This window comes from Monodelphis domestica, chromosome 6 (genome assembly GCF_027887165.1).
Source record: "Monodelphis domestica isolate mMonDom1 chromosome 6, mMonDom1.pri, whole genome shotgun sequence".
Lineage (NCBI taxonomy): Eukaryota > Metazoa > Chordata > Mammalia > Didelphimorphia > Didelphidae > Monodelphis > Monodelphis domestica.
In genome coordinates, this window is record NC_077232.1 from 57997220 (window position 1) to 58062060 (window position 64841).

The 64841-nt window shown below is 39.7% G+C and overlaps 1 protein-coding gene across 9 annotated transcripts; it reads left to right on the top strand.

Annotated features, from left to right (window-relative positions):
• Positions 1 to 5995: 5995 nt before the first annotated feature.
• Positions 5996 to 49727, top strand: LOC103101138 (solute carrier family 15 member 2-like). Of its 9 annotated transcripts, none has more exons than XM_007497137.3 (22): positions 6012 to 6172; positions 6794 to 6878; positions 9815 to 9956; positions 11620 to 11709; positions 11942 to 12041; positions 15188 to 15278; positions 17501 to 17575; positions 22409 to 22491; positions 22747 to 22833; positions 23874 to 23963; positions 27573 to 27617; positions 28377 to 28418; positions 28936 to 29024; positions 29189 to 29270; positions 30123 to 30254; positions 36154 to 36318; positions 36494 to 36540; positions 47134 to 47241; positions 47582 to 47675; positions 47795 to 47938; positions 48113 to 48217; positions 49198 to 49727. In XM_007497137.3, the coding sequence occupies exons 1-22, from the start codon at positions 6125 to 6127 to the stop codon at positions 49312 to 49314; spliced, it is 2061 nt and encodes a 686-aa protein (XP_007497199.1). In that variant the 5' UTR covers positions 6012 to 6124; the 3' UTR covers positions 49315 to 49727. The 9 variants fall into 9 exon arrangements, 8 of the variants coding, with proteins under 8 accessions (XP_007497203.1, XP_007497206.1, XP_007497204.1 ...); XM_007497138.3 differs by having other exon boundaries at positions 28377 to 28409; XM_007497141.3 differs by lacking the exon at positions 30123 to 30254 and having other exon boundaries at positions 5996 to 6172.
• Positions 49728 to 64841: the final 15114 nt, after the last annotated feature.

Sequence of the window (64841 nt, forward strand, 5' to 3'; positions counted from 1 at the left end):
CGATTCCACTGGGTATCACGTGTGTTCTTGACTCGAACCCTTTTCCATGTTGTTGGTATTTGCACTAGAGTGTTCATTTAGAGTCTCTCCTCAGTCATTTCCTCTCAGCCCCTGTAGTCAAGCAGTTGCTTTTCATCGGTGTTTTTACTCCCACAGTTTATCCTCTGCTTGTGGATAGTGTTTTTTAGATCCCTGCAGATTGTTCATGGACATTGCATTGACACTAATGGAGAAGTCCATTACATTCAATTGTAGCACAGTGTATTAGTCTCTGTGTACATTGTTCTCCTGGTTCTGCTCCTCTCACTCTGCATCACTTCCTGGAGGTTGTTCCAGTCTCCATGGAATTCCTCCACTTTGCTCAGCCATTCCCCAATTGAAGGGCATCCCCTCGTTTTCCAATTTTTGGCCACCATAAAGAGCGCAGCTATGAATATTCTAATATTCTTGTACAAGTCTTTTTCCTTATTATCTCTTTGGGGTACAAGCCCAGCAGTGCTATGGCTGGATCAAAGGGCAGACAGTCTTTTATAGCCCTTTGGCATAGTTCCAAATTGCCCTCCAGAATGGTTGGATCAGTTCACAACTCCACCAGCAATGAATTAGTGTCCCTACTTTGCCACATCCTCTCCAGCATTCATTACTTTCCATAACTGCCATGTTAGCCAATCTGCTAGGTGTGAGGTGATACCTCAGAGTTGTTTTGATTTGCATCTCTCTGATTATAAGAGATGTAGAACACTTTTTCATGTGCTTGTTAATAGTTTTGATTTCTTTGGCTGAGAACTGCCTGTTCACGTCCCTTGCCCATTTATCAATTGGAGAATGGCTTGATTTTTTGTACAATTGCTGTAGCTCTTTCTAAATTTGAGTAATTAAACCTTTGTCAGAGGTTTTTATGAAGTTTGCTTCCCAATTTGTTGAAAAAAAGCAGATTTCTGGTGCTAGTTCAGTTCAAGGTTCATAGCATACAATTTTAAAATACAGGATTCTGGGATTTAAACCTAGAAGGGATTTCTTCCAGGTCCTTTGTTTTCCAGATGGAGAAATAGGCCTAGAAAGATCAAATGATTAGAACACTAATGATTTGTAAGCATAAGAAAGTGGAAGTGTGTTCACTCTGAGCCGGCAAAGGTTAAAATAAGGCTTGTCAAATGACTGGCAGCATTGAACATGTTCCTGGATTTCAATAAAATGTTTGACAGTATCAAGATATACTTGTGGATAAAATAGAGATGTGGGCTATTCGATGGTTCAGTGAATTGGTTTCAGAACTGATGGAGTAGGGCTTGGGGCTTTCAGAATGACCAGAACAGCTTTCTTGTCCATGGAATTTTTTTCATCCAAATCTCCTTTTTCTCTCTGATCTGAGGCTTTTTGGGATTTGGTTTTAGAGTTTAGAAGACCTGGATTTAAGTCATTTACTAGCTTTTAAGCAAGTCATTTAACTTCTCTGCCTCAGCTCCTCACTTGTTATGTGTGGATAAAATGTTTACCTACATTAAATTCTTACTCTAAAACTGGTATAAGGAAGCCTCTGGTTTTCAAGTGCCTTTGCCAGCAGAGGAGTAGGCTCTGGGCAGGCTGTGAATCGAGGGCTGGACCTTAAGCCCCTTCATCATTTATTCAGAAAGGCTCATCACCAGACTGGAAGTATTAAAATTTAATATTGGCTTGCATATGTCACAAAATTATCACGATAATTAAATAAGAAATGCATAAAGCACATTAAAAATGTAAGCTATTGTTTTCTTCCACTTAGAACCTGTGCAACAGCCCTATGCAAGCATCTAACCTACTTAGAAGGAATTAGTGCCAAATTTTGAGACTTTGAAACAAATTAGTGATTCTTAGGGGCTCAGGATTTTCTCCAAACTACTCTCAGGATGGTTAAGTAGTTTGCTGTGACACTGGTACTCTGGTGGATCTTTGGTCTCCTTGGTTCCATGTTCTTTTCAATGACAGATCACAAGCTATCCCTGCCTGCCCATCCTGAAACTTGTTCTTGTCCTCTCCTAAGTTCCTTTACAGAATATATGCCCAAATTGCTTGATTCTTTATGTTATGAGGATATATGAATGCAATGCCAGCTAACTGTCATTTTTTTGCCCCACATTTTTTGCTCCACATCCTCATTTTTTTGTCATATTTCACTGATGAAATCCTTTAGTCCTATTATTCACATTTCTTCATTGGGTAATAGGAAGAGGTCATATATTTCAGCCTTTTCCCACTAACCTTGCATTTCTCCATTGCCCTCTCTGATTCATTTTGAGTTCTTTGGTGACTATTGTATTCTATATTCTATAGCTATACAATAGCACCAATAGGATATTGATATTAAAAAAAAAATCTTTGTTTCTAGAAGACATTTAGGATCATTAAAGAAGCTCTACATTTTCCTGAAGTCCAAGGAGCCTTCTTTCTTCCTGTTTATTCCGGACATGTAGAAAGGCTCTCTGTTTATTCAAATGTTGGGCTCATTTGTTGATGCAGTTATTTCCAGGCAGTAGATAGTCATCATCCACTTAGGCCAAACTAAAGTTGTGACAAATCTCTTCCAGGAGGTTGAATTTTAAGACTTATTATGATCAGCCCAGTGTCCTACACAAACCAGAGTATCTGGAGGGCTTCACCGTATGTTGGAAATCTCTTGGACTTGGATGCCACTTGATTATCCATCAATGGAGAACACCTTTGATGAGGACACAAGATGCTGACAAAAGTACAATCTAGACTGCCAAAGGAGAGATCCCAGAGAAAACGGAACTTAGGAGAATGGAATAATAGTTCCCACTTTTAAGCATGAAAAGTCACTTACAGAGGACAGCTATCTTCAGTGGATAGTTGGACCTGGAGATGGGAGATCCTTGATTCAGATTTGGCCCAGATACTTTCTAGCTGTGTGACTGGGCAAGTCACCCTCATTGCTTAGTCCTTGCCACTCTTCTGCCTTAGAACTAATAACATAGTATTGATTCTAAGACAAAAGGTAAGAATTTAAGAAAGAAAAAAAAAGAGCTCACAGTTACTTCATTTAAGCCTTCCTCTGACCATGATGCGAGTGCTATTCTCTCCATTTTATAGATGAGACTTGCCTAGTGTCTTGAGTTAGGATGCAAACCCAGATCTTGCTTGAGCCACCAGGCTGTCGTGCCATTTTTTAGGAAGCCTGAAAGCTCTCCTCATATACAAACCCATTTCTTTTCCATAAAAAATCCCCCGGAAGTTTGCCCTTCCCCAAGTACTTCCCAGACTGGCTATTCCATTTAGGGAAGATGCTACGTTGTTCGTGTGCCAGTCTGTGCCCTCCTTGAGGTCAGAAATGTCTCTTACCAAAGAGATGCTGCATCTGCTTTGCTGGCACCTCTTCCCTTTAACATTTGTGATTCGCTTTCCATTACATACACCATCTCATTGGAGCCTTGGACCAATCCTGTGAGTAAGGCACCTCCCCTATTTACCCTGGAGGAAGCAAACCCCAAAGGGATAAGTGGCTTGCCCACTGATACAACCCTAAAGGTTGGGTGCAAGATTGGAACCCAAGTCTTCATGGCAATAAGTGCAGTTCTCCACAAATCAGGCCATGAGAGCATAGAGGAATGATGGAACCCGTTTGATGGGCCAGCTTCTCAGAGCAGACAGGCTTGAAGGTACCATTGTAGATTGAGAGAAGGTTATTCTAGAAACATCTAGGTAGTGGCCCATGATCTTTCCAGCTTTATTTCCAGTTACTTCTCCAAACCCATTGTTTAGCCAAACTGGCCTGCTTACCATTGGCATTCCCATCTCACCCACCCACCTGCAAGGTCCAAGCTGGGCACTTTTGTGAAATTGTCCTTTATCTGACATCCTGGGCACGTTTCTTCCCTGTTGAACTTCGGTGACACGTTGTGCTTCTTACAGAAGGAAACCTATCATGGGATCAGCCTCCTTGCGTGCTCAGCGTCTATCCAAAGTGTCCTCCGCCGCAGAGGCATCCGATTCATCAGCCTCGAGACAAATGAAGACTGCCAGAGACCAAAGGACATCCTCAGGAGAGGACAGGCGGCTCATCTGGCAGGGAGAGGCAGTAACTATCACGGAAAAGGACAACAGCCAAATCTGGTGGCCAGCCAAGACACGAGCATCTCCTTAATGTTGGGAAGGGATCCAAAGAGCACACAAGGATGAACTGGACCAGTTCAAAAAAAGACAGAAAGCCCAAGAGAAGGGCAATCAACGCTGCATGTATCATACCACATCGCCATTATTTGATTAATTTGATTTTGTTTCTATTGGATTCACTAGCTGCAATGATTGCAGACCATGGCCAACCCATTCTTATCACACGCCATTTTGTGCTGGTTGCTCTTGTACGTTCTCACTTTACCAATAATCAGGACTGCCCAAAAGAGGAGTTGGCTAAGTAGTGGGCAGCCCATCACTAGGGATCTTCAAATAAGTCAATGGTTGCATATCAGATGTGTTGTAATAGGGATTCCTAGAGGATTTGAGGCAGAATCCTCATTCTGTGTATATTTACACTCTCCCCGCCCATCAAAAGAATGAGGATTCAAGTTTTGGTGTGTGGCCTTTGTGCAGATGGAAATTTTGCCACACCTGAGCTACATTCCCAGCATCCTTTCAAGTTATGTCCTCATTTTACATAAGGAGGCTTGGGAGATAAATTTGACAGAGACCCACGCTGTGCTGCAGGGCTCTTTTTTCAGAGCTTGTGCTTGTTGGCAAAGTGCCGCAAGGGTGAGTCTCTGGCTCTCTTTGCTCTGCTCACTTGACTGAAAGAACCTTTTTTTCTTTTCCTTCTCTTTTGATTTATTATTAAAAATCCTGTATATTTTTAAATATGAGGAGTATTTATTCATTTATGGAAATAGAGGAGGAGGAGGAAATATGAAGTCAATTCTCTGAAGTTCACCATTCTAATTGAAAAGTTTTCACTGGGAAAAATAGCATAAGCATGGATTAAAAAAAAAACATGAGATACTCTGAGTCATGGAAAGCAATATTACTTTCTGTTGGTCACAAATATTATTTGCCACTTGATTCCTGAAAGATGTTAATTCTGCTTTTCAAAAGAGCATTTTGGCTTTAAACTTATCAAATTTAATTTATTATAATATTATATATACAATATAATTTTCATTAATTTTATATATTCGTATATTTATTATACAATATAAATTTATTAAATTTAATTCATTCTAATATATTGTATAATATATAATATTATAATAATTTATTAAAATTACAATTAAATTCCAACTCCTTTATAACTGCAGGCAACAAAAAACTCCACACAAAGGCCTCTGAACACCGCAGCACAGAGATGATTAGAGTCCTCTCTCAAACCATTTAAAATCAGCTTTAAAAGCCATTAGAGAACGGCTTAAGACTGGTTATGCAATCAGTTTTCACTACATTGGATTGAAGTAGTTGGGAAAGGCTCCATAGAAGGGGATTTGGGTGTTTCATGGATAGATAGGATTTGGATATAAAAAGAATGGGAAAAGGATTTTGATCATGGAAGAGTGCATGGTTGTTGGGAGTGACTAAACAGACTAACCTGGAGAAAGGTGTGGGTCCAAAGCAGCTGGGTTTAATAGGCTGAGTAGGTTGGACAGGGCTTCGAAGGCTGAGACATTTCTGCTGAAGGCAGGAGATGGAGCCATCGGAAGTTTTGGAACAGAGAAATGATAGGAAATAGGAAAAGTCATAGCAATAGCTTTCAGTATCAGTTGGACAGGGAAAATACTGGAAGTAGGGAGACCTGCTTAAAGGCTATCATAGTAGGATAGATTTAGAGTGATAAAAAGCCTCAATGAAGACATTAGCAAAAGATAGAGGCAGTCTGACTGTGGAAAAGTGCCTCCAAGACCCTCACTTCCGACAGCATCATTGACCACTATTGGGATTTTTTTCTTTGAAGCCAATACTGCTCCTTGTTATCCTTCTGGGGTATCTGAGAAGAGTAAATGCAAGATTAAGGTGTCAGAATTAAAGACTAACACATCACCTAGTCCTGAGCTGAAACCTAGAAGCAATGACCCCTAGAGGGTCTCCAGGATTCCATGACCTCTGGAGGCCAGGAGTCCGTTGAAGGCTGTTGGGAGTTGTCACTAAGATGGAAGCCATAGAGGCACAAAAAGAAGAGCAATTATTAAAAATCAAGGTATGAGATGGACTTCCCACCTTGAAGAAATATCCCCAAATCCCTCGACAATCCCACCTCTACCCTTTCCAAATCTTAACCCAAGCCAACTTCTTAATAAGCCCTTTCTCCAGCTGCCCCTCAAATCTCACCAGCTCCCCAAATCATTCTCCTGACTCCTAATTGATGGCCCCTTAAACATCAAGGTATGGTGGACTTCCCATCTTGGAGAAATATCCCCAAATCCCTCGACAATCCCACCTCTACCCTTTCCAAATCTTTAACTCAAGATAACTTCTTAAGCCATTTCTCTGGGTGCCCCTCAAATCTCACCAGCTCCCCAAATCATTCTTCTGACTCCTTCTAGTTGATGGCCCCTTAAACATCAAGGTATGGTGGACTTCCCATCTTGGAGAAATATCCCCAAATCCCCTGACAACCCCACCTCTACCCTTTCCAAATCTTTATCCCAAGCCAACTTCTTAAACCATTTCTCTGGGTGCCCCTCAAATCTCACCAGCTCCCCAAATCATTCTCCCGACTCCTAATTGATTCCCCCCTCCAATTTCTCCCCCAAATCACTCTTCCTAGACTGACTCCAAGTATATTTTCCATCTCTCACCAAATCTTTTGTCCCCGCAGAAGTTTAGAAATAAGTTTCCAGTTTCTGGGATCATCTTATTGATCATTAAATGGCTAGACAATACCAGCTTCTCTGAATTGTACGGTACGTATCTGCCCACTACCTCTTCCAAACCCCAACTTGTCTACAGCCAGTGTCCCCCATATTCCCTCAAAACACTGGTTTCCTAACACCTTTATACATTCAGACTTCAGGGCCACTATAAGCCTGTGATGAACATTTTGGTCTCACATACACTTATGTCCTATATATGTCCTATCAACATTTAGGATTGATGGACACTGACCCAGGGGTTCTTAACCCAAAAGGGTCTGTGACAACATTGGTTGTGTCTAATAATGTATCTCCAGTTATTCTGCACCTACAGATGGTAATCTGTAATAATAATTATTAATAATATAATAATAATAATCTCTTTCTACCAAGAGGTGGGAAGCATCATCAATCTTCTGGAATTCTAATTGCTTGTGTCTAACTATGTCTCCCATTATTCTGCACTTATAGACCATCCCTTTCTACCAAGAGGTGGGAAGCATGCCATCATCATCAGTCTTCTGGAATTACAAATGGTCATTGTATGGATTAGAATCCTTCTGTTTTTCATAGATCACGTATACAACTATAACATTGTAGTTTTTTTTAAACATTGCTAAATCTAATTTCTTTCATGCTGTTTTCTTTATTTTAATTTTTCTTGGTTAAATATAAAATCAATTTATAACATTTTTTTTTGGTAATTTTGAGTTCCAAATTCTATTCCTCCCTCTTCTCCCCCTCTCAATATGGCAACCAATTTGACCTAGGTAATACGTGTATATTCATGCAAAACATATTTCCATATTACTCATGCTATGAAAGAAAATGTGAACCAAAAATAAACAAGAGAAATAAAGCTTTTAAGAAGTATGTTTTATTCTGCACTCAAATTCCATCAGTTCTTTCTTGGAGTTGAATAGCAGTTTTCATCATAAGTCCTTTTGAATAGTCTTGGATCATTGTATTGCTGAGAATAGCTAAGACAATCATTGTACAATATTTTTGTTACTGTGTACAATGTTCAACTGGTTCTACTCATTTCATTCTGCATCAGTTTATGTAAGTCTTTATAGGTTTTTCTGAGAGCATCATGTTCATTTATTATAGAACTATAGTATTCCATCCTAATCATATTCCACAACTTGTTCAGCCATTCCAAAATTGATGAGCATCCCCTCAATATTCAATTCTTTGCCACAATGAAAAGAGCTGCAAAAATACTTTACTTTTTCTTTTTGTTTATCTGTTTGGCATACAGACCTAGAAGTAGCATCACTAGGTCAATGAGTATGCATTATTTTATAGCTTTTAGAGCATAGTTTAAAATTGCTTTCCAGAAAGGTTCGCAACTCCAACAATGCTTTAGTGTCTCAATTATCCCACATTCCCTCAAACACTAGTGATTTTATTTTTCTGTTATATTAGCCAGTCTGATAGGTGTGGGATGTTACCTCAAAGTTGTTTTCATTTGCATTTCTCTAATGCAAAGCGATATAGAGCAAGAGTGATTTAGAGCATTTTTTTTTTCATGCAACCATAGGAAGCTTTGATTATTTTGTCTGAGAACTATCTGTTCATATGCTTTGTCCATTTATCAATTTGGGAATGACTTAAATTCATATAAATTTGACTTGGTTCTCTATATATTTGAAAGTTGAGGCCTTTGTCAGAGAAGCTTGCAAGAACATTTATGATTAGTAATTGTGTATTTCCCTCCATCCAGTCCCCCTCCATTTATTCTACTTTCTTTCCTTTCACCCTGTTCATCCCTTCAAAGTGTTTTCCTTCTGTCTACCACCTCCCCTAGTTTGTCTGCTATTTATTAGTGCCCTCCTCTTTCTCTTATCCCCTTCCTTTCTTACTTTCCTATAGGGTAAGATAGATTTCTATAACCAACTGAGTTTGTATGTTATTTCCCTTTTGAGCCAATTCCAATGAAAGTAAGATTCAAGCTTTCTCTCCCACTTCACCCTGCATCTTCCCATCCATTGTATAAGCTATTTTGTGTCTCCTTTTTATGAGAAAATTTACTTTATTCTACCTCTTCCTTCCCCCAATGCATTCCTCTTTCTCACTTCTTAGTTTTATTTTAATTTTAAATATTATCCCATCATCTCTAATTCACACCTGTTTCCTATGTCTATGTATACTCCTAATTCCCTTAATAATGATAAAGTTAACAGGAGTTAAAAGTATCTTTCAATATAGGAATATAAACAGTGTTAACCATATCAAGTCCATTATAATTTCTCTTTCCTGTTTACCTTTTTATGCTTTGCTAGAGTCTTGTATTTTAAAGTCAAATTTCCTCTTCCAGCTCTGGTCTTTTCATTAGAAATGTTTGAAAATCTTCAGTTTCATTAATGTTTCTTTTTTAAAAAGGACAGAAGGGTCCTTCAAATACTTCTACCCCCTCATCTTACCCTATAAACATTGACTCTGTGAACACTGAAGTCTTTTTTTAATTTGAAATTTTTTATTTAATTAATTTAGAATATTTTTCCATGGTTACATGATTCATATTCTTTCCTTCTCCTCCCTCCTGTAGACAATGAGCAGTTCCACTGGGTTTTACATGTGTCTGATCAAGATCTATTTCCATTTAATTGATATTTGCACTAGGGTCATCATTTAGAGTCTACATCCCCAATCATATCCCCATTGACCCATGTGATCAAGAAGTTGTTTTTCTTCTGTGTTTCCGCTCCCACCGTTCTTTCTCTGGATGTGGAGAGTGTTTTTTTCTTATAAGTCCCTCAGAAGGAACACTGAAGCCTTGAGACAATGACTCTGTGGGTCCTTTGCCTTTCTACACACACTGCCCCCATGGACAAAGGTTCACTATTGAACTTTCCAAGGACTCTCCTCTGCCCTATGCATTGTTTCTTAAGGCTGTCTCTTCATAGCATTCTCTCCTGTCTCCTCTCAAGTCCCTCAATGGGGTTGTGAAACTCCCTCAACCTACTCTCTCTCTCTCTCCCCAGGTTTACTCAAAAAAAATTTTTTCTCTCATTTCAATTTCTCCACGGAATATGGCAACTCCCTGGATCTCATGTTCCACTGTTGTCTGACTAGCATGGCTTTGATTAGTTCCATCATCACAGACTCCTGCCTGGGAAAATTCAAGTAAGAAAAATATTTTCCTCTCTTCTCAGTGTAAGTGAAGGACCAAGGGGACCAGGATTTTTAGCAGCCTCTCTGGGTTCCCTGCCTCACACTGTTATTGTAAGGATCAAACAGTAACGTGTGTGTGTGTGTGTGTGTGTGTGTGTGTGTGTGTGTGTGTGTGTGTGTGTGTTAGAGTTTTATTAAGGGAAAAGGATTGTACAGATTTTAAGGTTTCCAGGTCTGAAACTATCACCGTGCATCTTCATGTGCTTGTGAATTTTTGGCCATGTGAAAGTCTTTGTGTGTAGCTGTGTATGTTGATGTGGGTACATCTTCATAGATGCTTTTTGGGCATTTGGGTCTGTGAATGTCATATGTTCATGCATGCATCTTCTTCTGTTCGGGTCTCTACTTACTTGATGCTGGGAAGGATGAGACGGAGACTCTTGAGGAGATCTGAATCCGCTACTATTTGTGTGCAAAGGAATCGATGACAAATGGAGCTGTTCCCACCACTGATGTACATTTGTAAACCTTTGTGTGTATGTCTATTTGCATGTTTAATTCTTTGTGTGGGTCTCGGAACCACATCCATGTCCATGCTGGGTGAGTCTCTGTATGTCTGTCTCCATCCCATGTCTGGAAAGTTGCTGTGAGGGATTCTATGGGTGAATGGGGACCGGTGTGCCTCTCCGTGTATCTCCCGTCTTTCTGTGTGTGTGTGCATGTAAGCGACGAACACCTACTAAGGAGAAAGCTTTGATCTGCCCACCGAACCACGATTCTCAATGAGATGAGGGTATCAAAAAAGAAGAGAGCAGGACAAGACAGCTCGATAGAGAGTCCTGCAAGAGGATGGAGATGAAGGAAAACTTGTCTCTCAGGGAGATAAAGGGCTCTGGCTGGACCAAGGGGTTACTTCATTGTCATAGCCAGAGAATTCCTGCCAGAAGACACATTTATGTCCATGTGAGTCACCCCCTTTTACCTGTTGTCCGGGGCTCTCCCCACAAACAAAGCATTGGTGAGCCCCGTGACAGAAACATGGGCTGCTTGTTAGAGAGGATTCTGTTAGGCTGTAATTCGTAGCTCTGTTGCTGGCCACAAGAAAGGAATATGATTGTAAAAGAACTGGATCTAGATCCCCTGTAGCCAAACCACCATTATAGGAGTAGCAGAAATCAGAGCTTGTTAAGGAAAGATTATATCCAATTATGAGCCTTTTGAGGAATAATAACAATATTCCAACCATGGCGGAATGACGTAAGACCGTCCTATCTGCTACTGGAGCTGTCCCAAGGAGACTTTCAGGGATGCGGCAGCAACTGAGCTCCTCCATCTCAAAATTCTTCCTGAATTAAGGGGAGCCTTCCCAGTCACCTTTGTAACATCTTACAGAAGAGGAAATACGAAGGGATGCTAGCAGAATCACTTCTTTTCTGCAGACTCTTTCTACTGTGCTATTTTACAAAAAGATAACTGTGATCATAATAGTGACTTACACATTGAATGGAAGAAGGTTAGGCTTGTTCCACTTGGTTCTTTCTCCTTTTTGCTTTTTCTCTCTTTCTCCCCCAGCTCTCTTGCTCTTTCTCCGACCTCTCAATGTGTCACACTCCATGCTGAGCTCTTCTCCTTTTGGTCAGTCTCTGAAGGTCTTAATGATTCTCTTTTCCTCTAGCGCCCTGATCCTGAGCCAGGTGCTGTTGTTAACGGGTTACTCCATTGTCATAGCCAGAGAATTCCTGCCAGAAGACACATTTATGTCCATGTGAGTCATCCCCTTTTACCTGTATGCTTTTATACATTGCTATATGTATATATATGTATATTATATATACACACGAGAGAGTGGGGAGTCAGGCTTGAGCCCAGGCTGTCCCTATGTCCATCTGCAGCAGTGGGGAGCTCTCAGGCATGGCATTTTTGTGTCTGTGTCATCAGGGGTGACTATGTACTCATGAGGGAGCTCTTAAGTGCCTCTGTCCCCTTCTTTTCTCTAGGTTCCTTCTGGTTACTGGTTTGCTCCTGGTGGCTTCTTCTACTGGAGTCAAGTTGCCTTGTTTTATGTGTTTAGCCGGGGACCAATTTCAAGAAAACCAGGTATATATGTATATATATGTGCAGAGTGGTAGGGTGTCTCCTGTGTGTTAGCCCATCCCATCCTCCTCCAGGGACCACAGCATCAGAGCAGCGGAGAATTCAAGATGAAAAGGACCTCATGGGTCATCTCGGCTGACATTTTCTAGATAAGGGAACTGAGATTCACAATACTTGTTCAAAGTTGGGCTATGATCACATTTCCTTCACTTCTTCCTCCACATTTGCTGCTCATTCTTTAGCTTTGCAAGAAGCCATCATTTACCCGCAGGAAATAAAATTCAATCTGAGGGTTTTGTTTTGTTTTTAATCCTTTCCTTCCATCTTAGAATCAATACTGTGTATTGGTTCCAAGGTAGAAGAGTCGTAAAGGCTAAGCCAGGAGGGTTAAGTGACTTGCTCAGGGTCACACAGGTAGGAAATGTCTGAGGCCAAATTTGAACCCAGGATCTCCCATCTTCAGGCCTGGCTCTCTACCCAGGAAGCCCTCTATCTGCTCAAATCTGAGGGTTTTTAAAAATGATCTTTTTTTGAAGTATATTTAAAAATCTATTGTTATCTTTTAGAAGCGGGCCACATTCAATGCTCTGGGGCTTGATGTAGGGTCTGTATTTATTATGCTGTCCTGAATTTGCTCTTTTAAAAACTAGAAACACATAATCAATTCTGTAGAAAATGTCTTTGACCAGTATTCCCCCAGCTCCCAATCCATGTCTAAATGGATTTCCCATAGAATAGGCATGCCCAGAAAATGGACATTTTGTGAAGAGTCTAACTTTGTCCATTTAGGTCATTTGAACCTTCTTCACTGTAAACTTCATCAGGGAGGGTCTACATCTTGTCTAAATTCTGTATCTCTCCCCACCACCCAACACAGAATTTTGCACATAGTAGGTGATCTACAAATACTGGGTTGAATTGAATAAATCAGATTGAATTTACTTGAGCCAAATAGAACTACAGAGGGAATACAGCTGAAAACACACAAACACACAGAGGAATTTCAAAGGAAAGAAAGTTGTTGAATGACAGCAGCTGAGCAAATAAGAGACAGTGAGAGGCAAAGAGTAGGCTATGGAATTAATGGTAACAATAAGTAAGCAATGATGCAAGATGGGATCTGAGGAGGCAAAGATTAGCATGTCAATAACTCTGGAATTCTAATTGTCAAAGATGTATTCATCCTTGACATGGACCTTACAAACATATGCACTGTCCTCCCAGCCCTTGCACCAAGAGTTAGTTACCAGCTGGTGGGCTACCTTGCAGTGCTCAGGTTTTATAATTCTCTGGCAGATGTCCATGGTGTTTCTTGCAGATAGAGTACTAGGCGGTCAGAAGGACTTAAATTCAAATCCAGCCTCAGATACTTAGCAACTGTGTGACCCTGAACAAGTCACTTAACTCCTGTTTGCCCCAGTTTCCTCATATGTAAAATTGGGCTAATAATCTACCTCCCAGAGTAAGCAATTTGGCTCCGGCTTTAAATTCCCCTTATCTGACATGATGGATTTTACTCATGGTTGTTCTACTATCATAAACTGTTTTGAATAATACATAAAGAATAAGAGAAGTAGTATTGTGGGAAGATGGCAGAGTAGGACATGAATCTTCCTTTGGCCTCTTAATACCCTCCCCCAAACAACAACAAAAATTCCATAGAATCAATGCTAAAAGTGGTAAAAACAGAAGTCACTGTTACTTATAGAAATGCAAAACAAAACAACTCTGAGATGTTACCTCATACCCATCAGCCTGGCTAAAATAACAAAAGGGCAGAGTGAAAAATATTGGAGGGGATGTGGAAAAATGGGGACACTAATGCACTGTTGGTGTAGTTGTAAACAGATTCAACTATTTTGGTAGACTACTGCTGGTTCTATTTCCAAAGGAGATGAAGGAAAGAGGAAAAGAACCCATGTGTTCCAAAATATTTTAGCAGTTCTTTTGGTGGTGGCAAAGAATTGGAAACTGAGAGGATGCCCATCAATTAGGAAATGGCAAATTGTAGTGGAATGCTATTGCACCATCAGAAACAATAAACAGACTGATTTTTTTTTAAACTTGGGGGAAAATACATGAGACAATGAAAAATGAAATGAATAGAACTAGGAGAACAATATACACAGTCAGGGAATTAATATTGGAAGAATAAACTCTGTTGCCTCTAGAAAATGAGCAGAAAGGCAAAACATGAAAGATATAATTTATATATACTTGCTGCTATTCCAGACAATATCTTTTGTGGTGCAGGGACGGTGGAGAGAAGATGGGACATTTGTGGACAGGATTTATTATGTAGATATGAAGAAAAGCAAGCTAAACATATAGGAAATGTGTGCATTTATTTGTGTACTATCTTTTTCTTTGCATATGGAAATGCTTGTTTTGCTTGGTTTTATAAAATTTGCAATAAATAAACATAAAAAAGAATAGGAGAAGTTAACAGTCTCTAGATAGTCCCCTAACATTATAACTACTTTTATATAGTTCTCTTTGGTAAGTCCTAAAACCAGTATGTAGAGACGCTGGGGCTGCTTTAGAGCAGAGGGAACTGTCTGTCCCCTTAGAGGGTTTGTGGTTTAAAGAGGGTCACTAAGTAAGGTATCTTGGCAAAGGAAACTTGGCTAGAGATCAGTTGGATCCAGTAACATGGTAGAGTATTATTTTTTCTGCCCTGAGTATCAAGTACTGTTATACCCACAGACTTAGGACATAATAGTTTGTAGCCTACACCTGATACCACATAAGTGGACAAAAGCAATCTTTGCATCAACTATTTATGAAAAAAATGTTAATTCTAAGATATATAAGCTACTGAAACACGTGCAGAAGGCCATGTGTTCATTCCCCCATATATGAGTGGTCAAAGGAGAACACTTTGCAAAAGAGGAATCACAATCAACTAACTATATGAAAAAATGTTCTAAATGGCCAATACTAAAATCAAACAATTTGGAGATTCCATCATATGCCCTTCAAATAAGCAAAGATGTTAAAAGATGAATACAGCAAAGGCTGGTGGAACTATGGACAGATAGACACACAAATACCCTGGTTAAGCTAAGAATTTGTCATAACATTCTGGAAACTAGTAAAAATTTAGTGTTCTCTGATGTCATTGAGCATGATTATTTTGTTGATTTTAGGTAAAAGAAAGGAACATGATGTTCTCCTTCTTATTCCTGTCTATATCCTTTGGGGAAATATTTGCCACATTCTTAGTCCCTCTAATTAAAGGTCAGTGGTGATTCTAAGGAATGTAAAAATTGGGCAGAGGCCATAATGTACCACCGTTCTTCCCTTTTCTTCCCATAACACCCAGGGAAATGGATATTAATGGATTTTGTAGTAATTAGAATTTGTAGCTGCAAAGTTTCTAAGATTCACTAAGGATGGAGGGAAGAAGAGATTGCCCAAATTTTACAGACTTGGAAAGTGAAACACAGATATTAGATGGCAAATTAGCCACATTCTATTGCATAGGTATTTTTCCAGCTTGACCTGCCTAGAATAAATGATTCATTATCTTCCTTAGTCAACTTGTTCCTTAGTGAATCACATTAGAACCACAGAAGAAAGAAGGATGATGTGCAGAACTTTCAACTCCATTTTTCAGTCCTGGGTCAGCTCCACCTACAATTCTTCTTTCTTTAAGGATCACAGGGTGATAATTATAGAGTTAGAAGGTAACTTAGAAATTATTTAATTCAATTCTATCATTTTGAAAAATTCAGAAACTGAGACATAGAACAGCACCAAAAAAAGCTATTATTTTTATCTGAGTTATATCCAGGAATTGTGGCACTCGGGGCAAATTCATTTGAGTGTGGACTGAGCTCACCTTAAGAAAAGAAAAATCTCAGAATTCCACCTCAGGTCAGTATGCACCTTTCTTCCAGATATGCCCCTGGAGAAAGGTGTAGCAGAAACAACACAATAAGGTCCAGGCACAAAGAACATCTGACCTAGTTGCCCATGTCTGCAAGAAAGGGGATCCTGATTCCCAAACAGCATCTCCATGGCATGGCCAACAACAAGGCAAGGCCTTGTCCTTAAGCACTCCTAGCTCCCTGAAGGAAGTAGAAGGGTGGGTAAGAGGCAAGAAGGGAATATAAGATACCAAGGCTCAGAAGAGGGGCATGGTGATGTTAGCAAGTCTCTAGGCAGGGTGACCAGACCAAATGGCTCAACAATGGCAACCAAACTACCCAGTATAGGAATAGAGAGAAAAGGCACACAGCCCCTGAATGTCCTTTGACTTTAGGCAAAGTAGTCCAGTCATTTTGGTCATGCCCAACTCTTTGTGACACCATTTTGAGGTTTTCTCAGCAAAGATTCTGGAGTGGTGTGCCATTTCCTTCTTAGTTTGTTTTACAGATGATTCTCTAAGTGAGGTTCATACAGTAGGTAAGTTCTGTCTGAAGCCAGATTTGAACTTAGGAAGTGTAATCTTCCTGACTCGTGCCACTGGCACTCAATCAACTGCACGGCTTATCTGTCCTAGTTACCTGGCTACATACAACTCCCTGGAGCTTCCAATTAAAGTCTCTCTTCTCTTCAGTCCATTGCAGAATGAAAACACAATTCTTTGATTCTTCCCTACTTTTCTGTCCCTGAAATAAGCACCCACCTTATCCTTCAAAGTTTTCTAAGGATTTTTCCACAGAAAGCAATTTTTTTTAAATGGGGAGGAATATAGAATTTCAAGAAACCTTAAAGGATGTATTAAAGGATTAATACAAAATGTATTATCATTGGTATTCTGTGGGATGTTACTGTGGTCAAAATCTGATCATTTAAAAAAAATCTTTATGTCTTAGTAACTATGACAGAAGGGCAAGGGCTAGGTGAACAGGGTTAAATGGTTATTATTATTAATATCATAAACATAATAATTATAAATAATCTGAGACCAGATTTGAACCCAACTCCAGACCTGGCTCTCTAACCACTGTCCCCCCTAACTTCCTCTAAAATGTGATCTTTCTTAGCTCACTCTCCTTTGAAATTATATCTTCATCTATGTAAATGTGATCCAAGACCAAATTCTTTGTACCTACTGTGGTCCCAAGGATAGAAACCATAAGGAAGCATCCCAAATGGTCTTTCCCTCCTCCTCTTTTTCTCCTATACCCTGGCTTGATGCCTATTTCTCAGATGGTTTTCTTGTTCACAAAAGATGACACCAGTTCTTTACCTCTTGAACCCAACTGTCTTCAGCTCCATCCATTGATGGTATGAACAGGGCAAGGCAGCAGGGACCAGATGTCTTTCTCCTCTACCCTTTCCTGCCACCAGATCCTATTAGATCACATGTTCCTTAAACACTTGGGTAAAATGATATGAAACTAAAGATCTCCCTCCAGGAGAAGATGAACAAGGCCGATGGCCCTGTGAGAAATGAGGTAATAATGGTGATGCTGAACACTGGGTAACTTCTTGTCTCTTCCATTCCACAGATCTCGAGTGCTTCTCCAAAAACTGCTACTTGGTTTACCTTCTTGCCTCAACTTGCATTGAGATTTTTTGTATAGGTAGGCCGTGCTGGCATTGGTGGGAGGGCAAGGGACAGAGAGAGCAAACTGCTCTGGCAGCAGTCACGGGCGACTATGGGCCCATGGACCAAATGGGCTGGGCCACTGCAAACTTCTAGAGCCATCTAGATCTGACTGATAACTCCTACATCCTTGAAGTTAATGTGCTCCCTCCATTTGGCCATAGTCAAATAATATGATATTGAATGAAAATAATAATACAAATAGAAATGATATATGGGTGGCTGAGTGGTCTGTGGAATATAGTACTGGACCTGAAGTGAGGAAGTCTCCACTTCCTGGGTCCAAATCTGGGCTCAGACACTTACTAGCTATGTGTCCTGGGCAAATCACTTAGCCCCATTTGCCTCAATTTCCTCATATGTAAAACCAGTTGGAGAAAGAAATGGCAAATATCTTTGCCAAGAAAACTCCAAAAGGGGTTACAAAGAGTCAGACACAACTGGAAGATGCCTGAGTAACAAAGCATTAATATAGTGACCCCTGAGCTCTTTATAAATATCATTATTATCCCTTTTAATTCCACAAAATAACTCTTGGATGTAGGTGACACTTAGAAGAGTTTATAGATGAGAAACTGAGGCAGATAGAGGTTAAATGACTTGCTCAGGTTCACACAGCTAGTTAAGTGTCCAAAGCTGGATCTGAACTTAGCTCTTGCTGACCCAAAGCCCAGTATTCTATCCATTGCCTTGAAGTACTCCTTAAACTCACCAAATATAATCTGGAATCATTTGAGTATTCAAAGAAGCTCCTCAAAGTGTCTTCATTCTCCTCTTCTCCCCCAACTCCTTCACACACCCCCACCCCCCCACTATTTGCTTCTGAACTAATTCTCAGCTCAGCTCCCCTCAGCATATCGCTTAAGGTCCACAAGTCCTTGAAACCATTACAACGTCACTCTAAAGTGCATAGGTTCCCTCCTCAGACTAAGATCTGTGACCTGGAACTGGTTCGTGAACAAATCTAGATCCTCTCATATGGCTGTGAAATCTCATCTTGTCCAGCCTTTCCCTGTGCTGGAATGCACTGTGTCCTTAGTGTCCACAGACCTTTTCTATCTGCTGACGCTGATCTGGTCTGGAAAAACTGATTCACTGTGATTTTTTTTTCCCTTTGATTTTCCCAATCAAGATCTGGTCTGGTGCAATTTCTAGATCTTTGTGAAAGATATGTCAGCAAGAACTGGACTGTTCTTACTACTAAACTGTCATTGTGGTTCTACCCCACTACCAAACTCAGTGATTGCCAGTCATTTGAACAGGAAAGTACTAATAAAATTTGTGACTTTTGATTGCAATGGGAATACCAGCAAGCAAGCTTTCACGTTGACAGGAGATGGTGTTAGAAATCATTACCAACAAATTTAAAGTGACCTTGGATGAGTTGTAAGCTCAAGTAAGATTGATTCAGAGTTATAGTGTATCTTTTAGTAAAGTCAAGTCAAATCAAGAAATATTTGTTAAGTACCTATTGTGATATTTCAGGCACTGCGATAAATGCTGGTACGACAAATGATGAAAAATAGGACTGTGTGGTCCAATGGGGGAGATAATATGCAAAAAAAAAATGACATGTGGGATAAATTGGAAATCACAGAAGGAAGAAACTACATTTAAGAGAGAAAAGCTTCCTAGAAAGGGGGTGATTTTAGCTGGGACTTGAAGGAAGCCAGGAGGCAGAGATGAATGAGAGAGTTTGAGGCACAGGAGACTGCCAGTGAAAATTCCTGGAATTAAGAGATGAAGAATCTTGTTCAAGAAAGAACAAGAAGGTCAGTGTCACTGGATTACAAAGAACATGGAAGGGAGAAAAGGTCTGAGAAGACTGGGAAATTAGAAAGGGGCCATCTATGAAGGAACTTGAATGCCCAAAAGCAGGCTTTATATTTTATCCATGAGATGATAGGAAGCCACTGGAGTTTATTGAATATGGAGGTGGCAAAGTCAGACCTGCAATTTGAGATCAAGAGTTGAGTGGAGCATGGGCTGGAGTCAGGAAGGTCTTACAGGAATAGGCGACTTCAATAGTCTATGCATGAGGAGATAAGGTCCTGTATCTGGATGGTGGCAGTCAGAGGAGAAAGATCTATGAGAGGTGGTAACTGGTTTTTAAAATATTGTGGCCGGGGAACTGCATCCCCCAGCGTGCCCCAGGGGTCCCGCCCCCTACTTCCTGGTGCGGGATTGGTCCTTATATACCGCGCCACGAAGTAGAGGAGTGGTCTCTCCCTCAGCACAGGATTAGTCATTCAAGACCAATCCTACGTTAGATAGTGGGGCGTGGTCCCTCCCCCAAGCACGGGATTGGTCCATTCACGACCAATCCCGCGCCAGCAAGTAGGGAGGCGGGACCCCTGGTGGTGGTGGGGCATAAATTAGAATTTAAGGATGACCCTTAGATTATAAACCTTGATTACTGGGAGTATGGCAATGCCTTTAACAGTAATTTTTAAAAGTTAGGAAAGGGAGGATATGGGGGAAAGATAATGAGTTTGATTTTAGACATGTTGAGTTTTAGATGTCTGATGAAATATTCTGTTTGAAATGTCTAATAAATAGATGCAGATGAGAGACTTGAGTCAGCAGAGAAGTTAGGGCTAGACAAATTGATCTGAGAATCTTCAACATAGAGATAATTGAATCCTTCAGAATTGATGAGATCACCGAGTGACATAGTATGGAGGAAGAAGAGGAGAGGGCCTAGCCTAGAGCCTTGAGGAATATTCATGATTAGCAGACACAGCCTGGATGAAAATACTGCAAAGGATTGAAAAGGGGCAGTCAAATAGGTTAAGAGGAGAAATAGAAGAGAGCAGTGTCACACAATTTTAGAGAGATGATAGTATCAAAGAAAAGAGAGTGGTCAGTTTGTCAAAAGAGGCAGAGAATACAAGGAAAAAGATTGAGAAAAGGCCATTAGGTCTGGCAATTAAGAGATCTTTGAGGGAAAGCTAGGTAGCCCAGTCAATAGAGAACCAGTGTTGGAGTTAGGAGGACTTGGGTTCAAATTTGACCTCAAAACATTTCCTACCTATGTGACCCTGGACAAGCCAATTAACCCCATTCGCCTAACCTTTGCCACTTTCTCTCTTAGAACTGATACCAAGACAGAAAGTGAGGCTTAAAAAAGTATATGATTGTTGGTATCTATAGACAATCTCATTATAATTCTGAGGTTGGAAACCAGACTGAAGAAAGTTAAGAAAAGAGTGAGAGAATAGAAAGTAGAAGCATTAGTTGTAAAACTCTTTTTGAGAAGTTTATCCACTAAAGGTAGTGGGATATAGGACAATAGTTACTGGAGAAAGAGACTCAAAGGGGGACTTTTTTGAGGATGGGGAGAAATGTGTGTTTGTAAGCATTAACAAAAGGTTAGGCTACAAATACCATCAGAGAAGAATCAGATTAGTTTTCCATGTTGTAAGACTTTCAGGATTCCATTTAATATTTTGCAATATTAATTGTTCACATGAAAGAGGTTATTTTGAAGAAACCAGTAAAAATTCTTCTAAAAAAATTTATAACAGCTGAAAAGAGTAGTGGCTGCATTATGCCTTGATTCATTCATGATTTTATATGTCGAAGAATTGACTTCATCAGCTGATTACAATGATTTGATTGTGGAATATAATCCTTAACACCTAGTGAGCAATATCTAATTCTCTGGGACAAGAATATGAAAAAAAAAAACCACCTTAATCTATTTTGTTCAGTATGGATTAGTTTATCTGGTTAAGGATAAAGATAGTGAAAGGGGACCTATTTTTGTTTATCTCTGCTCATCACTATAGATGAAATTTGGTATTTTGAATCTCATGTTTAAGTTTGAAATTTTGGGAAAGCTCAGTATCTAATCATTTTTAAATTTTTTAGTTTCTTTAGCTTGATGAATAATAATATTCATGACAGAGTATTACATAAATGGTCACCTTTTTTTTTTTTAACTCTTACCTTCCATTTTGGAATCAATACTGTGTATTGGTTCCAAGGCAGAAGAGTGGTAAGGGCTGGGGAATGGGGGTCAAGTGACTTGCCCAGGGTCACACAGCTGGGAAGTTTCTGAGGCCAGATTTTAACCTAGTTCCTCCCATCTCTAGGTCTGGCTCTCAATCCACTGAGCTACCCAGCTGTCCCCTAAATGTTCACCTTTTAAAAATATAAAATGAAATTTCCTGGGTCCACACTTTGAGGCACTTAACAAAGGTCTGTGTATCCAAATTTCTGTGTTTCTGAATGCCATTCCTTCCAAGAAAACATCAAAACCCTACGACCGATTTTTTCCATTTGCAGGAGATAATATTTCTCCTAACCACTTGGTGTTAGTCCATATAGAGAAAAAGGTTAGGTGTTTTTTGAAATAGAAATTTAAAATTATTTTCCTGTCTACATTCTGAGCATCTAGTTCAATTCAGCATGTTCAAACACCATAGACTCAGTGAGAGGAATATAAGAAAATGGAAAGAAATGGTTCCTATCTGAGAGAAGCTTCCAATCCAACAGAGGAGATGAAGACAACTCATGTGAGAAGTTATATGGTAGTAGAAGGCAGCAATTTATAATGAAATACCAAATGAATGGTGAATACAGTAATACTAGATGGGAATAGGTATTCAGAGAGGGAAAAGGTCCTGGGCCATGCTTCCTTTACAAACTACCTCTGATAGGAATCTAATATATCAGAGCAGAGACTCTACAGCAAGAGAATTTTTTTTTTTAATGTAGAGCCTTAAGATCTTGTGTAGTATGGCCCTAATATGACTATATGGGCTTGTGGATCTAAAATCTTGGAATGCTCTTGTGTTATTTTCAGTGCTTTTGATAGTTTCCAAGAAATTATTCTTCATAGCAGTACTCAAAAGGGGCAAAATATTGGAAATCTTCAAGTGTATCCAGGTGAGTAGAGTTTATTGGTGAATGGGTGGGAGCCCCCAGATTCCCAATGCCTGGCATCCCTAGGTCTAACTCTGAACCTAGGATGCAGAACAGAACCAGTTGCTAGGCATGTGGTAGGGCAGGAAAATCTAAACAATAGAAGATCTGGAAGAGCTCAAGACATTAGTTTGTATGGGGGAAGAAGGATGGGTTTGGATATGCATGAAGTGGATTTTATGATGTTCATGTCTTGACTTTTGCAATTCACTCCTGTAGTTTGCACTTGTAAATCAGCTAAGACACTGCGCTTTGAAAATCCCTAGGAGGGATCACTGGCTAGACTGGGCATTGGAGAAGTTCTCAGTAAGTGAAAGTTGCTCCAGATTGGCCCAGCAAGAAAGAAGAAATGGAGACCAAGATAGAGATCCCATCAGAGTCTAAGGACTCTGGATAAGAACATTCTTTTTCTTGGGGCATATGAGTCCTCAATAACACTACTGAGGTCTATTCATGCCTTATCTGGACTGTTCTACATTTCCTTAAATCTATCTTCAACTTTCTGGATTCTCTAGAACCATCTATGCTTTTATGTTCCTGTCTCCACTCTTTTGGTTCTGTTCACATCTCCTGAGCCTGACTATATCCCACCAGTTCTATCCACAGGACCTTGGACTAATCCTTACCATAGTGGACCAATTCACAAATCCCCAAGTCCTTTCTCTCTTATCCTATACCACTCCTAACCTACTCTCATTGCTAGAGAGCTATTCCTAATCCTGTAGGTCATTTTAATTTCTTAGGCCTGTCAGCCATATTTATCCTTGCTTTCTTGTGTCCATCCTTATCCTTATCATCACCTTGAGTTGTCCATATGGCCCCATCCATGTGTTCATCTTCTTTCTACTTATCTATCCTCCCACTCACCTATCTTCTGCCTTCTTCTTTAATTTTTGCTCACTTACCCATTCTCTAGCTGTTATCTCTATTCACTGGTCCTTTTCCTCATCTACCTACCTTTTCTCTACCCCTTTTCTCTCTCTAAACCTATCTATTTAAACTACCTAGTCCCTACCTCCTTGGATAAACCCCATCCCTTATCTATCCCCATCTCCCTGTCCAGCTCCATCCCACTGTCCAGCTCCTTATCACTCTTGTCTATTTCTCACCTACCTGTCCATTTTCCCATCCTATATTTTTCTCTTCCCTTCCACCATCATCCATGTTCATCTCCTCTATATTGTTCCACCCATCTTTCCTCCCATATGATGATGATGTTTGCCTACCCCCAACCAATCCAGTGGTCTTTCTCTTTCATCTATTTATCTACCCCTTTATGAATGTTTGTCTGCCCTCTCCCCGTTCAATTCCCCAAACCCTATTAACCAGTTCTCTGTTCTTTCCAGGAGGAACAAATTCGTGATGTGAAGATTTTCTTTCTGTTACTTCTCTTCACCATACCCTTTCCGTTTTTATGGGCCTTGTCTAAAAAACAGGTAGGGAACTCTACAGACAAAGCTGTATTTGAGGGGCTGTTGGCAAAGAGGTTGAAAAATAGATGGGAGTCAATGCAGGAGTATATAAAGGCATAAAGGGAAGGTGGGAGATCAGGAGTAAATGGTAAGGGAGGATTTAAAATAATGTTGAGGGGAGAAATAAGGTAGGATTCCTGTATTTACTGAGTCACTATCATGTGTGAAGTATGGATAGTGGTAAAGAAGAGACAAAGGATAACAGTCTCTGACCTCAGGCAAATCATGGTCTACTCAGAAATAATACATGTAGCTTTCTCCATTAAGCTTAAATTCTAGTTGGAACATAAGCTACATCCCTGACCTCATGGAGTTGAGTAGGGGAAAAGGAAGCAAATATGAATAACTGAATCAAGTAGAAGGTGAAAGTACATTTCAAAGAAGTGTGTAGTTCTGTGTTAATTCATAGGAGGGTCAGATAACTTGCAAATGGGGAATATCAGGAAAGAACCCATAAACTAGGCTTTGAAATACAGTTAGGCATCTGATAGGCAGACCTCAGGAGAGAGATCACACTAGAGGGAGGGAACAGCATGAACAAAAGCAGAAAGACAGAAATCAGCCCCCATGAGGACCAAGTAGTTAAGTTTGGCTGGATGGGCATTGATGGGTAATAGGGAGATAAGAATAGAAGGTAAAGTTGAGGACCAATCCCATGGGCCTTAGGGACCCAGTAAAGAAGTTTATATTTGATTTATGAGTAATAGGGCGTCATTGGAGCTTCGGTGTGACAAAACCAGAGTTATGCTTAACAAGATGGCAGTATGTGAAGGGTACATTAGAGGGAGATCGAAGGTGGGAAAAGTAGTTAGGAGACCTTTTCAATAGCCTACATGAGAATCGGTGAAAACCCTGAACCTACACTTTAGAAATGGAAATACAGACAAGAATGGATCTAGGAAACATTATAAAGCAAGAATGAACAGGTGGTAGCAACTAAAGATCTTGGGCCTGCAATGGGCAGAGGAAAAATGGTGAATAGGTAATAGATAGTAATATAAGTAAGGTGACAGTTTGAGAACATTTTAGCTGCCTTTGATGAATTCAAGTTACCAGACACAGGAAAATGACCTCCTAGGATATGGGAAGAATTGGTGATAGAATTAGCAAATGGGCCACTGAATAGGAAAACTTCTATAGGACTGGAGAAGAGAAATGTTGGGAAGACAGAAGGGAGGAGAGAAGAATTTGCAAATGATGTTTCATTGCCTTTATTAAGCAACTACTCAGAGGAAGGCTCTCCAGGAGACACAGGGCATACAAAGATAGAAATGACACAAGCCCTACCTTTGGGGAGATTGCATTCTGGAGCCTGAAGCTTGACTCAGATCCCAGGCATTCTAGAAAGAGACAGCATCCATCTCCCAAAGGAAGTAATGATCACAAAGAGATGGTATGGTTGATTTTCTTCAGAACTAGACAAACCCAAGAAGCCTTATTTCTTTTCTTGACAGGCATCTTTACTGGGCTAGTCAATTAGGGGGATGCCTTCTATACAGCTTATCTCAATTGTAGGAAATCATAGCAGTTTCTCCTGTTTTCTTGGAAGATAAGATAGAATTGTGGGCTAGACCAGTGGTCAGAACAGCACTGATGAGTCAAATTCAGTTGCCTGTTTTGGTACATTTTGTGAGCTAAGAATTGTCATTTAAAATGGAAAAAAAAACCAACAACAACAACAACAACAATATTTGCTTTGACCTAAAAACAAAAACAAAACCAAAAACCAGACAGTGTCAGGCCCCTGAGTGAGACAGGTTTCAAGACTAATTGACTGGATGTACTCAAGAGATAAATATTAATGACTCAATGTCAACTCATCGCAGTGCAGTTTTATTAATGACATGGATAAAACCATAAACAGCCTGCTTATCAGATTTTCAGGTAGCATGGCACTCACTGGGAGGGATAGCTAACTGTGTGTTAAATGAATGTCAGGATGCAAATAGATCTTAGTAGCAAACATTGGGATAAGCTTAGATTAAATGGCAGTCTAGACAAAGGAAATTTCATGAATACAAGTTGGAGAAAGCATGGCAGGGCAGCCATTCATCTGAAAAATCTAAGGCTTTTAGTAAAATGTGATATAAACCAACAATGGACTATGGTCATCAAAAATGCCAAGGCACGCTCCAGTTATATCGCGGAACACAGAGCATCTAGAACTAGGGAAGTCAGGCACCCTTGTCAGGCATGGGCCCCATATTTTAAGAAGGGCCTTGATTAATTTGATGATATCCAAAGGAAGAGAATTAGAATGGTGAAGGTCAAGATCATACTATAAAAATCAGTTGAAGGAACTGAGGATATGGAACCTAGTAAGAGAAGACTTGAGAGGACACAATAATTGTTGTCAAATACAAGGCATCCCTAAAATCTTTAGTGCAGGGTTAAGCTAGTTTGAAAACTTAACTTTGGGGTTACTCTGTGTTTGAAGGGTTGACATGTGCAAGTAGGATTTTTAGACATGTTTTGCTTAATCCTGGAAGGTAGAATTGGGAGCAATGCATGAGGTCAGGGGGGGAAAGGTAAATTTAGATGTGATATAAAGAAAAAAACTGTTAGAGCTGTCCAAAAGTGAAATTGTAGATGGTGGATTCTCCCTCATTAGAGAGCTTCAGATGAAAATGAACGACTACTTCTCAAGGCTGTTGTAAAATTCAGGACACGACGTGCAATAACAATTTCCTACATATGTTATTTGAAATTATATGACCCATTTTGTCTCCCGTACATGTCATGTATATAATCCAGATCAAATTAGTTACCATCTCTGAGAAGGAGGGAGAAAGGAGGGAGGGAGACAAAATGGGTCATATAATTTCAAATAACATATGTAGGAAATTGTTATTGTATATATAAATTATAAAGAAAACCAATTGTATTGAAATAAAGCTATCAAAAATTTTTTAGAAAATAAGTTCATGGGCCCCAAGTCCTCCTCTATATACTTCTACTTTACTATAACCCAGAAGAAAAGAATATTCTTTTCTGGGAAAGGAAAAAATCCACAATACTGTCTAAAAATCCACTAGTTAGAGCTTCATTCATTAGAATGGAACCAATGTCGAATCAGACCTGTCCTCTGACATCCTTTTGTACACTCCCACCTACATTTATATCCAGGTGAAATCAGGTTAAAGCATAGAGCAGAGAGAATCTCAAAAAAGAACATTTCAATTAAACAATTCAATATTTATTAAAAAAAGAAAAACCAACAACTTGTAATTGGTCATGTTCAGGAAGAGACTGGGTTTCCCTTTCTCCTGGCTAACCCTGTAATAGTGGAAAGCAGCAGCCAGGGCTGATGTAAGGGCTGCACTGGGCAGAGTGGCCACAGCAGCTGCCACAAGCTCCATGAGCCCAGTGAAGCTCCTACCTCAAAGGGATGCTTGTAAGGGGGCTCCAAAGTCACCTTCTGACTGTGAGGTTCTGTAATCCTGGGATTGTATTGGGAGGGCAAGAGGGAGAAATCAAATATGAGTCTGAGATCTCCACCACAGAAAATTGGGGGAGCCAATAGTTCCTAGAGGGCAGATACCCCTGAGGATGGCACTTCTTTTTATCCTTCAGACAAATGCAAACTTTTTCCAAGCTAAGAAGATGAATAGGAGTCTGGTCAGTATTGTATGGCGGTTCCTTCTCTTGCTCCTCTCTCTTTTCCTTTTTTGTACATATTTTCCTTGTTTTGTCTCTCCGTTCCCATTCCCACCCTATTAAGATACTCAAGTCCAGAAACCCAGAAGGGACAGGGACGCTAAGAGGAGCCTCTCAGAGGGCTCTGGAAGGACATGAGTGCAAAGAAGATACCCAGAAAGAGTTTTCACTGCATTCTTGGTTCTAGAGGAAAGTAATCCATGGTTGAATGATTTTAGGGAATGACTACAAGAAACTTAGATTTGGAGATATCCCTGGATGACAGATCAATCCCAGGGCACAGAGAAGAGAGAGAAGAGTGTTTGCTAAGATGTCTCCAACTAGTGCAGACATGGCAAGAGATCAAAGACGGGACTTTGGATTGGAAAAACTTTGGGGCTAGACCACAAGTGAACATTCATTCCCTCTGGGTTCTGGCTCAATTCATCAGTAGATTCCCCTCATGAAACATGAAGATGGATGGGAAAAACAAACTCCAAGCCTCACGTCCCAGCCCCTAAAGCACCTAGCTTCTTCCACCTAAAAACTAGCTGCCAGGGGGGCTCTGCCTTTCATCTTTGTTTCCTACTTCTAGAGTCGGGAGGCTAGGTCCCAGGCTTTCCCCCACCTCGGTTTGTCTATACAATCCTGGGGCTCTTTCCGGAGGACCCAGATCCTTGAATATTCATGCACAGACAATGACTAACCCTCGATCCCTAAGGTATTCTTACTGTGTTTCAGGCTGGGTTTTCGTGGCAAAATGATGAAGTGCAGGTATGCCAGGTGTTTACCTTATCTCCCATCCCATCCTGCCTACTCTCAGCCCTCTTGGGTTATCCCTTCTTAAAAGCTGTCCCCTCCCCCTCATTTATTGGCAGCATTGTAAAATCCTCCATTTAGAGCTAGAGGGGACCTTAGAGACTATTGAGGCCAGAGACCCGAGGCTCTGAGTAGTTAAGATCTGCCCGGGGTCACCCGGCTACTAAGTGTCTGAGGCACGTTTTCAACCCAGGTCTTCCGGACTCCAGGACTCTTATCTGCTGCTGCCGGTGGCCTCCTTCCTTTTCTTAGGCGGTCACCTGATATCCCTTCTGCCTTTTTCCGAGGTTCCCTTTTCCCTTCCCCCCTGATCTTCCCACTGCCCATTTTCCTTCCAAAGAGGACATTCCATCCGTATTCGGTGATACCTACTGTGATGGCGGGCTGGGAGCCCCAGCATGGGAACTGGGAGGATTAGGGAGGGGGTGGGGAACGAAGTACCCCGAGGGAATGCACTGACCTCATTTTTTGGTGGATCCAGGCATATGTTTCTGGCTGCCTCATCATCATCATCACTTTCAGCGAAATATGTGTACGGCCCATAGCAAAGCGTCATGGATTCAGCTTCACGTAAGTGTCTGCCTTTCTTGGGTTGGGCTGCCCTGAAGGAAGGAGGGAGAGAGCTCAGTCCCTAACCGAACTCGTGTGTTTGAGAACCTCACCCTCTCCACCATGGCTACATCTTTCCCTTCATCCTCTCTGGCTCAATCACTTTGTTTCCCCCTCTCTCCTAGAACAATGAGGAAAATGCTGATAGGAATGTTACTCATCTACATCTCCATGCTAATTACACTCTACCTGGAACTACAGATTGAGGTGAAAGGGGTAGAGAAGATTGTAAGGGCTGTCTAAAGGCTTTCCAAGTGGAATGGGGGAAGGGACAGACTGAAGGGACCTCTCCTCCCCTTAGGGAACATGGACTCAAGTTCACAGGTCTTTTATTCATGATGACAGTTAGAAGTTAATGCAAGTTTGGAAAGTCCCTCTAGTGGCCTAAACAAAAGAAGGGTGTGAGGGTGACTGGAAGAAGGAATGGGAAGAGATGATCTATGATGGGGAGATGGGAGATGGGAGAAAGTGAGGAGGTTTTTTGACAGGGTGGGAGTTTCTGGTAGATAGATCAGAGGAATGCTTGGGTTAGAGCAAGGTGGATGACAACATCTCTTAAAGGAGGACACAGTAGTATCAGAAGGTGGATTCAGAGTTGGTCAATTGACTATATCCATTGATTCACCATTAATGGCTCAAATGTTAACATGGAGAGAAGAATTCAAGGCCTGGACTAAATTGAGGAGCAGAAAAGGGACATAGGGAGCTGAATATGGATATGGGGCATATGGGGGAGTAAGGATGCATAGAGGAATATGGGGGAATGGGCCCTTTTTCTTGTCCAATGGGTCCAGTGGAAAGAGTACTGGATTTGTAATCCAAGGACCTGTGTTCAAATTGGGATTCTGTTACTTGGAAAGGGAAAGAGAATTCATCATCCCACACTCCATCCATACCTATAAAGGCATAGTCTGATGGAGAGTGGGCAAGTTAGGGATATATGGAAGGGATGTGGGGGGAGGAATATGAAGGGTCTAGGAATTCTTACATTATATTCCTGTGGGGTTGAGGAACAGAGTGGAGCTATAGTGAGGCTTTGGTTAAACTTGGTTCCCTCAGAAATACCCCTACCCAATGCCTGGTCCGAGGGAATGCTACCTGAGAGTCATTAATGTAGTTGATTCTACAATTCATATGGACTTGTATAAAAACACAACTGTTTCCTACTCCAGACTGTGCGTAGCCTTTAAGGTGAGTAGCTGCATATATCTCAATGCATATGTGTACACCTAGGAATATACCTCTATTCTTTGTGCCTTTCCGTGTCTGTCTTTGTGTATCAGTGTGTCTCTGCTGGATGCTGATTTTGGATTAGGCCACTTCCCCATTCGTCTCAACTATAACTTCTGGACCCTGCATATTATTTGACCATTCTGCCCTGGATATAACCTCTAGCCTGAAAATTTGGGCTTGCCAGTCTAGCCCAGTCTGGCTATGGATTCTAGCTCTTCCTGGTTTGTCTTCTTTTTTTAAAGCCCTTACCTTCTGCCTTGGAATTGTGACAAGGAAATCACTTTAAAAGACTGATATATATTAATTTAAGGTCGCCAAGGAATTCAGCTATGTAATTCCTAAATGAAAACTCAAATCAGCAGTCAACCTTTTATGGAGTTTTTAATTACAAACAGGAGGAAGAAAGGTATTAGAGAGAGAGAGAGAGAGAAAGAGAGAGAGAAAGAGAGAGAAAGAGAGAGAGAAAGGGCAGAGAAGGGAATAGGGCTCAAATACTCCCTCTGTTTAGGCTGGGCCAAAAGGCCCAAGCCCTTAGATAGCTGAGGCAAAGAAAAGAGATCAGTCCCTATCACTCACGTGACCAAAATGGAGAAACAGTCTCAGGGGCCTCCACCTCCAGCCTCCTTCAGAGCAAGCCCTCCTCTCAGACCTCTCCAGGAGCTCTCCCTCCAGGACCTCTCTCCTCTCAGACTCCTTCAGAGCAAAACTTCTCAGAGCACAACCTCTCAGAGCAAAACCTCTCAACCTCCCCCAGTCCTCAGACCCCGCTATCTTTAAGGAAACCATCTAAGTTCCCTCCCCTCAGTTCTCACATCTACCAATCACTGTCCATGTCTTCCCTGTGCCAATGGTGGCTCTAGCTTAACCCAGGACCGCCCAGAGGACTGCCCCTTTGCACATGTCTGTTGAAGGTCATATTCTCAAATAATTAAATCTTGATCCTTGCTGCAGCCCTTCCTAAATCCTTTTACTCTGAGTAGGGTGTAGATTGTAGTTTCAAGACCTGGTTCTGTCATTCCAAGTATCTCTATTGTATCAATTCTAAAATCAATCATGACTCAAAGAACTTCCTGTTCTACACTTAAGCATAGGTCAAAGCCCTTTCTATTGTTTAGCAAAAGGTTTCTGTCCTAAAGTAGTCTTAGGTAGGGAGGAGAAGGATCCTCCCATGCTAAGGGGTTTCACATTCCAATAGAGGAATTTTATTAATATTAATTTATTTATTTATTAATATTAATAGTTGGAAATTTTTTCCAGTATGAGATTTCCCAATGGGGAAATTTCCAACATTCATAAGTCTAAGAAATTTTAAGGTTTACAATTCCCCCCTGATGATCATTGGGAGACCAGTCTCCCCATTGATCATTTAACATAATCATTTTGTAGTTCTAAATGCACTTCTAAGTATAGATATACACAATATTCAATTTTCTAAGAGAAATTAGAATAGTGAGAGAGGAAATAGAAAAGAAAAGAAAGCAAAACCAATGTTTTGCTAGGCGCATTGACAGAAAGCCAAATTAGGGGCAGTCCCTTTTGGCATAAATGTGTACAATTACAATAAATGTTCAATCAAAAGTTCAGTCCAATAAATCATATCCAAAGTTCATTCTTGATCTTCTTGATGAAGTGTAGGTTTTTGGCATCTTTCTGCAACAGTTCATTCTCTGGATATAAAAGTTTCAAGCTTCTTTCTTGAAGATCTTTTCTCGAACAGAATCAAAATCTTTGATTTTTTTTTATAACAGTAAAATCTTAAACAAAATTCAAAATTCTTGGATTTTTATAAAAATACAATCTCAAACAAAAAAATTCAAAAATAAAAAAAATTCTTAGATTTTAAATTAAAATACAATCCCCCCTGAAGTAAGTATTAAAAAAAAATATCAAGTTTAGCTCAGAATGCAATGTTCAGTTATGGGGGTGTATGTGTCAATTATCAAAAGAATAGAAAAATAATCAAAAACATAAGAAAAATTCAAAATAGGCCTTGTATAGATCCAGTTTAAAGTAATTTCTCTCCCACAAGTATGTAGGACAGAATGCAGTAATATTTCACTTAGCCATTTGTAGCCAAGACTACAGGAAGTTGCCATAATATAAGAAAAAAAGAATTAGAATTCTATATTGATGGGGAAATGTCATTCCCTCGTCTGATTTTTTTTTTCTTCAGGGATATAGGGAGCCAGCATGATAGTCAAGCTTTGTACTTGTTTGAGTACTTCGTAGAGTGTAGATACAAGGAAGTCCTACGACTTAAACATAAGTTAAGCGTCGCAACCTTGAGTCTCACTTTAATATTTCTTGTGTGCTCTATTGGCACTATTCAGGTTTAGTCTGTGCTCCTTGTTTTTATCCCTTTTCCTGGAATCAGACACAAACATTAATCACAGTCCTATAATATTTTATCAATAAATGGCAGGTTCCCATAGTTTAAAGCTTTTAGGCATATATTGATATTATAGCAAGAGTATATATATTAACTTGTATTACTGCAGGGAAAAAATAATATTAATATTAATTATGTGTACCTTCAGCACAAAAAATGAGAAAAAAATCAAATATTCTGATCAAAAAATAAAAGAAAAGAAATAAGAAAAATAAGAAAAAAATCAGTAATTCAATATATTCTTGAAAAAACAGCATCCATTTGTCTATGGATTATTATCTCCAATTCATATGATAAGATATAGTCACAATTCATATGATAGGATAGAGTCAATCAGTCTCAGCAGAAGCTGCTTTCTTCACATGTGAGCAGTGAATCCAAGAGTCTCTTTCTCCAATCTTTATAGATGTTGGAGTAGTTAATAATATTAATTAGTTAATAATATTTAATAATCAATATAAAAATATAATATTTAATAATCAATAATTAATAATAGTTAATAATCAATACTGTGTATTGATTCCAAGGCAGAAGAGTGGTAAGGGCTAGGCAATGGGGGTCAAGTGACTTGCCCAGGGTCACACAGCTGGGAAGTGTCTGAGGTCAGATTTGAACCCAGGACCTCCCATCTCTAAGCCTGGCTTCAGTCCACTGAGCTACCCAGCTGCCCCCCTGGTTTGTCTTCTATATACAGTTAGGGACCAAAAAGTCAGGTAAGAGACTGTTTCTGCCCTTTCTGGCAAATACATTCTCTCTCTCTGGTTCAATTCAATTTAACTAGTATTTACTAAGCATCTGTTATATGCAAGACACTTGCCTGGGTGCTGATGACACATAGACAAACCAAGAAAAGTCCCTTACCTTGGAGAAACCTGTGTGGAAACTTCCTCCATGATATATATAGAAATAAGCAAATACAAAATAATTTGGGCTGGGAGAGAGTACTTCACCTCCAAAGCAACCAGGAAAAGTTTTTGGCAAAAAGTGGCACCTGAGTTGAGCCTTGTGAGATTAGGCGCAACTGAATCTGGGCATGGATCACCATCTACTCCAAAGATTCCAGGGTGGATGATGGAATGCTAACAACCAATATCTACTCTGGCTTGAATGGAGGGTAGGTGGAACCAGATGCAGTGCCTAAGAAGATTCTGGAGCCATGCTGTACGGGGTTGTAAGTATGGGGGATTTCTTTTACAAAAAAGGACGCTATATATCCTGAGAAGACAGAGTAAGAAGAGAAGTTACAAACTTTTTTTACAGACTTTGAAGTATACATTCTCCTCTAAACCACCAAGTTCATGAATGAGAGTAGGCTCAGACTTGAAGTGTTTGCTACAAAGCATTCACATCCACCAAGTTCACATTCAAATGTGGCATTGCTGATGGATGTAGCAGTCTGAGTCTCTACTATACTAGGCTGAGTTAAGCTGGTAACTCTTCAGGGTCTTAGCATCAATATATTGCTCCTTCCATCTTCCTTTTCAGGTGAAATTCTTTTTATTTTTGTCATAAGCCATTGCCATAAGTCCTTCTTGTTTTTTATTATTGTCTTGTCATCCATTGTTAGGCACTTTATCTCTGATCTCGAGTTTATAATTCCTATATTTTAAACTGTGGACCAGAAATCCCAATCCCAATCCCAGATACCAAAAAGTTATTAATGCAATCACAATAGTTCAGAGATTCCAGTGAGGAAATGACTAAAATTTGGTGAGGAAATAACTAAAATTTGGAAAGAGGTTTGGCTCTGCCTCAATTTAGATTTTTGTGTCATTCCAACTATCACCTATTTGAGGATTTAATTTGTATTCCCATTGTTTAGCATAGTGCCTGGCACATAGCCAACCCTTAATAAATGCTTTTTGACCCGTTGATTTCTTTCACTCCCCTTTTTGCAGCACAGACTAAGTAAAGAACCTTTATGACCAACCCTGAGTTTCTTCATATATGAAGTAAAGTCAGAATACAAGCCATGTTTAGGTTAAAAAAAAAAATCAAGATAGCTATATAATAAAGCCTGTGACTGGACAGGTACAGGGAAGGGAAGTTGGGAAGATCTTTTAAACCTTTCCTTATTTCTTGAAGCACTGATTGCATCCAGCAGCATCATTTTTATTAGGCTTAGATTTATATAGATTCAATGGCTCCTTTTGATCTCTTCCCTTCTCTACTTCCACTCAGCCCTTCTCTGTCTCGCCTCTCCTACTCTCTCTCCCTCACTCCACGTCTGCCCATACTGTTACTTTTCTCCAGATCATCTTAAAGAGACCCTAGAGATTATCTAGTACAATTCCCTTACTCTGTAGATGAGGAAAGCGGGATCCAGAGATGAAAAGAAATTTATGAAAGAGGAGACTGAACTGGAATTTGAGTTCCAGACTCAAGGCCAGTGCCTTTTCCACTGCGCATACCCTATTGTCAGCTATGTCCATGAAAGGTATTATACAGTGAAGAGGCTCAGTAGCCTAGTATTCTTGATGTGGCCCAAAGGCAGAGAAATATTGAAAAAAATCATTGAGGGCAAGAGAGATTCTTTTAGGGTTAGAGAAACCATGGCAGAATAGTTATCCGTGAGAATGTAGGAGTGTTCTATGATTATAGAATCTAGAACAAGATAAGAATTCACTAGACTTGGAGTATGGTGACCAGAGAGGCTAAATTAAATTAGTCCACTGAGAGGGTGGGGAGTGCGGAGAGCAGCAAGGAAAGTAGTTTCTACACAAGTATGGAGATATGGCCTTGGGACGTATCTCTATGTCTCTTTACCTCTTGATCTCCATGTTTTTAATATCTATCTCCCTGTCCCTCTCCATGTCCCTTTCCCTGTCTCTCCCTCTCTGTCTGTCTGTCTGTCTGTCTGTCTGTCTCTGTCTCTGTCTCTCTGTCTCTCTGTCTCTCTGTCTCTTTCTCTCTCTCTCTCTGTCTCTGTCTCTCTGTCTCTGTCTCTGTCTCTCTGTCTCTCTCTCACACACACAAACACACACACACACACACAGGATTTTCAAGGATTCAGACAAGAAATGCTGAGTCAATTGTGCTGACCTGGACAAAGCTTGGATTAGGGTATTCCATGCTTCCAGTGGGACAGAACTGGCCTAGTCTGAAATTCTGTGGTATGTATATGTATATACTCTGATATATATATATATATATATATATATATATATATATGTATATATATATATGTATATATATATACACATATACATACCACAGAATATATATATATGTCATTTCCTTGCTGATTTCTATTCTAAGATTTTTTCATATTATGGTAAAAATCCATCTTATTCTTTAAGGTAGAGCAGTGTATTTATTATCTCTCCAGAAATAATGCACTGATAAAAGGTGAGGGGCAAGCTATATGCCCAAAGCTACAGGCTAAAGAGCTCTATCATGAATGTCTGCGTAGTAGCAGCAATGCTGTTTGATGTTTTCTCAGTCATTTTGATTCATGCTTTCTTTTAGAAACACGAGAATTATAAAAAGATACATTTGGACTCAGAGTATCAGAATTTTCTGAACAAACTATATTCCTCTAAGACACTTAAAAAAGAAAATATTCTACTGAAGGAGAAGGAAAAATATACTCTGGTTCTGTATGGAAGAAGTAGAAACTTCTCAAGCTTGCTGGTGAGAACTGGGAGCACAGATGGGCTGGAAAGAGACAAGTGGCCTGGGGGGAAGGAAAGGGAGAAAAAGAGGGAGACAGAATAGGGAAGGATTAAGGAGGGAAGAGAGAGATATCTTACTATTGGGCCATCTTTAGGGCTGTCCATGATGATCTGTTTCCCTCTCTTTGCTTTAGATCCATGATGAAGAAAACACATCAGGGAATGGACTTGCAGATGTGAAGTATGTATGATTCAGTTTTCAACAAAGAAAGGCATATTTGGGGGACGGGGCAACAAAGCATGTCTTGAAAGCATCCTCCATACCTACTGGACTTAGGACAGACATTTATGTTTTCCCACTTGATTGCCCAAGTGTCAGTGTCTATTCACCTGCCCATCCCTCCGTCTCACACGGGGAAACTCCCTATGTATGCCCATACCATTGCCCAAGTACATGTTTCAGATCGGGAACCCTTACAGAGGCTATCCTTTTGTAGTTTTCCCATTATATTGTTTCTATATGGGTAAAATAATTGCTAAATTTACAAAGAATGACAATTACAAAAAAAGAATGTGTTAACCTACAATATAATAATGATTTTTAAATCATATTTTAGGGAGATTTGAAGAAATAGAAAAAGTATAAAATAAAATCAATAGCATAACTATTATAATAATTTCTTATAAGAGTAATAACAATTATCAATAACTCATTATTCTGACTGTTACATTGGTCTCTGCCTTCTCTATTCTTATTGCCATTATTCAAGTCTATATACTTTCATTCACAGAATTTCAAAGCTGAAAGGGAGCCCAGAGGCTAGCCTAGCATATACCTGAATAAAAATCCCCTACTACAAAAAACAATTGATAAGGGACAATTAGGTGACACAGTGCCGGAGAACCAAGCCTAGAGTGAATCCTGGGTTCAAATATGGCCTCAGATGGGCGAGTCACTTAATTCCCATCCCCCATTGTCTAGCCCTTACCACTCTTCTTCCTTGGAATCAATATTTAGTAAGGAATCTAAGACAGAAGGTAAGGTTTGTTTGTTTTTTTAAAATACAATTGATTAAAGTCAAAGGAAACTAGAGAAACCCCAAAAAGCAAAGAAAAAGCATTCCAAGCATGGGAGGTAAGTAGTGAATTATTAAAGTCCAGAGGGGAAATATGAACAGTCATGTGAGAGGAACAGGAATTGATCAAAGGGGAGAAAGGGCTAAGAGGACTGTTATCTTCTAGTTTTCCTCTAGAGCAAAGCAGAACATGATAGCCTTTCAGGTAACCTGAGGACAACTGTCACATCCACCCTGAGTCAAGTCTTCTCTCCAGACCGACCATCCCAAATCCCTTCAGCTGATTCTCATGTGGCATAATCTTGTGGCCAAAAACAATTTTAACATTTGGGTTTTTTTTTAATTTTGAGTTCCAAATTCTCTCCTTCCCTCCCAACCTCTTTCCCCTCCCTTCTCCCTGAGGCAACAAGCAATCTGATATAGATTCTACTTTGCAATCATGTAAAACATTTTTCCAAATTGAGCATTTTGTGGAAGAAGTCTTAAACCAAAAAAAAAGGAAGAAGAAAATGAAATACAGTATGTTTTGGTTGGCATTTATACTTAATTGTTTTCTATCTGAAGGTGGATGGTATTATTCGTCATGAATCTTGTTGATTATCTTGGATTACTGGATTGCTGAGAATAGCTGGATCATTGATAGTTGTTCATCACATAACATTGCTATAATTCCTGTTGCATCAGTATATATAAGTCTTCCTAGGTTTTTCTGAAAATATCTTTTTTTTTTTAAACCCTTACCTTCTGTCTTAGAACCAATTGGTTCTAAGGCAGAAGAGTGGCAAGGGCTAGGCAATGGGGGTCAAGTGACTTGCCCAGGGTCACACAGCTAGGAAGTGTCTGATATCAGATTTGAACCCAGGACCTCCCATCTCTGGGCCTGGCTCTCAATCCACTGAGCTACTCTGCTGTCTCCTTTCTGAAAATATCTTGCTCTTCATTTTTAAAACTTTCTTGTTCTTCCTTTTTTAAACTTTCTTTTATTTTTTCCAATTACATTTAGAAACAATTTTTTCTGACCTTTTGTGATTCATATTCTCTCTACTTCTCTTCTTCCCCAAATAGTCTGATGTAGGTTATACCAGTGTTTTCATGCAGTGTAGAGTTCCACATTCCCCATGTCATGACAGAAGACACATATCACACATACAATAAAAAACTCATTAAGGAAATAAAGTAAAAGATGGTATGCTTTGGTATGTAAGCAAATTCCAATAGTTTCTTCTTTGGCTGTGAATAACATTTTTTCTTATCATGATTCACTTTGGGATCTTGCTAATAATAGTTTAGTCCTTCACAGTTGATCATGGAACAATATTTGTTACAGTATACACTGTTCTTCTGGTTCTGCTCACTTCACTTTGCATCAGTTCTTCCAATAGGTTGGATCTTTTGGTTTATAAAAAACTAGGTTACTGTGGTCATCAACCACTGTGTATTGATTTCCTAACCTATTTCCTTGATTCAGTACTCTATTTCTTAGCCAGTACCAGATTGTTTTGATGATTACTGCTTTATAGTATATTTTGAGATCTGATTTAGCTAGGCCTTCTTCCTTCTTTTTTTTTTTACCAATTCTCATGTTTCCCCAACCTTTTGTTCTTCCAGATAAATTTTTTATTACTTTTTTCTAATTCTAGAAAATAATTTTGAGGTACTCTAATTGGCATGGACTGAACAGGTAAATTAATTTAGGTAGGATTATTATTTTATTATAGTGACTCAGCCTATCCAGGCTGCTTCTCATTTCTTATAGAATAATAGGATTCCATTACAATCCTATACTACAACTTGTTCCCCAGTTGATGGACATTTCCTCCATTTTCAATTCTTTGCTATTATAGTTAATATTTCTGCTTTTCTGCATTTGAGTGCCATGTTTCTATGACCTAGTGTATGATCTATTTTTGTGAATGTGCCATGTGGTGCTGAAAAGAAGGTGTATTCTTTTTTGTCCCTATTTATTTTTCTCCATATGTCTATTAACTCTAATTTTTCTAAGATTTCATTCACCTCTTTTACCTCTTTCTTATTTATTTTTTGGTTTGATTTATCTAAATTTGATAGTGGTTGGTTCAAGTCTCCCACTAATATGGTTTTACTGTCTATTTCCTCCTTCAATTCTCCTAGTTTCTCTATTAAAAATTTGGATGCTATACCATTTGGTGCATACATGTTGATTAGTGATATTTCCTCATTGTCTATACTTCCTTTTAGCAGAATATATTTACCTTCCCTATCCCTTTTGATCAGGTCTATTTGTACTTTGGCTTTGTTAGATATCATGATTGCAACTCCTGCCTTCTTTCTATCGGTTGAGGCCCAAAAGGTCTTACTCCAACCTTTAATTCTAACCTTGTGAGTGTCAACCCGTCTCATATGTGTTTCTTGAAGACAACATATGGTAGGGTTTTGGGTTCTAATCCAATCTGCTATTTGTCTGCGTTTTATGGGTGAGTTCATCCCATTCACGTTCAAAGTTATGATTGTTATTTGTGGATTCGCTGGCATTTTGATATCTTCCCCTAGTTCTGATCTTTCTTCTTTAGCTTTCTTCTTTTGAACCAGTGATTTACTTTAGGTCAGTCCCCCTAGTCCCCTCCCTTGAGATGCTTCCCTTTCTAGCCCCTCCCTTTTTATGCTCCCTTCCCCTCCCCCCTCTCCTTCCCTTTTTGTACTCCCTCCCCCCTCCCCCTCCTTGATTTTCCTTTCTTTCTTGCCCTAATGGATAGGATAGAATTCAGGATCCCACTGGATCTAGATGTTCTTCCCTCTCAGATTTGGTTTCACTGAGAGTAAGGTTTAAGTAATTCCACTTCACGCTCTCTTCCTCTCCTTCTCATATGAGAGTTCTTCCCCTCCCCTTCCCACGTGTATCTTTATATGGGAAAGATTATTCTATTGATTCCCCCCCTATTTCTTGAAGTTAATTTTAGTATTATCGTGGTTCCCCCCTCCCTTTTCCTTTCTTTGCCCCAACTTTCCCCAAATCTTCTTAATGCCCCAATCTTTCCCTATGCATGTTTCTTCTAACTACTCTTATGATGATACAATTTATGAGAGTTACACAAAACATTTTCCCCACATATTAATATATATAATTTGATGTAAATGTTGTCCTTATAGAAGAGAGTTTGACTTAAAGAAAAAGATAAGATTTATCTCCTTTTCCCTTTCTTTAATATTTACCTTTTCATGTTTCTCTTGCTTTCTGTGCTTGGATATCGAACTTTCCACAGAGCTCTGGTCTTTTCTTAGCAAATGCTTGGAAATCTTCTATTTTGTTGAATGCCCATACTTTCCCCTGGAAGTATATAGTCAGTTTTGCTGGGTAGTTGATTCTTGGTTGGAGACCCAGCTCTCTTGCCTTTCTAAATATCGTGTTCCATGCTTTGCGGTCTCTTAGTGTGTTAGCCGCTAAGTCGTGTGTGATCCTTATGGGAGCCCCCTTATATCTGAAGCTCTTCTTCTTGGCTTCTTGTAGGATTTTCTCCTTTACTTGGAAGCTCTTGAATTTGGCAATTACATTCCTAGGGGTTGTCTTTTGGGGATTTAGTATAGAAGGTGTTCTATGAATCCTTTCTATTTCTATTTTGCCCCCTTGCTCCAGAACGTGAGGGCAATTTTCTTTTATAATCACCTGTGGAATAATATCGAGTTTGTTGTTTACCTCTGGTTTTTCTGGGAGACCGATAATTCGGAGATTTTCTCGTCTCCCTCTGTTTTCCAGGTCTGTGACCTTCTCAGTGAGATATTTTATGTTTTCTTCTAATTCATTAATTTTTGGGGTTTGCTTTATTGATTCTTGCTGTTTTATCATCTCGCTTTCTTCGAGGTGCTTAATTCTGGTCGTTAGGGACTGGTTTTGCTTTTCAGCCTTGTCTGCCCTTCTATTGGATGCTTCGAGTTCTTTTTCCAATTGAGCATTCTTATCTGTCAGACAGCTGATCTCTTTCTCCCATTTTTCTTTCCAGGTTTCCATCTTTTGGATAAGTTCCAGTTTGAGATCTTCCAGAGCTTGTGGATAGTTTCCATTTTGGGAGGCGTGTTCTGAATTTTTTTGGATTTCCTCCTCATTCTTCTCTTTTCCTTGGGTACTTCCACCATAAAAGTTTTCAATAGTCACTTTTTTCCCTTTCTTCCTGGAGGCTTGATTTTGGGCCATGTGAGCCATCCCTTTGGTGGTTTTATTCCCCTTTCCTTTTTGGTCTGGGATCTGGGTTATATGGGTGGTTTTTCTGTGAATTTAGGTTGCTTCAGACTAGTTCTTCCCAGCCTCCGAGGTTTCTTAGAGTGCTGGGTCCCTGATCACAGCCACACTGCCCAGGTGTTCAGCTCCGCCCAGATAATCAGCGCATGATCCGCCCCTGGTGCTCAGCTCCGCGGAGATGTTCAGCACAGCCCGCCCCAAGTACAGCTCCGCGCTGGATTCTCCAGTGAAACCGCCCTGAGATGCCTTATCCTGGCAGTCTCCAGATCCCAAGGACCCTGGAGTGCCCCCCCAGACAGAGATGCTCCCCACTCACTCGCTGTCCCGGTGAGCGCTCGGGTAGCTCACTCTGGTTTAGTGGGGGAGGTAGGGTGGGGGAAGGGCGGCTCAGTTCACTTTTCTGTGCAAGCTTTTCCTTCTTATTTTAGTGTGGAAATGTTCAAGCCCCATGTACCTTTGCCTCTGTGGGGGTACTGGGGAGTCCTTCTGTTCCTCCAAAGGTGATTTTATGCTCCTTTGATGTAGTCTATTTCGTTCGGTGCCGGGGAGAGGAAGCGTGTGGCGTCTAGATTGCAGCCATGATTACCCGGAAGTCTCCAATTCTTTGCTATTATAAAGAGAGCAACTATAAATATTTTTGTACAATTAGGTCGTTTTTATTTTTTTTCCCTCTTGCTTTTAATTGCATTTGCCTAAGTCTTTGATGTCTCTAAGTGTACTCCTATGTACCCCTACACACTTATTAACATTGCCATCTTCATGGCCACATCATAGAGTGAACCATACCAATACAGGAGAACTGTATATAGTTCTTTACTCACAGCCATATAAACACAAGGAAAAAATATGTTTATAATATATTTAAGCATATGATATATTATAAACATTTAATATATAATTATTTTATAAACATGTAATATGTGATAAGATGACATAAATATAACTAAAACAACCATTGAGTACTAGACTAGGTGCCCACATTTATTAGAGATCCGATTGGTCAATAACACTGGTGCCAAAATCAAGTAGTAATTTAGGAAACCTTGGGGGCCACATACTGATTTAGAAAAATAACACATTTGTTTTTGAAAATTACATATTTTTATTAATATAGGAATACATGAAAATCAGATAAGAACTAGATATAGTTAATATGTTAAAAGAAAATGTATTATTTTAATTTAGCACTTTTTAATTATGTATTTATACATATATAAGACACATATGCATACAATTCAGATAGGAACTAGTGACTGGTAAAAAAAGATACATAAAATTTTATGTTTTAATATCAAATAGATTCAAAATCATCATAAAACATGTCAGTGCAAAAAGATTCAAAATTAATCATTGTTTGCTGGAAACAGCATCTTTTGCCAGAAATTATTTTACCAATATTGTATATAAGTTTTTGTCATATTTCAGGCCTCATTAATCTTGCCCTATGTGACATTATAATAGTCTTCAGTAATAAAAATAACTGCTCCCATAGGTATGTACTACCAAACATTGCTAAGATTCTTGCAGCAAACATAAACTTTTGAACAAACAAAATTGGAGGTGGAAAGCATTTTTCTTTATGAGTCCTTTGGGATTGTCTTGGACCATTGTATTGCGAAGAATAGCTAAGTAATTCACAATTGCTTTTGCTGTGTACAATGTCTATGGTACCTTTTAGCAAAATGTAGTTTCCCTGATTATCTCTTTTAGTTGGGCCCATTTTTGCTTTTGCTTTGTCTGAGATCATGATTGCTGTCCCTGCCTTTTTATATTTCCACTGAAGCATATTTGATGCTGAGCTAGCCCTTTATTTTAACTCTGTATTTCTTTTTTTTTCCAAATGTGACTATTATAAACAAATATTGTTGGATTCTTGTTTCTAATCCATTCTGCTATCCACTTCCATTTTATGTGTGAGTTCATCCTATTCACATTTACACTTTTGTTTACTGTGTATTTTCTACCATCTTATTTTCTTCTGTTTCTTCTCTCTTTTTATCCTATCTCAAAAGGTTTTTGTTGTTGTTGTTGTTGTTGTTGTTGTTGTTGTTGTTGTTGTTGTTGTTTGGGGAAGGGAGGGTTTGGCTTCCCTTAATCTTCCCTCCCTTTTATCTTATCCCCTTCCCCTCCTATTTTCCTAAGGGCTAAAATAGATTTCTACATACAACTAAATGTGTACATGTATTCTTCCCTCTTTAATCAATTCTGCTGAGAATGAGGTTCAAGTAATGCCCACTCTCCACCCCTCCATTTTCCTCTCCACTGTAGTAGTTCCTCTTTAAAAGCCTATTTTATGTGAGAAAATTTTCTCTTCCACCTCTCTTTTTTCCCTGTATCCCAATGCATCCTACTTTCTAACCCTTTCAATTTTTTAGATCATCCTAACATAATGATTCACACACATATCTTCTTTGTAAACCCCTTTTAACTAATAATAACAAAGTTCCCAGGAGTTATATGAATCATCTTTGCATAAAAAATGTAAACAGGTTAACATCATTGAATCCCTCATGATTTCTCTTTTTTATGTACTTTTCTTTGCTTCTCTTCAGTCTTGTGTTTGAATGTCAATTTTTCTATTAAGCTCTGGTCTTTTCATTAGGAATACTTGCAAGTTCTTTATTTCATTACATATCCATTTCCCCCCAGTTTTAGTGGGGAGGTTATCCTTGATTATAACCCTATCTCCTTTGCCTTCCAGAATATCTCATTCCAAGGCCTCAGTTCCCATTAAAATGGAAGCCAAAACTTATGTGATCTCGTCTGTGGCCCCATGTAGTTTCTTTCTAGCTGCTTGTACTATTTTCTCCTTGATCTGTGAGTTCTGGAATTTAGCTATACTATTCCTGGGAGTTTTCATTTCTCTTTCAGGAGATGACTGGTGGAGCTTTCAACTTCATTCTGTTAGCAGGGCAGTTTTCCTTGATGATTTCTAGAAATGTGATGTCTAGGCTTTTAAAAAAATTAAAAGTATTTCCCCATGGTTATATGATTCATATCCTTCCCCTCCCCTTTTCCTTCCCTCCTCCCAGAGCCAACAAGCAATTCCACTGGCTTATACATATATTATCACTCAATACCTATTTCCATATTATTCATTTTTTAAAAGAGTAATTGTTTAAAAACTAAAACCCCAAATCCTATACCCTTATAAACAAGTGATAAATCATATGTTTTTCTTCTGCATTTCTACTCCCACAGTTCTTTCTCTGTATATGGATAATGTGCTTTCTTTTAAGTCCCTCGGGACTGTCCTGTAACACTGTATTGTTATTGGTAGCAAAGCTGATTACATTTGATCATACCACAAAGTTTCACTTTCTGTATACAATGTTCTCCTGGTTCTGCTCATTTTGCTCTGCATCAGTTTGTGGAGGTCTTTCCAGTTTGTATAGAAATCAAGCAGTTCATCATTCCTTACAGCACAATAGTATTCCATCACCATCATATACCACAATTTGTTCAACCATTCCCCAATTGAGGGACACCCTCTCTTTTTCCAATTTTTTTTGCCACCACAAAGAGTGTGGCTATGAATATTTTTGTACAACTATTTTGTATAATCTCTTTGGGGTATAAAACCCAGGAGTGGTATGGCTGGATCAAAGGACATGCATTCTTTTAAAGTCTTTTGGGCATAATTCCAAATTGCCTTCCAGAATGGTTGGATCGATTCACAACTCCACCAGCAATGTATTAGTGTTCCAATTTTGCCACATCCCCTCCAACATTTATTATTTTCCTTATCTGTCATATTGGCCAATGTGCTAGGTGTGAGGTAGTGCTTCAGAGTTGCTTTGATTATTTGCATTTCTTCAATTAGGAGTAATTTAGAACACTTTTTCATGTGATTACTGATAGTTTTGATTTCTTCATCTGAAAACTGCCTATTTATCAGTGGGGGAATGGCTTGATTTATATATAACTTAGTTCCTTATAAATTTGAGAAATTAGACCTTTGTCAGATATTTTTGTTATAAAAATTTTCTCCCAGTTTGTTGCTTCTCTTCTAATTTTGGTTGCATTGGTTTTGTTTGTACAAACCCTTTTTAATTTAACATAATCAAAATTATTCATTTTACACCTTGTAATGTTCTCTTTATCTTGCTTGGTCTTAAATTCTTATTTTTTACCCATAGATCTGACATTTATACTATTCTAGGTTTGAATTTATCTTGTTATATAGGTTGTGAGATGCTGATCTAAACCTAATTTTTTCCATACTACTTTTTAATTATCCCAGAAGTTTTTGTCAAAGCTGGGGTCTTTGGGTTTATCAAACACTAGCTTGCTGAGGTCATTTACCCCAAGCCTATTCCATTGATCCACCCTTTTTTTTTATCATGAATATCTGGTAGTCCAATAATTCTTATATTGTCTCTCCTTGTTCTATTTTCCAGGCCAGTTGTTTTTCCATTGAAATAGTTCGCGCTTTCTTCTCTTTTTATTCTTTTGAGCTTATTTTATTGTTTCTTGATGTCTCACTGATTCACTAATTTTCACTCACCCAATTCCAATTTTTGAGAAATTATTTTCTTGCATGAGTTTTTTTACCTCTTTTTCCACTTCACCAGTTCTGATTTTTAGAGGATTCTTTTCTTCTGTGAATTTTTATGCCTCCTTTTCAATTTGACCAATTCTGTTGTTAAAAGTACTTTCTTCAGTATTTTTTGTGCCTCTCTTAGCAAACTGTTGATTCTCTTTTCATAACTTTCTTACATCACTCTCATTTCTTTCCCCACTTTTCTCTCTACCACTCATCTCTTTCCTCAACTTGTCCAGTTCTTTTTGGGATTGGGTCCAATTAAACATTTTTCTTTGAGGTTCTGGTTGTAGGATGTTTTCATATTACTTTCTTCTTCTGAGTTTATGTCTATTTTCCCTGCCATCACAGTAGCTTTTTATGATCACGTTTTGTTGTTGCTTTTATTTTTTCTCATGTAAAAATCAATGGACTGGCAAGTAGAATCCTGGATTCAAATCCTGCTTCAGACACTCACTTGAACTGATAAAGTCCCAATGGACAAATGAAAGATGCCTTATTCTCTTCCTCTGCTATGGAAAATTTATAGTATCCATTGCATAGGTCCAGAAGAGAACTATGGCTACCCAACAGTTGTCTTTGTTACATGCTCTAAGACTGAATAGATCCTTAGTCCTGATTTACTGTTGATCTGTCTTGGCATCTGATGTTTTGTTCTTGTCTTGGCTTCCAGTATTAGTCATACTAACTCCATAAATCCAATGCCATAAATTGGAGCATCAAAGTAACTAGACACTCTTCCCCTATGCCTGGCCAGGATAATGGGACAATGGATATGACACAGAGACATCTGGAAGCCTAGACCAAGAAACTTCTCAAAGGATATTCTGTATTATGTGATAGAGGGGGAAATGATGGCATCCAAAAAAAGGGTGGTGGAAGGATGGGGCAGATATTAGCAGACAATGGAATAGAATTAATTTTTCAGAGGCAGGGGCATGCTCTGGCAAATAGTTGCAGTGCATGCCTTTGACTCTTAGACTCAGACTAAGTTCTTATCCACAGGATTGTCAGTGCCTTGGATAAAAATATTACGTTCCTCAGAGCCCTGGGAAGCTTCAGGCTCACTGAATACAATAGAGTCTCTCCAAGCCTAAGAATTAAGACAAACAGGTGACTTATTAATCCCCCTCTCCCCCCCCCCCCCAGTCCCTATCATCCCTATGACCAATTTGAGGAATGAACAACCTGGGCCCTCCCCCCACTCAATATAAGTGTCAAAACTTTCCTGCTCTCTCTGATCCCTTTTAATACTAGTTTTCCCTTTTTTTGATTAGCTTCAATTTATCTTGTCTATATCTTGCCTTTACATAATTGTATGCATGTTGTCTCTCCCATTACACTCTGAATTCCTTGAGAGCAGGTACTGTCTTTTGCTTTTCTTTGTACTCCCAACACTTAGCACAGTGCCTGACACAAAATAGCACTTAATTGACTGACTGACTCTCATCAGAAGTAGAAAGCTGCTTTGTAAAACGGATGTAATATATTGGTTCACCTTGGGACTGCTGGATTATGGAGGCAATTACATGTACGTTATTATTAAGGTGAGTTTACAAAGAAAGTCTAGTCAAGATGCCCCAGTCCAGTAACCTTCTCTCTTACCTATCCCAAACTTTTCTTCACCTACCACTGAATAGACTCTGTCCTTGACTTGATTCCTCAGGACACCCCAATATTGATTAGCTGGAAAATACAAACCATTGAGATCAAGAACATTTCCTTTGTGTGGCAAATTCCACAGTTAATTATATTCGAGATAGGAGAATTTATGGTGCAAGTTTCCTGCATGCAGTTTTACTATGCTGAGGTTAGAGATTACTCAGGATCATATATAATACAGAGGAAGGGGCATGTCAGAGAGGATGGTGGGAGTGGGGATTAGGGGAAATGATAAAATGGTTGGGAAGAAGTGGGAGATTAAGCTTACACTCAGGGCTTCGGGATCTTGGTGGGAGTGATTGAACTGGATTTTGTGTCCTAGGCTGTAGAAGGCATGAAAGTTACCATGATGGCTTTGTGGTTAAACACCATTTTCACTGGTTTCCTCATTGATACTACTATGATCTACAACTTCCTCCTGCCTTCGGTACTTACTCTTTTTCTTATGTTGCCCTTTGCAAAACTAGATGCCCTAGCCCCAGGCATAATTTATTTCCAACTAATCTGGGGCCCTGCCCACTCCTGTGGTCCCTGCTGTCCCCAATCCTAGCCGTTGGCCCCCATTCCAGAACCTTAGCATGGAAGGGATGCAAACACTGTAAGAAATCTCACCTTAACCACTGGTAACACCCAATAGGAGCTAGAGCTAGATGGCTACTGTGTGTTGGACTAGATGGCCACTGAAGTTCTCTCTGGTAGAATTATACCACATATTGAGAAGGGCTAGGATGTAATCAGAGTGATCCGGTGGCTGGAGTGTGATTAGATAAAAGTCAATGAACATAAGAGATGAGTGTTACAGGATCATCAGCATGGGGTATTGAAGTCACCCATGATAATGGAGCAGGAGGAATTAAGGGGAAGAAACGATGGAGAGATGGGAAAAAACTGATCACTGAAATGGGAGTCAGAGAGACTTCATTAAGTCCCTTTCTTTGGGCCTCTTTCCTCACTTGTAAATTGGTGTTGAATTAGGTGGCTTCTAATGGAAGTTCCATTCATAAAACAAATATCAAGCCTGAACTAGATGATAGATTAAATGACTAGGTGCTAGGAATAGAGATAAAAAAGCAATCCCTACCTTCAAGCAGTTCACGTTGTTTTAGGAAACAAAATGTACACATTTACAAAATAGTGATAAAAAACAACTATAAAGTAATTTGGGGGAGGTACTGGTCCCTGGGGACATCAAGAAAATGTAGGAGGTGGTACTTGAGCTAAGTTTTGACAAGCCAGAAATTCTAAGAGGCAATGATGAGACCATATTTTCTCAATATGTGCAAAGCAGATGGAGGAGATGGAATAGTCTGCATGAAACCATTCTATGATTCTATAGTTCCATAAATCTTTTATAGAATTCCAGGAAAATAACCATATTCCTGATTCTGTGTCTATTTCTTTCTACAGTGGATTGACCAATTCATATTTTCTAGTATCCAACTGGCTCTGATCATTATCATCGTCATCACAGCCTATTACTACCAAGAAACTATAATAAAACTTCGGAGAAAGCCTCACTTCTGAATTCAGACCTCCATGCCCTTCAACTGTGCTTGGGGAAGAGATGGAGAAACTACATTTGGCCCAGGTCCCTCATCCTTATCCCAGTCCTTTCTCCTATCTGACCCTCCTCTGATCATTCTCCCTCTCTAACTCTTCTCGGTGGCTCTCCTAGACACTGGCTGGAGCCAGTTTCATTCAACTCTGGGCCATGGTGTTTGTGTGTGTGCTTGGAGATGAGAGGCCAGGGTTGGGATGTGTAAAAGGGGGAGGATACCCCAGAAGTTCCTCTCTATTAAATAACTCATGAGGATGACCAAAAGAAAGCTTCAATGTACAATAAGCCACCCTCAACTCATGCCTTCCCAAATGGTCAAGAGACACAGTGAGTGCATGGAGGGTTATTTGGGGAAGAAGAAAATAAAGTGTGAAGAACAGTGGTTGACTATGTGATTGGTTCCTGGGATCAGAGTAGGGGAGTGAAGAGGGTCAGGAGGGAAGTTCCTCCATCATGAGTTTAAATAAAGCCCTAAACCCCACAACAAACTCCATTGAGACAAATGAAGGTATTCGCTCTGGCTCCCTACTGTTTTCCCTCACTTTGCGATTGGGGGTAGAAGGTGGGGTTTGGCAGTATATATGAGGGTAGGGAAAGAAAAAAGGGGGTATGTAATACAATGGATAGCAAGCCAGCTTTAAAGTCAGGAGGATGTGAGTCAAGCCTTGGTCCATATCCACACCAGCTTGTGCAACCATGAACAAGTTACCCAAACATTACTCTTCCCTCAAGTACTGGTTTTCTAGTACCTTGAAAGGAATTTTGGGGCTCCTATCATTGGCTCTAGTCTTTACTGATTGTGTTCCCTCAACTGTAGGGGTAATTCTTCTGCACCCCAATTCCATTAGCCATAAGTAAATTGACTTTTACATGGAAAATATTTACTTCAAAAGGGATAACAAAAATAGAAACAGTCTTTACCCTCCTACACAAACATTGGTACACAACACAATCCTCCTCCTCCCACTTGTAACACCCCAGGCTCTTAGGAGATGAAGAGCTTTAGGTCCATAGAGCACAGTCCTAGTTCCAACTTCAAAATTCCCCTCAGGCTTGAGCTCTGTGCCCCCTAGATTCTCAGAACTTCTTTGCTCACTTGACTGGCTCTACCCCTATTTCCTGCAATCCTGGCACTAAACTCCAAAGTCAACATGGCTCAAATGTTCCCTCTAGTACTTAAATTTGAGGACAAATGACATGCAATAGAAACAGGCACCGGTGGGTCCATTTCCCTGAGCTGCGGTAAAAAGTAAGCAAGGGACAGTCTTCCCTTCTCACTAGTTCAGTTCATGGCATCCATACTGGGCATAGCATATAAAAGATACAGAAAAGCTAAAAGAGAAAATGGCTCAGGCTCGCACAGGCTGGTTTTAAATATGCAAACATTCAATCAAAGGGGACTATCTTGGCCCATGTGGTCGGGGTTGAAGAGGGCTTTTTGTTAGGCTGTGCTGAAAATATGCCCAGAGAATCTTGGATTACATATTTCCCCTTGTTTTTGAAAGCTCCCTTCCTGGGAGATGGGTAAGGCTGATTTTTTAAAAATTTGTCCTCGTCCCAAATTTAGAAGTTCTCTATGGTCTCTGAAGAAGGGTAAGCAATGTCCATTTATTTGTTTCTCCATAGCATTACATTAAAGTCTCAAATACCACATATAATCCCACATGAATATAAGAAATTCGCACCAAATAAAAACTTGCAGATTTGCAGACAGGGAACATTTCCCAAAATTGCCCCCCAAAATCAACAAAAGCATTTTACAAAGTTAACTAAATACCTCTGCTTCCTTTGCCTTATGGAGCCTTTGTCATGAGAGAAAACGGAGACAAAACTGACATCTGATTCAAACAGCTGGTCTACAATGAGCTTTCCAAACTACATGGATCCTCAATTGATAAATTGTCAAAAGATATGAAAAGGCAATTCTTTTTTACCATTTTTAAAATTTAAAACCCTTACTGTGTATTGGTTCCAAGGCAGAAGAGCAGTAAGGGCTAGACAATGGGGGTTAAGTGACTTGCCCAGGGTCTCACAGTTGGGAAGTGTCTGAGGCCAGATTTGAACCCTCCCATTTCTAGGTCTGGCTCTCAATCCACTGAGCCACCCAGCTGCCCCCTATCATTTTTAAAATTTTTATTTTTAATTTTATTTCATTTTTTAAAAATCCTTACCTTCCGTCTTGGAATCAATATTGTGTATGGGTTCTAAGTCAGAAGAGTGGTAAGGACTAGGCAATGGGGATCAAGTGACTTGCCCAGGGTCACACAGCTGGGAAGTGTCTGAGGCCAGATTTGAACCTAGGACCTCCCATCTCTAGGTCTAGCTCTCAATCCACTGAGCTACCCAGCTGCACCCCCTACCACTTTTTAAAAATATGTAGAAAGTTATTTAACAACTGCTTTCTGACATTTTGTGATCCAGATTCTCTCCCCTTCTCCCTGAGGTGGTAAATAGTATGATATAGATTATATCGGTGCTTTCATTTTATATTTCCATATTCCCTATGTCCTAATTGAAGATATATATCACACATACAATAAAAAACTCAGGAAGGAAATAAAGTGAAAAATGGTATGCTTCAATCTGCATTCATACTCCAACAATTCCTCCTATGACTGTGGATACATTTTTCAACATGTCTCTTGGGGTTTGCTTGGATCCTTGCATTGCTGATAATGTTTACTCTCACAGTTGATCATTAAACAATTCTATTACTGTGTACAACATTCTCCTGGTTCTGCTCACTTCACTTTGCATCACTTCTCGGTTTTTTTATGATCATCCTATTCATTTCCTATGGCAACAATAGTGTTCTATTATAAATATATACCACAACCTTTTCGGCCATTCCCCAGTTGATAAACATCCCCTCAGTTTCCAATTGTTTGCCACCACAAAAAGAACTGTTATAATTTTTGTGTATATAGAAGTCCTTTTCCTTTTCCTTTGATCTCTTTGAGATACAGACCTAGTAGTGGTATTGCTGGATCAAAGAGTTTTATGGCCATTTCATAGCCCTTTGGGCATGGGCTCTCCAGAATGGTTGTGTCAGTTCACAGTTCCACCAGTAGTGTGGAACTTCCCTTCCAAAACTTGTCATTTTCCTTTTTATTAGCAAATCTGATACCTGCGAAGTGATATCTCAGAGGCTTCTTTAATTTGAATTTCTCTAATAGGGATTTGGAGAATTTTTCCATATGACTATAGTCATATGAAAACTGCCTGTTCATATCCCTTGACCATTTGTCAATTGGGGAATGCTTGTATCCTTATAAATTTGAGTCACCTTTCTGTTTATTTAAAAAATGAAGCCTTTGTCAGAGACATTTCTTAAATATATTTTTTCCTGGCAGGGAAAAAAATTACAAACGATTTCAAAGGTGGTTTCCCCAGGGTGAGGTATATCCATTGCATTCTGGATGGGCTGATCCCTGTGATTTATGAGCACGTGCACACACACATTTTCCCTGGATTTTTTGTTTCCTTCTTAATCTTGGTTGCATTGATTTTGTTTTTACAAAACCATTTCAATTTAATAATCAAAATTAGCCATTTTATTTCGTGTAATGTTCTTTATGTCTTCTCTAGTCATAAATTCTTTCCTTATCCATAGGTCTGACAGATAAACTATTTGGTACTGTAAAGGCTAAATTTTATGGTTGAGACTGAATGTAATAATTATTTGGTCACCAAGGATTTTATAAAATACTAAATGAAAAACACTCAAGTCAGAATGGAGTTTTATGGTGATTTAATTACAACAGGAGGAAGAAATTAAGAGAAAGAGAGAGGGAAATGAGTTAATTCAAAGTTGCTCTGGCTCAGGCTGAGCCAGGTGGGAGTTTAAGGCCTTGGAGAGCCAAGGGAAAGAAGGGAGTCAGTCCTTATCACTCACATGACTGATCTGAAAGAAAGATGTCTGTGGGGCTCCTCCAAGCTCAAGCTCCAGGATTGAACTGGCATCTAGCCCTCTCCACAGGAAGTGGCGAGAACTCCAGAGGCCATTCTCTACCTCACTTCCTGCATCTCACATGTGCCAATGGTGGCTCAAGCTTGGCTTAGGATAGCCCAGGGGGGAAATTAGTTGTTTCTGATTTGTCATTTGCTAGCACATGCCCATGTAGTGTGGGTGTGCACATTCCTGGGTGTTAGACCAAGCAAGATGGAGAGAATTTAAAAATCACAATCCCCCCTGTTGATGATTGGGGGACTAGTCTCCCCAGTTGATCACTAAACATAGACGTCCTGCAACCCAAAAATTTCTAACTGCAGGTGTATACAAAATTTTACCTTCTAAGAGGAAAACTACAATAATTAGAGATAAGGGGGAAATAGAAGAGAGAGAGACAACTAAACCAATGTTTTGCTGGGCGCATTGACAAAAGTCAAATTAGGGGGCAGTTCCCTTTTGACATAAGAGTGTACATTCAACGTAAATATTCAATCAACCTTCAGTTCAATCAACTGCAACCCAAGGTTCATTCTGGATCTTCCTGTAGTGTAAGGGTTTAGGTATTTCTGCAAACAGTTAATTCTCTGGATTTAGGAGTTAGCAAGCTTCTTCTCTGAAGATCTTTCCCAAACAAAATTGAAATCTTGGATTTTATGAAAATACAATCCCCCCTGAAGAAGGTGTTGAAAAACACTGAGTTCAGCTGAGGATGCAAGGTTTAGTTATGGGTGTGTATGTGTCAATTAAAAAAAACAAAAAACAAAAGAAAAAATAATGTTTAAACCCAATTTGTTTATGGTATCACCCTTTATTTCCAGATCAAGTAACCATTTTGACTTTATCTTGGTATAGGGTATGAGAGATTGTTGATCTATTCCTTGTTTGTGCCATTCTGTTTTCCAGGATTCCCAGAAGTTTTTGTCAGAATTCTTCCCCCAAAAGTTTGGGTTTGGGGGCTTAGAGAACACTAGGTTACTATGGCCATTTACAACTGAGTGTTGATCACTAATACTATTCTGGTTGATCCATTACTCTGTTTCTTAGCTAGTGCCAGATTGTTTTGATTTCTTAATTTTTTTATAAGTGCCTCAGCCCCTCCTTTCCCTCCTTGCATCATCTGAGAGAAATTATATATAGATTATGTATTTCATGTTTCTATTTTTAAGTTCATTCTCTGGAGGTGACATTCAATAAATTGTTCTTCAAGTATCAAATCTATAGCTGTATAGAATGTTCTCTTGATTCTATTCATTTCACTGTTCATTATCCCATGAAGTTCTTTCCAAGTCTTTTTTTCAAATTATCATTTCTTACGGTGCAGTAATATTCTGTCACAATCGTGTAACACAATTTATTTTGCCATTCCCTAATTGATGGTGTAAGGGTTAAATTAGGAGTTTTGACAAAATAAGAGAGCAGCTTTTAATAATTTAAGTTTTAATGAGAATATAGTAGAGTTATAAATTAATATTATCCCTTTAAGCCAGAGAAAAGAAAACTTCTAGCAGTTTTTAACAATTAACAATTTAGTTCAATTAAAATAGAGATGGTAAAATGAATATAGTAAGGGAGAGAAATATAGGAAAGAGGTAGAGAAAGAAAATTTCCTAATGTCTAAATAGATTCCCTATAACTACCTATAATTACTACCTAAACTGCCTGCCTACCTATAATAACAACCACCAACTAATCACCAACCACCAGTAACCAACCCCTGATGACCAACTCCTGTCCAACAGCCTACTTCCCTGCAACTGTCAGCAACTGACTCCCCCTTTTCTACCTCACTTCCTGGTACTGTGAGCTGGTTAATCTATGGTAAGAGGACCTCCAAGTCCTTCATTAAATTTAAAAAAAAAAGGAACAAAGAATTCCTTTTTACAATGGACATAGCCCTCAGTGGTCAATTCTGTGCCATCATAAAGAGAGCTACTATAAACATTTTGGGAAATGTGAATTCTTTTTCTTTTTCTCTAATCTCCTTGGGAGAAAGACCCAGCATCTAAGGATAGACACAGTTTAATAATCCTCTGCATGTAAGTCCAACCGGCTCTTATTCTTGTAAATTTGGCAAAGTTGTCTATATGCTTTAGATATGAGACCTCTATCTGAGAGGTTGTATATAAATTTTTTTCCCCTTTTTGCTTTCCTTCTAATCTTGGCAACATTTCTTTTATTTGTACATAACCTTTTTTAATTTAATGAACTCAAAATTACCCATTTCACAATGCTCTCCATCACTTTTTACTCATAAATTCATCTAAGATCCATAAATCAGATAAGTAATATGTATATATTGTATATATATATGTATATTAAATAAGTAATTATTTACTTACTAATGCATCCATTTTTGTTATATCTTAGTGAATGGTGCCAGGTTGTTTTGATGATTATAGCTATATATATATGTGTATATATTGAGATCTGGTACAGCTAGCCCATTTTCATTTTCCCCTATTAATTCCTTTGATATTCTTGACCTTTTCTTCTTCCAGATGAATTTTGTGATTATTTTTTCTAGATCTCTGAAATAATTTTTGGGTAGTTTGATTGATAAATTAATTTAGGCAGAATTGTCACTTTTATTATATTGGCTTGACCTACCCATGCTTCTCTTTGTGTGAAAAGTACTTTGTAATTGTGTTCATATAGTTCCTTGGTTTGGTTTTTTAAATATAATTTTATATTGTCTATAGTTATTTTAAATGGAATTTCTAATGCTAATGATATACGTGGGGTTTATTTTATATGTTGGAACTTTTTTTTTACTTTTATAAAGATATTTTACTTTACCAATTCCATATAATAACAATTTCCCACATAAGTTTTCCTTAGGTATATGATCCAAATTGTCTTGTCTCCTTCCTTCTCTCCTTTCTTTCTCCCATCCCAGACCTGGTAAGCAATTTTATATGGGATACAGATATTTATATATTTAAATAGAGATGTCATGGAAAATTTATTGCCATATTTTTCATTGTTGTAAGAGAATATTCACATAAAACCAAAACTCCAAAATAAAAACCCAAATAAACTAAAGTGAAAAAATCATATGCTTTCATCTGCATCTGACTCCAAAAGTTCTTTCTCTGGAGGTGGATAGCACTTTTTGTCCCAAGTCCCTCAGAATTGTCCTGGACTGTTATAGTGCTGATAGTAGCAAAGTCTATCACATTTGATCATTCCACAACATTGCTGTTACTGTGTTCTATGTTCTCCTGGTTCTGCTTATTTCACTCTGCATCAGTTCATGGAGGTCTTTCCAGCTCTTTCTGAAATCATCCTGCATATCATTTCTTACAGTACATAATATTCCATCACTAACATATACCACAATTTGTTCAGCCATTCCCCAATTGGTGGACATCCCCTTATTTTCCAATTCTTTGCCACCACAGAAAGAGCTGTTATAAATATTTTTTTACAAGTAGGTTCTTTCCCCATTTTTATGATTTCTTTGAGGGCTAGTAGTGGTATTATTGGATAAAGGGGTATGAATTGCTTTATAGCCCTTTGGGCAGAGTTCCAAAATGCCCTCCAGAATAGTTGGGTCAGTTCACAACTCAACCAGCAATGCATTAATGTCTCAATTTTGCCACATCCCCTCCAACATTTGTCATTATCCTTACTGTCATATTGGCCAATTTGATATGTGTGAGGTGGCATTTCAGAGTTGTTTTAATTTGCATTTCTCTAATCAAGAGTAATTTAGGAGGGCAGCTGGGTAGCTCAGTGGATTGGGAGCCAGGCCTAGAGACAGGAGGTCCTGGGTTCAAATTTGACCTCAGGCACTTCCCAGCTGTGTGACCCTGGGCAAGTCACTTAATCCCTATTGTCTAGCTCTTACTATTCCTCTGCCTTGAAACCAATTCACAGTATTGATTCCAAAACGGAAGGTAAGGGTTTTTTTTTTTTTAAGTGATTTAGGACGTTTTTTCATATGATTATTGATAGCTTTGATTTCTTCATCTGAAAACTGCTTGTTCATATCCTTTAGCCATTTGTCACTTGGGGACTGCCTTGTCATCTTATAATTTTGACTATATTTTTGAGAAATGAGACATTTATTTTTTTATTTAAGGAGGACATATCTTTTATTATCAAACATGAATCACTGTTGATTAGTTTCGTGATTTTTTGCTGTAAATGGGATTACATTTTCTTGCCCTCTTTCTTTTTTTCTTTTTAAATTTTATTTGTTTGCATTCCATATTGTTCATTATTATAAGGGCAAACTCATACATAACTAAAACCCCCAAATAAAACTAAAGATAAACCGATGGGACGGTTCTTTCTCTGGAGGAAGAGAGCATTCCCCATCATGTCTTTTAGAATTGTCCCAGATCAGTGCATTGCAGAGTAGCCAGGATTCACAGATAATCATTGTTCATTATTGCCCAGGGTCACACAGCTGGGAAGTGTCTGAGGCTAGATTTGAACCCAGGGCCTCCCATCTCTGGGTCTGGCTCTCCATCCTCTGAGCTACCCAGCTATGATGTTTGTATCAAGTTCAGAATCATAAAAAGAAAAAACCTTCCTAATAAGTAAGCATAGCCGAGCAAAATAATCAGTGGTGTGGTCCAGCCCCCAAAGCATGCGTCTGCCCTCAGCGTGCATGAACTCAGCCAGGTCGTTAACATGCTTCATTGGTAGCCCTGGAGCCCTTCCTGGTCATTGCATCATTGCATTAATGAAAGTTCTTGAGCTGTTTTTTTTTTTTAAGAGTTGTTTTTCTACCCGAGCTTGATACAACCTGGGGACGGCGCTAAGACACGGAGACTCCATCCGACCTTCCCTGAAGCGTTCAGTTTAGAGAAAGGGAAAAACAAAAACAAAAACAAACAAAAAACCTTTTCTAGGACACAGAGAAAATCTCTGGAATCCTCTACCCAACGCCGGCGTCCAAAGAGGGACCTCCATGGAGATGTTGGGGTAGACAAATCAAGGGCAAAAGGGAGAGCCTTTGGGAAGTCCGAGTACTCCCTGCTAACCTGTAGCCGGGGAATACTTGGTAGCTTAGTGGACGGAGCACCAGGCCTGGAGACAAGAGGTACAGGTGTTCGAATCTGGTCTTAGGCACGTTTTAGCTGTGTGACCCTGGGCAAGTCATGTAACCCCATGGCTAGCCCTTACTGATCTTCTGCCTTGGACCCAGTACAGCGTATGAAGCCTGAGTTAGAAGGCAAGGTTGGCTTTTTTGTTTTGTTTTGTTTGTTTGATGCTTGCATGTCCCAGGGAGGAGTACAGGAGGACCGAAAAGGTAAGAAGGGGGGCAGTTTCTAGAGGACTTTAACTAAATGGGGCAGGCGTGCGATGGGGGCCAATGGAGGGGAGCCCCACGGCCAGATCTCTTTTTTTTTTTTAGGAATGTCACTTTGGGAGCCGAGTGAAGACTGAACGGAAATAAGGGAGGTCCCGTGCCTTGTGCCAGAGTAGTGACGCTAAGGGGAGCGGAGGAACCCTGAATTTTCAAAGGCAGAAATGACACCATTTGTTGAGTTGGGGATGACACCCAGGTAGGGAGCATCTTGGGGAATGAGGGAAGAGTGTGGGGAGACAGTTTTGGATTTGTTGAGTTTCGGATGTTTGGGGTTAGTGATGAGCAGTAACTTTCTGAGCATTTCTCTGGCGTGCCTCCACCGCTTACTGTTCTATTCTTCCCTTCCCAAGAGAGATCATGCAATGTGGCCCCCATTAAGCCACTGCCCAGGGATCGATCCCCTCTTTTATTCCTCGGGTTTTAGAGGGGGTCATCAATCTGCGTGTTCACACAGCTAAGAGCGCCCTCTACCGACGGAGATTGGGCATGTATCTGCCATTTGCCAGCTTCCTTTCCTCAATATTCCCAGAATTCGTTTATTTTTCATTGGGGGAGCAATTTTCTCACCTCCTGGGTAGACCGTTTATTAGAGAAAGGGTAATTCCTCCCACCCCTCCCCCTTTTCTTCCAATCCTTCCTTGCAGGACCGGCTAATTTCTATTTACAGAGTACTATGTGCCAGGCATAGTGCTGTGCTTGGTAGCAGAGCCAGGACTTAGACTCGGGGCTTCGAACTTCATGCCCAGAGCCTTTTGCTGTGAAGAGGAGAGCGTGTCCGAGTCTGGAAGGGATGAGAGGAATGAGGAAGGGCTCTGGGCGCCTTTGGAGGGTCTGCGAGAGGAGTCCTGGCCACAATTAGATCGGACTCTATCTAGTCTACCGGCCAAACGAGAAATCGGTCTGGAAATCTTTCGCAGCCGCTGTCAGCTCGTCGGTGGAGCGAGGAAGGGGTTCGATGGGCTCTAAATGCGGGCTCGCTCACTTCCCGCCAAGCTTTTCTCTTCGCTGCGGCCAAAGTTTGGAAGCCTCGGACAGAAATGGGAGCTGAAGAAGCCCCCAAACACACTTATACTCGAGGCAACGTAAACAGATTGTATGGTGAGTGCCTGGGGATAAGTTGCTCAACAGCGAAGCGAATAGCCCGGATTTAGGTCGTTCTTTGAAGGTTTGGAAATTTATCTCACTTAATCCTCCCAACAAGCTTGTGAAGTTTGTGCTACTAACCCCATCGAAGAGATAAGGAAACGGAGGGTAAAAAGTCAAGTGACTTGTCCTGGTCACAAAGCTAGGCAGTGCAGGAGGCAGGACTTCCACTCGGGTCCGTCCTGATGCCACCTAAGCTGCCTCTAATGAATGAGCTCATTGGGGCAGAAAACACATGCCGTAGATCAGCGGTGTGCCGGAGTGGAGAGCAGGAGTGGGAGTCCGGGAGAACTGGGTCTAAACAGTACCTTAGACTCTCCCGGGCAAGGAGCACTCCTCTGGAACTGCTTTCCTCACCTGCAAAGTTAAGGAGTTTGATCAAGTAACCTGTGGAGGTCTCTTCTGGTTCTAAATCTGTAAGCCCCCTCAGCAGCTGCCCAGGGTAACTTCTCCATCTTGGGAGGACCAGCGAATGCCCGTGCATTAGCCCTTTCCTTGAAATACCCGTTGCTTCCCATTCACGTGGCCCTTGAGGGCCATTTTTGAGGCAGTTGTTAGGGGATGCAACTCACCCCTTCACTGAATTTATAGTTTTGATGATGGGCGAGTCTTGTCATTCTCTAAATGGCTTTGGGGAAGAACCTCCATTTTGCTCCCCATCCCCTCTGTGGCTGCTTGTCTTTAATTCTTAATTTCCCCTCTACCGGGCCCAGAACTTGGGCAGAAATCTGAACCCCTCCGAGATATGACTAGAAAATAAATTAGAAGGTGCTTAGAAACGGTGCTCTCTGCAATTTAGGTACCCAATTCAATCGCTAATTGAATAATCCCTCTCTGACCCAACTTATTCTTGCTGTAGGATCACAGATTCAGAGATGGAAAGGATCTCTTCTGTGTACAGCCCAGGAAGCTAAAGCTGGTGGTGAAGTCACCTGTCCGAGTGCACACCAGTAGTGTGTCCACATTTTGGACTGTGATCACGTGACGCTTTCCAGTCCAGTGATGTTGCTATCGCTACTCGCTCATCTTCCCCCAAACCTCTTAAAACCATGTAGTAAGGAACTTATTAAAAGTCATTGCAGGAGCACCTTAGGTGGCTCAGTAGAAAGAATGGGGCCTGGTAACTGGAGATGGGGGGGGGGGTTCAAATCTGGCCTCGGGCACTTCCTAGCTCTGGGAACCTGGGCAAGTCACTTAGCCCCAACGGTCTAGCCCTTACTGCTCTTCTGTCTTGGAACCAATACTTGGGATTTTTGCTTTTTAAAAATCAGCCATTGTGCAGGGGTGGCATTAAAGTGAGTACCAAAAACTGGGACTCATTGCCTGAGCAGAGACTCTGTCACTTTGGTCCTGGTATCCCCGATACTCTAGCATAGCACAAGGTAAGGTGGACACTTAATAAATGAATGCTGAACAAGGGTTTCACCTGGAGAAGGAACCAACCCTTTTCTGTTTGGGTTTCGAGAGCCTAAGGAGTAAGAGATTGTAGAAGCTAAAGAGTTGTACCACGGTTAACCCATATGGAACATCTACCTGTGTCATTACCAACATGGCGGCTTGGGGGGAGTGAGCAGAATTCCCTGCGGCTGCTGGTTTTCAGGCAGAGGCTGGATGTCTCCATATTGGGGTTCCCGGAGAGGATCATGGCTTAGAGCAGGGCTTACATACGTGAACTTTGGCCAACTACATTTCTTCATCTGAGCTTCACAATCCTAGTCTGCAAGAGGGGTCCACAGATGGGAACGGACTAGATCTTAAATAGCCTCTAGCTGTGGACATCATCAATAGGTTGTCATCCTGGCACAACTGACACTGCTCAATTATCATCCACAAATCAAAGATCAGCGATATAGCAATCTACACCTTTGGTATACTCTAGCCAGGTCTAAAGTATGAATAGAGAATCAAGCTTTCCCTAAACAAATGTAGGAAACTAACTTATTTCTCCTTTGGCCTCACATAATGGTTTTACTCTGCAAAGTTAGAGCACAGAGAATTTTTAGGTTCTGAATGTTGAAGGATGAATGGTTCCAAGTTATTGGCACAGTTCCAAATTCTTCCAAGAAGAGAGCATAAGGACTAGATCTGTGTTCTCCATTAGCAGAAATCTCCGAATGAGGACACTGCAAGAGATGGTCTTAAGAGAGTTGCCCCGGGCAGTTTAGAGAGATGAGGCAACATGCTCAGTCACACAGTATGTAGGGGCAAGACTTGAACCTGGGTCTTCCTCCCTCTAGCTCTCTATTTAGCACACCACTTTGCTATCATATTTAATGACTATCCTCAAAACCTGGCCTGCATCTAACAGGCACTTGTCAAACCCAGCGGTTACAGAAGCCTCTTAAAGAGGCATCTCTGCCGGGGGCTGGCTGAGGAAGGCCTTGGAACTTACTATTAAGCACTGCTCTTCTCTAGGGTCTGAAACCACCCTCCTTGAAGCTACTTGCATAAGTCAAACAGAGCTTTAAACAGTAACAGACCGATTAATGACAAAGCGAACAGAACATTTGAGTTGGAGAACAATGCCCTAAGCAACTAGCCACAGGTAGGGCTATAGGTTAGGCATTAAGCATAGTGGTATTTCACTAGCTCTACCACTTTTCCCTTCTGGTCTCATTCAACTAATGTCTTTTATAAGTAAGTTCTAGAAAAGCCAAAATACAGTAAAAACTGGTACTAGTTAAATTCTTCTCAGTACACAGAGCAGCCAGTTATTCTACAGTTCTATTCCAGTAATTTAGGGTGGTTTCTGCTTTGAGGGCCTTCAGGGGTTTAAATAAGATGACTAAGAGTATAAAAGAGGGGGGAGGAATTCCTTGTATCCTGACAAAATTTGTGCTGCTGAAGCAAGCCCCCAACAAAATGCTTCAAAAGTGCACTGTTAATGCAGTAAGAAAGCATCCCATCTTTCTGGGGGAAGAGTGAAATCTTTTCTGGGCAGAGGAGGGGTGGGGAACAGTGTTGACATACCAGATCACATTTTGCTGCAACAGAGTTCATTTAATTAAATGAAATCTTGTTTTGACCAATCCCAAAGGCAATTAAATAAGCCTTTGAAAAGACTTTCAAAGTAAATGAAAATGCATTTCAGAACATTAACCAATACTAAATGGTTACATGGCAGTGATACTCAAGCCTATTTTAATATTGATTTAACCACTGATTTTTAAGGATTTCTATTTGCAATGCCCCAAATTCAAGATTTAAGCTATAAAACTAACACAAATCAGCTCTAATATGTACATAACATTGTTCTACAAATTGGGTCTTGCAAATACTGTCACTTTATAATACCTACAAACAAAAGGTATGAGGCGAACGCACCCTGGTTAATTCTATTCTTCCCTCCCAAAAATCTTAGCTACTACAGGATATAATTCTATAAGAAATTGAGTAATTTTCTGGGAAATTCTTGAGAACACTGGAAAACAGTGCAAATGAACTTCAAATCACCCTGATGTCTTCCACTGGCATTTCTGCTTGTAAAAAGCTTCCTACACTGCCACAAAAATAAAGGGGAAATCTCAAATAATTGTTACTGCTGTTGATTCCTTACAGATCTACCAATGTACGACAGTTTTCATACTCATTTAATAATGTGATATCAGCAGGGAATTGAGTTATTCAGCAAGTAGGTAAATTAAGTGCCTTCAATGTACATGTGAGATTTAGGGTCAAAAAAGCAAAAATATGTGTCCTTGAAGAGCTTTCATTCTAATGGGACAGAAGACAGCATATAACATGTGAAAAGCTAAATAAATACAAAGTTAACAGAGAGTCTCTAGACCATCAACTACTGGGTTACAGACAGTGCCTAAGGGGCAAAGGTAAGGAAAGATTGCATTCCAGGCACTGGAGACAGTCTGTGTGTAAAGACCAAGAGACAGGAGTTGAATCAATTTGGCTAAAATGTAGTTGGTGTTAAGAGGAGTCACGTGAAATAAGTCTAGAAACGTAAGAGTCAGGTTGAGAAAGGGCTTTAAATACACCAAGCTGAGCTCCAGAGATTAAATAAAGAGAAGGAGCCATGCGTGGGGAAAAGAACTATAAGAAAAGCATTGTAAAAATGAACAACTTTTAAAAATCTAAGACTTTTGATTGATATGATGACCAACAATGACTTCAGAGGGCCTAAATATAAATACACATACAGGCCAATGTGGGGATTTGTTTTACTTGATTGTTCACTTTTGTTTCATGGTTTTCTTTTGGGGGAGAGAAATGGGGAAGGGTAGAAATTGGGAGAAATTAATGCTTGGTAAGTGAAAAAAATAAAGGACAAGAAAGTAAAAATAATAGAATTGTAAAAAACACAGGCTATTCATTTTATCCAAGAGGCCAAAGGAGACACTAAAGATTTTAAGCAGGGAGATTATGTCAGATCTGTACCCTTGTAAAATTGTTTTTGCAGCTATATAGAGGATAGATCAGAAAAGGGAGAGACTGGAAGCTCTAACTGCCAATTGGGTTGGGAGGATACTGGCTAAGCCTAGGTGAGAGAGATGATAAGCTTGAAGTAGGATAGTGGTCAAAGCAGCAGAGAAGAGACTAGATGTGAAAAATGTAGAGACAAAACTGAAAAAGAAATGGCAACTCAATAAATGGATATTGGGGCAGGAAAAGGGAGAGAGACGTCAAAGACATCTCAAATTATGAAGCTGAGTCACTGGAAGGGTTGTGGAGCTCTTTGAAGACAACTGGCTCCCCCTTAATTCACTGTGAAATACTCTCAGAGAAGATGCACAACCAAGAAAACCTGCGATACAGAAGGTAAAGAAGTGAATGCCTCTAGGAGGGAGGTGAAAGGCTACATGAGGAGCTTCCAATAAATTCTTCCCATGTTCTCCTAAGTTTTACAATAAAATACAATGAATACTATAACAACAAATATAGGGATTTGTTTATTAATCTTTTTGGTTTACAAACAAAAGGCACTCAATAACGCTTCTATTTAAGTCTGATAAAAGGGTATTGAGTTATGTTTTTATTCTAGGTAACTATCCCTACACAACAGGCGAACAGAAAAGGAAGGGTATAAAATTATGGTGTGGGGAAAAATAAATGTCTCCTCTGAT

Bases quoted from the DNA above. Each gene is read 5' to 3' on its own strand.
- LOC103101138 (XM_007497137.3), top strand. From the start codon at position 6,125: ATGGAAGCCATAGAGGCACAAAAAGAAGAGCAATTATTAAAAATCAAG. The intron at 6,879-9,814 runs GTACGTATCTGC...CTCTCTCCCCAG, and splicing joins CAGCTTCTCTGAATTGTACG to GTTTACTCAAAAAAAATTTT. The intron at 23,964-27,572 runs GTAGGGAACTCT...TTTATCCTTCAG, and splicing joins GGGCCTTGTCTAAAAAACAG to ACAAATGCAAACTTTTTCCA.